A 72,089-nucleotide genomic window follows, 5' to 3' on the forward strand; every position below is an offset into this window, starting at 1 on the left:
TCTCAGAACTTGGTACACAAGGGGCACTGTGTACACACACACAGGCACGTCGCAAGAAGAGCCAGAGGCCACAAATGCATTGCAAAGAGTAAGTTTTATTTTAGTCACCTCTCTACTGGGGATCTCCAAAGCCACACCTGAGCTCCCAGGCAGAGGTGACACAAGCAGGGACACAGGTGCTGGTCAGTTCAGCCCTGCTGGAAGATCCCTGGGCCTGCTGAGCTCGCCTGTATTTCAAGGCCTCAAGCAGGTACAACAACAAAGAAAGAATCTCAGACATAGTGATAAGGTGCCTAGAGTTTCTCACAGGCCTATTTTATCTAACACAGAGATTCTAGTCATCAAGCACACAAGGTCACTAAAACAATTAGCATGATGTATGTGCTTTTTCTACAGACAGCTGCAAGTCACTTGAGCATATTTACATTTAACTAATCTCCTCACCAAATCTTCCGCTATATCCCCATACAGGCACTTTATAGGGTTAAACACTGTATGGATATGAGTAACTTCTCTTGCACAACAAGGACATGTACATTAATCCTGTATTTTTATACTTAACATGTAATCCTTGCAGTTCAACACGTACTTTGTTAAAAATCCATGAACCTGGCCTCAAAGCCAAACTTTAATTCTTAAGTCTGATAAGGACTCCAGAAGCCCCATGGAGAACCTTCCTAATGTCAGAACCAAAAAGGAGGGAAAGATAAGATTATTCCAAACCTGAAGTACTAAATGGACTTATCCAAGATTTTTTTTTTTTTAGAGGTTGGTTTCAAGCATATTCCATGCATCAATTTTTGTTCAGATAGATAACAGGGTCCTGCTCCCACTGCAAGCCAGTTCCACAGAAGCAGAGCAAGCCACACTAGCTGATCAGTCTTCACCTACAACTTTCCATGCTATAGAACTGCAGTCTCACTACACCTACTCTTCATTTTATATTTCTGCTTGTTTCCGCTCAAATTTAAACTATTCTAGCCAATTAAAGATACGCTTCACCATCAAAACATTATTTATCTTGTGGAACTACAGTGCCTACTAAGCAGACAACCTTGCCAGGGAGTCCCCCACATCAAAGGTAGTGAATAAACCAACACCTATTGTCACCCATTAGATGTAACATCCTTGGGCTGGGAATGAACCCTGCTGGGTTTTCCTAGCCCTTTGGGATTGGGGTGCGAAATCTACAGGAACATGGATCTGCCAGCTGTGGGGAAGGGCAGGGCATGCAGCCAGCACTGCTGTTCCCTGCCTTATCAGCATGGGTCTGAGGCCCACCCTTTAAAGGTATTCTGATGAAGAAACCAGTGGCCTAAATACAGTTCATATCTGTCAAGCAATACATTATGCTCTACATACTGATCACAAACAAGAACTTCTCATACATAACCCACTCCTTGAAGAAAACCAAGGGCCACACTCAGTGTGGTGGCATTAATGTCTTTCTCTCCCTTTTTGTCACTTTGCATATCCCCCAGATGTCTACACAGCAACTCCCTCCATGTCCTAGAAACTGCCTTCCTCCGGGTTGCAAGTCTATAAGCACTGTTACAGCAAGTATAGGTTGAAATACAAGCAAACTATTACATCACATGACCCTCTTCCTAGGATATTATAATCTACAATACACTTTTCACACTGAATGATGTCTTATTTATGGCCCATTTTTCATATATATATATAGTGCATATTAATAATTTGTTTATACTCATGAGATATTATCATCAGACAGGCCAGACAACATCAGTATGATGTCAGACATGTTTTCATTCAGCAAACAGGTGATCTGAAATGCTTTTACTTAATACAGACAACTGTATCTTAACACATGTCTGTGATGCACAGCTGATCAGCTAGGTCCACATGCAGACAGGTTCCACATGCAGGAAACACTGGCCAAATGGGAGAACCAATGTACATTTTGCTGTGCCATGTTCTTGCTTGTTATTTCATAACGCACCTGTCCTATTTCAGCAGGACAACTGGGGGCAGTAAGCCAGCCAGCAGTTTTAGGCCCACATCCCAGGTTTTAAAATGTATTGTTTCAGAATAGATTAGAAAGGAGGCCTTGCATCAAATATTCAAAATTATTTTATCATGCAGGTTTAGGAAAATCCCCCAGAGCTTGTTTGGAAAGTACAGAGGAATGTACTTAGCGCTTATAAATGTGTTAAAACTGAGCAGTTCCTACATCACTAGGCCGCAGAGCATTGCCAAAAGTGGGAATACTCAGTACAGCTACAGTTCTAAGATACCAGTGTCAAACTCAAAGCAAGCATTTATGGAAAGACTCTACCTTTTCAGTATATCCTCACTGAAAGAACTTTTAGACGTGTGTCTTCCACAGTTGAATATCCTTGCTGGCCTGTTGAGGAAATTATATTGTCAGATGAGAGAAAAAAAAAAAATCAGTTATACACATTTCAGTCAATAAACAGCTATTAATATTTGTATGCACAAAGGGAAACATTAGACAATCCACGTTCCCAAAAGGATGTATCTTTAAATCCAGGTACTCAACAATGCTGAACAGAATCACTGGAACCAACTCCACCACAGAGCCAGTGTACAGTACTTTTCAAGACAAACTGCTTTGAATCAAATGTAAGTTTGTATTCAACCATGCCAGTTCCCAGCTAACAGGTATGTTGGGGGTTTTTTTTTGGTGTGGTTTTGGTTTTTAAACATCATGGCAGTTTTCCACTGAAAAGCATAGATGAATATAATATACACTCTTCCTATATTACCAAAAATATTTAAGGGTCTATCTTTAGAGCCTTCATTTGTAATTAGGAAAAAAAGTTGCTTTTCAAGAAGGAGAGATCTACCATGCCCATCCCTGCCCATACACATTCTCTGCAGCACCACGGTGTGTTCCACCAGTATCAGTGCACCTCAGACATCAGTTCACATGCAATAGTGGGACTGGTTGCAATGGGACCACAGCTGTACTGTCACTCCCCTGTGCACTAGAAAGCAGTGTAAGCATTTACAGTAAGCAGAGCTAGCATGAGTAGCCTTTGTTCTGGAATTAATGCCCTGCTGACAAGATTTTTAAAAAAAGGACATGAATCTGCTTGCTAGTATCTGCAATAAGACATTATGAGAACAGACAGTTTGAGTCCCAGCACAGAAAGTGGGAGCCAATGGCTTTCTACCTAACAGCACCTCTGTGGAGGCCTTGTCCTCAAAATAAACTTGTTTTGCACTGCCTAAGAACTGAAACAAGTTCATCTGTGGACAGCTCACCCACTTAATGGCACACACTGTCATTAGCAGGAAGCTCCGGAAAGCAAAGCACTAGAAGAGCCATTTAACAGTGACTTTTCCTCATCATGGAAGTCCCTAATGTCATCGAGGACAGAGATTTTTCTCTCTTATCTGGAGACCAGCACAAAGAATTGAATAAACTAGTGCAAGGGTGGTGGTTATATCTGCTTCCAGCCAAGCAACTCAAAATAAAATAATGTATGAAAAGGAGAAGGTCTCAACACAGAACAATGCGCACAGGCAGGGAAGAGCCGACCTGAAAAGCAGCTCTGTGTATGTCCCACTTGCAGATGTGAGAGATGACAGACAGCTCCTTGTCCCAGGTGCAGCCACCAGCAGGGATTCCCAGGTCAAGTCGCAACTCTTTTCCTCTGATCAACACCAAACTGCACAACAGCCATCACAGCTGTCCTGAACATCCCCCCAGCAGGGCAGGAGCTAACAGCTCTGGACCAGACCACAAAAGCCTTTTGTCCCCATCAGCAGCAATGACTGGTTTAAATCCAAAATGCATTCTGCACACTCAGCATCTAATCTAATGTTTATAGCCACTTGCTTTAACTCCAGCCTTTCCTCATGTGCCAGGCAAACTGGCACCCAAGAGTCAATGACCTCATTTGAAATAGTTTTGAGGCCAAGTTCAGTAAATGTTAAGAACCAAACATACTAATCTTCTAATAAGAGCTCAACCATCCTAATCCTGCAGTAGGTTAATCTGGAAGCCTTCAGTGCCAGGGATTAGCCTTTCCATGCTGCTAGAAGGGATGGATTTGACTGGGCACACTAGGATGGACACACAGTGAAGAGGATCTGTGTTAACAATCCCCTTTGAGTATTTTAAGAGGAAAAAAATCATCTGCCTTTTATTGTTGGAGAACAGAACAGATCCACCCTTTGGCAGCAGGGAAATCTCTGTAGGTTTGAGAGAGCAAGAACAGTAATAAGAATCCACGACTCACTTATTTTCAACCAGACTTTGAGGCAGCTGCCATGCTAAAATTCATTGACAGATCTCAACCAAATATTTGCCTTGAACTCTAGATTAAGGACATTGTAGTAAACTTTTAAGTAACTCCATGCTAACCCTTGCCCAACTCTTGAGAAAGAGGGGAAAAAAAAAAAAAAGACACCGCATTTCTGTCTTTAAGCTAAACTTCACAAGAAAAATAGAAAATATTTTCCCCAGATGTTTTCGCTTACTGTTTAAGCATTGGGAGGATTGCCCTCTTCAAGAGCAGCTCAAGAGTCCGCAGCAGCATCTGGCAGGCAGCAACCACAGCATAAGACCAGGTGGGCAGCCCTGTCTGGAGCTGGCAGGCAGAGTACAGGCACAAGAAACCAAACACTTTTGCAACCCACCCCTTCAAACAGTCTGACTGTCAAGAGATGACAAGGAACAGCAGCATTAAGCAGGGAGGAGCGATGACATTCATATGGCATTCATATCTTTATCTAATCAGAATGCATTACTGCAGCTGACAGGACTCCCCCATGTCCTCCTCTGTGTTACTGAAGGAGTGACACACAACCAACAGCATCCATTCAGTACTCTGTTTGTCCAGCATCACTTCTGTATCCTGATTTTAAGAACACAGACTATTAGCCTAGTGGTGAAAGCAGAGAAAGGCTGCCCAATATCACCCCTTGAAGCTTTGCAAGGTTTTTTTTTTTTTCCTCTGCCTACAACTCCATGAGAAAGAGCAAATCACATCCAGCAAACAAGGCTCTTTCACTGTCAGCAGTACAACAGATGTTTATAATCCCTCAATGGGTACAGATGGCTATTTTGCAGAGCCCACATGGCCACCCAGCAGGGCCAGGAACAGAAACAGATAGGAAGGGAATAGAGGCACCTAGAGTGCAGTCAGAGCACAAGTTTTTCTGACTTCTGTGGGAGCAGAGAGCTGCCTTAATTTTATAGCTGCAGCATTCAGGTCAGCAAGAACCTCTCATGCAGAAAGCCTGCTTTGCAACTTGGGTGGCCTGATTTCCTTTACAGTGTTTTTGTGGCACTTCATATGCTTAAATGCAGTAGTGTCACCTGTAACTGGCATTATTTAATGCATCTCTCAAATCAACAACATGCATCTCAAGCTAAGCATTTAGAAAATAAGAAACAGCAAATATTTTGATTGCAGTAGCTTTCCTACAAGAAAGCAGCTTGAAGCTTAAACAGACAACTTAAATTCACAGCAGTTAAGTGCCTGACTTTGGCATGAACACTCCCTTAATATTGCAAATTTGCTATCTAATTATCTAGATTTTTTTTGAGGCAACTAGAGTATATGTAAAATGCCATCACATGGATATATATCACCTCCTACATGAATCATTAGCCAAACCAGAACATTTAGTTCCATCACTGCAGAAAATTAGGGGAACAAAGCTCATTGCGAGACCTTACAGACATGGAAGGTGATTTATATTAAAAATAATCCAGTAATTTGATGAGACCCTCTCCCATCAACATACACACACAGAGCTGTAAGCATCAGTCTGGCCACGATCACCTGTGTGCAACAAGGAAGCTCATGGGATAGGGGCCTCACCACATTTCCAGGGATCCCCTTTATTTTTCAATGCATCTTCTATACTCATTAGCAGCATACCAACAGAGGCACCCCAAAAGTCATTTTAGGCAGGCAAACTCCCAACAGATTTCATTATAACAAAAGCTGTTTTACAGAAACCAGCCACAAACAGGGTTTATCCAAAATTATTCAGCACTGCGATAACATTACACAACATAAGTTCAGATACCAGTTAGAAGTTCAATTACTACGCAACCAACTCTAATGCTAGGGGATCAGATCCTGAAACTCCAGAGTAATTGTTCAAAATGCACATCTTCCCACTCTCTGTCCAAGCAAGGACCCTCAAGGGTACCCAGATTGCTTACCAGGTCAGTAAGGTGTCTCAGTCCCCAGGGAATGTTCCTTAGATGGCCAGTCCAAGAAGGACAGTCTTTGACTGCAGACCTGCTGCTCCAAGAAGACCAACTCACAGAGGCTTTCCTGCAGGTTCCACCTGTACCCTAGTGAAATCTCAGCTGTGGTCACTTATGGTAGCTGTCCAGAAACTTTTCAGCCAAAGAATCTCATTGGTCAAAGGTTCTGTCTGTCAACCAAGGGGTGTGTGCATGACCATAGCAGTCCCTCAGCCTAGAAGTTCCTGTTGCCCTTGGGATGAGGGCAGAGTGGAACTGCTAGACAGTGGATTCTATGGTGTGCCTTACTGTCCTGCCTCGCCCATCAAGAGCTGTAGGCAAAATGGACTCTTTTGTTATCCTCACTAGGGTATCTCACAGCTTCAGTACTGCTAGTCATCATCTTGTCACCTTATCTCTGAGGCTTCAGTTTATTCTTTGACCCCTGGTTATCTGCATGGAAGTCATGGGGTGGCTCTGAAGCAGTTAGTACATTCCAGTCCTTAAACCCTTCATCTGCTGTTTTTTTGGTGTCTTCAGCCATACATTCCTATTGACACCAATATCGGTATTTCTGTTAAAAGCCTCTACATCAGGCAGGTTATTAACCATACAAGATCCTGACACAACTAACACAAGCTGAGAGCTGTTAGCTTTCTGTGGACCAGGACAAGGAACGACCTTGGTGACAAAATACACAACTTTTGGCTGGCCATACAGAAATGAAGTAAAAAATTTCCACCTACTGTGGCAAATTTGAGATAGCAGTCCCTGTAACTGGTTCTCCTGTGTATGTTACCACACAAGCTTCATTTATTCTTGCTTGTACATCTGCTCACCTGCCTCAGGACTCATCATTCCACACAATTGCCCCATCCCCTCCTCTTAGGGAAAAATACCATTTCCAAAGGCTGTTTCTGACAGCCTCTCCCTTCTCTTCTCCCACAACAAGGATATTAAGAAGGATTTTCACAAAGCTATAAATTGACAGAATTATTTGGCTACTTTTCACAAAGGAAAAAAAAATAGCACTCCTTTTGCTCCAGGTTGGTCTTCCAGCCAAATTCACAGTCTGCCTTTCAGAACACAGAAGGGCTAAAATAATCAAACAGCTATTTCAGTCAGAAATTTAAGACAAATAATCATTTTTCTACTAAATTTATTCAAAACCAGCAAGACCTTTTGTACTTCTGAGGAAAAAAAAAAAGCTAAGCCTGAGACAAGCAAGAAACAATGGAAAATGGCAGCAACAAGGGAAAACTGCAGCCAAAGAAGGAATTTTGGTTAAGTCAGAATTAAAAAAAAAAGGGAGCTCTAGCAGGAAGTATAAAGGAAGCCCTAAGTGCAAATGATGTTGTCATTTTTTACCTACACTAAATGCATCTATTAATGAAGACACATATATGCACATCCATGTATCTACATGCTCAGAGCACTTTGCAGCCTTTCCAGGGTGATGCAATAGACTGAGGTTTTTTGTTTGTTTGGTGTTTTTTGGTCCTGTGTCCACCCCCCCTTTTCAAGCTGAAGGCCAAGTAAGCCTGTGGAAAGCCAGCTGAAAACAGGGGCTTAACACCCCAGGGAGGTGAAACAACTTCTCACAGAAGCTTTCTTCAATCTACAAATGTTTCCAGGCCCTACCACACACTGCTTGAGACCTGCCTACTCATGAGGTGTAGATAAGGACCTACTCACAGTGCGGATTTGGAGTAACCTCCGTTTCAGACTTGAAATGGAGCCTTAGAAAAGGCTTGTTCTTTGGAGGGACAGGAGTTCCTTCCTCAGGTAGCATCAGATGGTGTCTACACAACAGGCATACAGAAAGGTCAGTGGCAAGATCACATACCTCTTTTGAAGACCACTAGCAAACTGATGAGGACTGAGCTCCCAGGGTGTCAGAAAAAGCCAGAGTCCCAGTACTGTGCAGCCTGGAGAGGCAGCATCAACTCTGTAACATCAGCCTCCCACCATACTTTTTACTGAAGGCCAAAAGTCTGTCTTAGTTCAAATATCCTTCAGACTTATCATGGTGTTACTTCTTGCAACTCAGTCTTCAAAGCAGTACCTGCCCTCCCTCCTTTTCTTCCTTCCTACTAATTAATTTTTGGTGAAACTTATGGTGTTAGCAGTTTTGTTCTGGTTATCTAGAGTCAGTTATCTAGGCTTATCTAGAGTCAGAATCCACAAAGCCTTAGTGCCATCATGACAAACCTGTTCCTCTGCCTGGGAAGCTAGCTGAACTGCCAACTCTCCAAACAATATATGACAACATCCTTTTCTTTGTTATTGCTTCCAGGTGTCTGAAAGCACCATCTGTGTAAGGCTTTGGTAGTCTCATGGCCTAAGACACATTACTGGCACATGATGTGGACCATACATAACACTGGCAACCGGCTGGCCAGTCAGTCATCACACTTCTTTCATCAGCATTAGAACCTCAGACTGTCACAAGTTTAGGCATTTCGTGAGTTATTTTGGTTTAATGTCTGTGGAAGGGACAGAGTTAGGCCCTGCAGATCTACACAGCATAATTCTCACAGGCATTTTTATTTTACAGACACAGAAAGGTTATGACTGCAAAACATTATTTATAGGGTACAAGATTTGCCAGTCTACCACGTGGCCCTGCAAGTCTCATATGTATAAACACTAGCAGATACAAGACCCACTTTGAACATCTACCTGTAAGCAACCTGGAATCAAGGAGAATCAGGGTTAGTATTAATTATGAAAAGACTTGCTCTGACCAGATGCTTTGCTCATCAACAATGCAAGATTAACACATTAATTCCACCTTTAAAATTAAGAAATGTACACTGAATAGAACAAACCCCAACAGTAAGGTTTGGCTTTTTTTTTTTCTGCAATGTAAAGTAATCCACACCTGATACGCAAGACAGTTTTTTCTCTTAAGCAGCTTTGAACCATGACAGCTCTGGTGTTTTCCTTCCAGCCTACTTCATTCATTCTTTGCAGCAAGCATAGTTCAAAACTACCTGCTACACCAATAAAGCAAAGTTATAGGTAGATCTATCATTCATCATGATGAAAGGAACATCTGTCATGGCCAGATCACATTATGTCAGCACGGGTTGTAAACCTCCAATTTTACTCACTATAAAAAGCATGCTTACCCAGTCAGAGAAAGTGATTGAGCCACAGACATGCAAGTATTTTCCAAGAACCCATCTCTCACCTGGCAGGTTTCATCCAAAAGGAGAGCCCTGGGTAATATGGCACAGCAATGAATGCCACCTTTTGCAATACACCATACAATAGAAAGTGGAAGTGCTTGAAGGAAGAAGATTTCAGTTTTGCTGGAGGAGGGGACATCTGTAATTATGACCCCTTCATAAAATTCTTTGTATTAAAAGACATTATGCTGTGGGTTCATACCCTATGTACACCATACTGAAGAAACCCAGTTTCCAAAGGCTGCTCAACCTGACAGATACATCTTTTATACATCAAATTCCACATCCAACAGAGAAGGAAATCAGTATTTAAAGCCAAACAAACCCCCTCAGAGTCCCAGCAGACTCTCCTACCTACACCATCCTAACCATCAGCAGGAGGCTACCCATAGATGCCAGCAGGATCTCCACAGGTACCAATACCTTGCTCAGATCCTGCATCATGCAGGCCCCTGGATGCACAGCACCAGACCAGTCCTGCTACATTTGTGCCCTCCAAACCATCAGCAAGTTAGACCTACACCCAGAAGGTCTCTAGTCTCTTAACAGATAAAAGCTTGGAGAAGAGCTCAGAAGGATGAATGCTAAGCTAACGCCTCCCAAATGAACTATCTGGTGGATCTTTGTAATGTGGATAAGGAAAGAGCTTGCCACAGAACTACTCTTCCATGGCAGAGACAGCACAATTTCGTCATCAGTCAATACAGTTTGCACAGATGTCAGAGGAACCACCTCACTCACAGCACTTAAAAAAATTAAGTCTGTGAGGCTATCTCCAAGAACCAAAGAAGAATACAGATGTAAAAGAATCAGTGGGCTTGAGGCATTATCTAACTGAAAGCAAAAAACAGTTTGTAGGCAGAAACCTAACAGACAGCAAGGAGATGAACAGACTCAGGAACACTATAGTAGTGAATGGGGAGGCTCAACAGGTCTTGGGCAGATGGTGACATGACAGGCTTCTCTATATTCTTCTTAGAAGAAGATAAATTAGTTTATGATCTTAAATCTAGATCTATTTCTCAGAAAAAAATATCAGACAAGGTGGCTTCCAAGAAAAGTATAACCAGGCAAAAAAAACCATACATGTGTAACAGGAGGAACACCTGCTTAAAAACCCTTATCCTGAAGGATAAGAAGTGGAGGAGTAGCAATAGCATTTACCTAGATTAAGGAAAAGGGCTGCTGCATAAAGATAGACAAGGACACCCTAGCATAAGCAGTGCACTCACCCACAAACACCTGACCGGGCCCAGCAAACACCAAAAGCTAACCCACTTACAATGCAGGTCAAGCCTGAGCTTAAGTAGAGTTTCTGGACAGAGGGTGTGGGTGGAGGCCCCAGCTGAGGCCACTCAGAGCAATTAGCACCCATGGGTGTGCTGGGGTCTTGTGGGTTATTTTTGCTGAAACCCCACAGCTGCAGCATACCACAGCCAGGAAGCTGAAGAACGAGCAGGATTGTGCCCCCCGTGAGGAGCAATTGCAGCTGAGATACTTCTTCTCATTGCACACTGCAACACCACACAGAGGTCAAGCATGACCCTTGCCTACTGTGCAAATGAGGGTGACTGACCACTATTGATTGATTGATTGATTGTTTGTTTGTTTTGTCTGTTTTGACTGTCAAGAATTTAAACCATTAGCACTACAGTTTTTAATGTTGGTGCCGAAAGGCAGAAGGATCAGGAGTTGTACCTCTCTTCCTTTCTGATTTAAAATGCTGTATCCAAAATCTAGACAATTGTTTTTTTTTTTTCCTCAGTGTCACATAAGCCTTAATTAGAAAAGGAAGATCATGGACTTAAATGCTCTGTATCTTGAAAGGCTATTGAAACTGGTACTTAATAGATAAAAAATGCCCTGTCCCACAGAGCTGTGGTAGAGAAGACCTCCAGTTTATTCCTCACTAGTGCCTGTAGACATTTTTCCTTCCTCTTTTTATTTTTTTATTTTTTGGGTTTTTTTGGTTTTTTTGTTTTGTTTTGTTTTGTTTTATTGGTTTTTTTTACCTGCCTCCATTCACTGTATGTCTTTTGGCATTGACATCACCTTTTCTGGTCCTGTGTAAAAAAACCCTCCCTTACATAATGGAGCTTTTTCACAAAGCCCCAGGGCAGCTTCCATCTCTCAGAAAAACAAGCAGGACATTCACTGGAAAGACCTGGGAAGGTCAAGTTTGTCTCTTTGCTTCCAGACTCCAGATGCCACCAACACCTTGTTAAACTGCTCATCTTGAGAACAGTTAACAGGGAAGATGCCAGTAGGTGGTGTCCAAGAATAGCTTCTGGATTTGGCGATGCCAGCGAAACCTGTGCTAGGCTCTTCTTACAGATGTTGGCATCTGCACAATGGAGTGGGGTGCAGGGTGGCTGTTGTGGCACCTCCACTTGCAGCACCTTCAGGTGACATCTGTTGCCTTCCTCCAGTCTGCAGGCTGTTTTTCACAAATAAGCACCTTTACTGGACTCCTAAAGCTCCTCTCTTTTGAGATTTCTCCTCTGAAAAAGATAGCTGGGTGACAGATCAGGGTATCACCAGAACAAGGGGTCAGAATCTCCACTTCTCTCTTTAAGCACTTGAGGCAAAAAAACCCAAAACATGGGTGTCTTTAAGTGCCATCTGAGCTGAAAACTATTAATATAAAGTCACACTGAAGAGTCTTAAATAGAAGATACATATATCTACATGCATGTGTATGTATGTAGCATCCCAAAATGTCAGTGACCGCTTCAACCTAGTTAAGACAGCAAGTTTTCAAAGGTACATTTAAACCAGGAACAGAAGTGTCCACCATATGCACTTCTGTCCTGGAGAACATGTGGCGGTGGCATGGTCAGACACAGCTCATGACTTGTCGGCCATAGAGGCAGAACTAATTGCTGCTGCCTTTGGGATCTGGCCAGGAGCAGAAGGAAGGACTGGGATGGAAAACATGTAAAAGCTTGGCTTACTGCTTGGGCTGACGAAATGGGCAGAGGAGAGCAACTGTTGGTGCAGCAAAGGGCTACTCTACCTTGCTGTCAGCAACACCAGCACCACAGCACGGCTTCCAGCGCTCTTACAATCATTCTCCACCAGTCTGCTGCAACATGCAGCCTATGCTCTATGCTTGGCCTGCCCAAGTCCACCCTTTCTTAATGCCAGAAGCCCTCCCTCACCAGAGCCGTACAGGGAAACAGCTCAGCTGTGTGTACCCAGCTCATGTCACTCTCAAGATGGGCATCCCCACGGTGCCAATTCCCATGTGGAGGCTTGGAGGGTCCAGCAGCTGCCACAGCAAAGGCCAAGCAAAGACTTTGTGTAAGCATAGACCAATACTGGACCTGGTCACCAAAATTCAGTTGTCAGGGCTGTCCCTGGCAGGTTTCTTTCTTGTGCAAATTAACACTCATCCAGAAAGTTTCTGGGCATGGCTTCGGAATTAGCAAAAGCCAAGGAGAGCTCCCAGGAGCCCATGTGCAGTCAGCTGTCATCTTTTGACAGCTGAAGGAGTTTCATGGTATGGACACAAGCTCTTCTCTCCCAGTTGGCCTCACCACCAGAGAAAGGCCCTGGGTGTAAGTAATTTGTTAGAATAGAAGTGGCCTCAGATAACTAAGTTTTTAACCTGGGTCTCAGCTCCAGCCCTCCTCTGACTTCCTCCTAACTTGCTACAAACAACCAGTTCCCTTCTTTTCTATAATTTTGTGTTTCACTGCAGCACAGCACTTGCATATTTTTGACCCTCTTGGTGTTGTGCTCCTGCTAGTCCCTTTGCCCTATCCCACGTTTCTCCTATGGAAGCCTTTAGGGCAAGGGCTGTGTTCCTCCTGCAGTCCAGGGCCTGGCTGCAGCCACATCCTTGCTCAAATTTAATCTTTAGGGCGATAAAAATGACAACAACATTGTCCTGTATTAAGATGAGCAAATGTCAAATAGGTCTTTTGCTTGAGGCTAGAAGGAAAAATTACAATTCCTATTTACAGGTTTCTCCCTGCCATCAGAGTCACCTCTTGCCAAGGCTGTGCTTACTTCCACTCTCAGCAAAAGCAGGAATTGTTCAGGGTGTGAGCAGCAAGCTACCTGCTGGCTGTGTTAAAGCCTGTTATTTTAGCCAGGAGAAGAAATACCTTCTGTTTTGAAAGCCTCACTTTGCTGCAATGTAATAAGTCACCAGTAAAAGCTAGAAAAATCTCATCTTGGGCATTTTAACTTGATTTGCTTCCTGGAGATAGATAAATGGCTGCAGACACATGCCACTGTGCTCAGGGAACCACGGGGAGAGGATCTGATCTATTGCAAAAACTCAAGGTCACATTTTGACCCAAAACAGGAAAGGGATGTTGCTTTTGTAGGGACAAATTCTGCTAATTTGTTCAGACAACTTCTAACACAACTGTACAAAAAAAAAAAGAAAAAAAAAGAGAAAAAAAGGTAAGTCAGACAGGTGGAAAGACCTCCAGAGGGCCTGTGGAGATGCCATGGGCACTTTGACTTGTGATAGCTGGCGGTGCATAAGGAGGACAGAGCTCAGCAGAGCTCTGCACCCCGGCTGTGTAGGCATTGAGGAAACAGAGAGTTTGAATACTCCTGTCCTGGAGTCAGTGAGGGTGGTGAAAGAGAGATCCTTTCCTCTGCTTTGACACAGTTTATTCAGAACAGAACATTTAAAGGCTATCCTCTGTCATCAATCTTTTGGAAGAACAATGGCTAAATGCTGCCTTTGGGGAATCAGTGCTTGGCTTATCTCATTGCTGTACCTCTCAGTACAACCTCTTCTTCCAGGCACATGGTGGTCCAGGTTCATTAAACGCCAGACCACAGGCAATAAGTGTATCCCAGAGCTGCTCCAGCTGGCCATGGAGCTATCTGGCTACTCTTTGGGCCACCCTCAGCTTCGCCCCATTGGGAATTTTATTGTGTTTATTCCTCTGTGGTTGCTATATGGTAGAGATGACACTGGGATCCAGCGAGTAGGGCATGAATGGGAGTCAGGAAAACTGGTTTCTGTTCCCATCTCTGTTCCTCATTTGCTGTATATCCATGAGCAGTTAATTAAGACTGAGCTTTTCCCACTTTAGAACTGTGATAATTACATTTATCTCTCTTTGTGAAGAGCAAGGGCTTGAAGAAATTTGGATAAAAGGCCTCAAAGAGCCAAGTGTTGTTAAATAGTTAATTACAACAATCTTGGCCCTCCCTGAATTTATAAAATTTGTCCTGTTCCAATGACTCTGTTTCATAGACAAGGCAGAAAAAAAAAGGAGCATAATTACAGAGTGACTCCATATTCTCCTTCAGGCTCCTTACATTGCATTTATTTAGCTAAGCCCAGCTCACCTACAGCCTGCTAGTTATCTTGCACAGCTCCTAAGGGAGCAGTCAGTATTGCAATGAAATGGCCATCACCACAAAGCAACTAATTTTTTTGTCACACTGTGTTGGTGATTAAAAAGCACTGTAATAGCTTTTAACTTCTGAAATAACAGTGCAAAACACTAAGATACAGGTATTCTGGCATTGCATAAAAGACCTTTTTCAGAACAAGGAGAACAAATAAGATATTGCTCTTCAAAGGTGTTTAGCACCCTGATTTCTCTTTAGGTACCTAAATTTCAAGTGACATTGCAAGTTCTACAAAGCAGATAATTCAAATATTACTGATGTTTACAGTGATGAGCCACTCCAAGTTTCATGAGAGACTTCATCTACAAGGCCAGTCAGGAAATCTTACCCCTTAAACTCTGTATGATCTTATTTCACAGACTGTAAAGTCCAGGTTTAATTTTTTATGTAAGTAATGCTCCTGAGGGCCTACAAAGTCTGAGGCAGAAGTCACTACTTTTGCTACTAATAGATACTAAAATGTGAGCAAGCTATACTCTCTATATTGACAACAACATTTAATAAATTAAACAACGCTGGGGAAAAATTCCTGGGCTGTGGGAGCAGTTCTGTGCTGTTTAATTCCTTAGAAAAATGTCAGTTTTGACCCAGTCTCCCAAATGGAGCCTGAACAACTTCAGGGCTTAGCATGGAGCACAGACCTTCCTTGAAGTGAGGTTCACATGTGCCTGCTATGCAATGGAAGCTTAGGAGTGTTTATGGTATGGACAAAAGCTATAGGATAGGTCCCAAATAAAGGAAATACATAACAGAAAGGCTTAATCATAAGGGTCAAATGTGTTGCTCCAGAACCTAAAAGCTCCAAAAGAAGAAGGGGGAAATGTCTGCATTTGCAAATGTGTGTGAGTCTGTGTGGATGTGAATGTAAACATGCACATTCAGGGGGAAAAACCTTCCAAGAAAATCCCAGAATACCTACCACCAGATTACAAGCAAAGGAGATGCCAGGATCTTTGAATTAATTATTCTCAGTGAATCATCCTAACAGTTAAAAGCCATACTGGCATTTCCAGAAAAACTTTCAGTTCAGTATATGTAAACAAGTGTAAACAAAACAAAACAAAAACAGCCAAGAAAATTTGAAGATAAAAGGCTTGAGATAATAAGATTAAAGATGTTAGTCAGACACTTTGCTTCTACAGACTTTGACACTTGTATCTGAGGCAGTGATCCTCAAACCATGCATGCCATGCCACCCCCTGCCCTCCAGATTACTTTCTAGCTAGCTCCGTCCCTTACCAAGAATGCCAGTTTCTTGCCTTGCCCACCCCTGCTTCATATCAAGGCCTCAGTCTCTTCCATGTGCATATCATACTCACTTCTCATGTGTAGTCTGTGATTTTAAACACTTGAACTAATAAGCTTTCCAAAATAGATGAGTAGTCTAAATAACAGGTGGGAAGAAACAGGGCAGAAGTTTTGTATGTGTTTATTTTACTTTACACCTTAGATTTACAGCTGATGAACTCACAGGTGTCATGTATTGTCTCTACTCTGGTTGTATGAACAGTTTTACCTGAAAAGTGTACCAATGGATTAAAGCATTTGACCTTATTTCTCCCTCAGTTTGAAGGATTATTCAGGTGGTGATAGAAAATGCCCGTCAGTTTCAAGCCTTTGTTCTCTAGGAAACCGCAAGATGAGAGTGTCTACAAGAAAAGCACCCTCATAAGATATACAATGAACACATCAGGGATTGGTAGTCACGTCAGTGTGATTCTTCCCACTAAAAACAATCATAGTTTGCATGCACCATGCTATTGAAACTGTATTGCTACACTTCTGTAATACTGCATCTGCAAGAGATCGTGTCAGCCAGTTTAACAAGCCAAGAAACGGACTAGGTCTTGCTCATTAAGTTTTTCCCTAACAAGTGTTTATTCAGGCCCTCCCCAGATGTTGGAAAAGATGAAGGATTCTTTGGAAAGGGTTCACAACTTCTGATATGGCCAAAACAGACAAGGGGAAAAGGAAAAACCCTGTGCAATAATGCAAGTGGGCTAATGCATTGCAACAAAAACATTTCAGGCTGAGAAGCTGCTACTGTGATGACTGGCTGCCATCAAGGCAATGTGCCAAAATGCTTCTGAAACGTAACTGCGGTTGTAGATGAGCAATAAGAAAATGTCTCGCATGCCAGTGCAAACCTCTGCTGTCCCAACACGAAACAAGGATGGAATGCAAACAGAGGACTTGTGTCATTGGCTGGAAGATGAGCCCTCATTCCCTGACATGCATGCTGCCCAAAGAAGTGTGAGACAGAAGGGACAAGAGGTATGCTTGTTCTCCAGCTTATAAATAGCGAAAAGTCCTGCATGTGTAGTTCTACCGAAACTGTTGCTTCGAAAATGAAAAATCTGGCCTGATGGTGTAAGGCTTCTGCTGTGTCAGACCAGCTCTGCTTCAGACGAAGCAGGACGTGACCATGCCTCTGGCTGGAATGCCAGGGCTTTAATTACCTTTTCGGCCACTGACATCCCTGCCAACCCTGTGGAAGTCATGACATCAACTGGTGAAATCTGTTTTGAATCTGTAAAATTAAGCCGAGTACCTGCTGTCCCCCACTCCTCCTCCTGCCTGCGTGGATGCTGCATCTCCCTGGGCAGAGCTGCTCTCCTGTGTGGTATATACATACGATGCTATGCATGGAGGCAGAGGGATCGGCTGAAGTAAAATCCCCACTGGTGAATACTAATTGGTTGACTCTTTTTCCTTCCATTGGTTTCACATTTTTCCCTTGCTGGCTTTTCACGCTGCCTTAGCCTTGAAGACCTCTTCTGTAACTGGAGACTGCATCAGGCAGCAATGATGGTATATCTGAAGGGGAAAGGAATCACAAACCTTCCAAGGCAGAGCTTTTCTGCCATATTTTCTGGTTGCCATTTGTTTACAGGGAAATGTACTCAGGGCAGGAGTCTTCTGTGTCATGGGTTATATTCTGTCAGTACCTATCAGATAATAAAGCTGTTTTTAATTGAGACGGGCTGAGCAGGGACCGGTGCCATATGCCTGCAGTGGACACTGTACCTGGGTGAAAGGGAGGTGAGACTGGCAGTTTGGAGACCTCCTTGGGATCTCAGGGGTCAAACACAGGATTTATCTAGTCAATACTGGATATTTGCATCATAAGCAGGAGATCTGTGCTCCTTTATAACCTAGTGGATAGAAACAGATTATTCTAGACCATAATTTATCCCATCCTAAAATCCTTCAGAGAGGGAGTCTCCAGTATCAAGCTGTTGGTGCTGGAGTTGGACAGATGAAGGTGGTGAGATCAGTTTGACTCCAACTCACTCGGTCCCTCACGTTTGCCCTTGTTGATATGGTGATTGTGTGGATATATTTCAACTGGGTGGCCTGTGAATGAAAAAATAATGCCAAGCTTACTTGGTTTAGAGTTATATTCAATTACAGTACTGGCTTTCTCAACATATAAACAAAAAACATGTTATTGCTAGCATAATTTATACTGATTTCCAGAACCGTGCAAGCACTTGCATTTTTAGGCTAGAATAATCATGTGTACCTCTGCTATGCAAAGACTTTAATATTTGAACAGCATAAAACTGTCCTTAAAAATAACTATTTCCCCAAGCAAAACTCTTCCACAAAAGGCATTTCTAAAGAAGCTGTACCCTTGGCAAAGAGGATCAGATGCATGTTGCTGTCAGAACACATGGAAGAAACAAGAACCAATATCTCACTGACACTTCAGTACTGTAAAACCTGCCAGGTTAGGAAGTGGATTTACACATAAAAAGCTACCCAGCTATCCTCTGACACAAATCAATGTGATAGAACTGCTCTCGTGGAATAAAAGCTTCGTATCGTATCACCATTATTGTATATTGACCAAGAATGTCTGGACAGTCTGTCCATTTAACTAGTGTATTAGTGTGTCCTATTGTGCTGCACTTCTGCTTTTGGCAAGGCCCAAAGGATTGTCTGAGTTGTTTTTCATAAGGATGCTGAAATCATTGCAGTTTCTGAAACAAGTGCCAGGAAACATGGGCACCTCAGGACCAGCCACCCTAGCAGGACACTAAGTTGCTAGTCAGATCACAGGTTCTGGGAAATATGGCAACCTTGGCTTTGAAGGGGAAATGGAAAGATCAACTCTTCTGCATATGGTTTTGTCAGTAAATGCCCTTATGCTCCAGCATAGTGCTTCTTTAGGGATAGGAGTGGCTGATGACCTCAATATTTAACTAACAATTAAATATGATCATTGCAACACAAGGCAAAACCATCACTTTTTGACACAGATGATTTTGGGAAGAGGGTTGTACAGGCAACCATTCAGGATGTTCAGGTTGCCCTTGAAAATCCCTATTCAGCTGGAAAAAACATCCCACCCTGGGAGTTGCCTGCCAGAGATGAAACTGCAGGAGGAAGCCACAGAGAAAAGATGGGGAGATAGGAAAAGGGAGTGATGTGGGGAAGCTGGAAGGAGTTGGGAGGGACTTGGAGGAGAGAACACCTGGAAAGTCTGCTTTATTTATTCAGTGGACAAACAAGGCAGCACCCCCATCAATAACAGTCACTCATCTTGGCCACTCTAGTCCCAGATTGACAAAGGGTTTAGGTGTGGTGACAGCAACTCCTACACCTCCCTTCCAGGTGCCTGGCTCCAGCAGTGAAATGCCCAGACACCAGCTACTCACACACACATCCAACATGAGGTGCCATAATTGCTGGGTAATTGTAATTAACACCTAAAATAGCCAATAAGGAAAGCTAAGGAAATGGGTCCTGTTGTGGATTTTAAATCCCACAGATACATTGGCATAAAAGAGGATTATTCCTTGATTTACCTCTCACATTACCACACCAAGTTTCAATGCATCAATGAAGGCAACCCGGCCACTCACCAGAGCCAAGGCAGACATGGAATTACCATCTTCAGTCTAACAGAGATCAAACCAGCACCTCCTTTCGAAGCACCCACCTTGGCTGGAGGGAAGGAAATATTTCTTGTCTTGTCTTGACATCAGACCACTGGACATCAAAGGAGTGTCAGGTTCATGAAAAAGAAAAGATGGAGGACCATGACCACCTAGCCCACTAATAAGGATATTTTCCTGATAACGTGTGAAGAAGAGTGGTCTTCAGGTATCCCTTCTCCACCACTGTTTGTGTATGTTCTCCAAATAACTGTTTTTGAACAAGAGCCTGTAAAGTCTTTCTACTCCAAGGGACATATTGGTGAAGAGAAAAAAAGGCTCAGTATTAAGAGAAGGATATTAGTGAAGCACTGGGCATGTAAAACATTCAATATCCAACCAGTAGAATAAGAGCCACTGCTAATGGGTGAGGGCTTTGCCCTCCAGGTAAATCATCTCATCAAGAGGAACCAGATACATGGGGATCTCACCCACTGCAGTTCCCAGTGCCACTTACAGCACACAAAAGGAGAAAAAAAAATATGTTTAGCAAACTTACTTTCATTTGCAAACTCTGTGTTGAGATCCTATAATTACAGTCTTCAGTGCTTTTGAAAGTACAGTTTCTCAGTGCTTGGAGAGAAAGCTTGTGAAAGGTAGGAAATATTTTACTTGGAAAATGGGCCCCAGTTTTCCTATCTGGAAAACTGAAGTACTACTGTCTTTGAGGTCTGCCCATAAACAATGCCTCTGGGACCTGTAACAACAAAAGTACCAAGAGATGGTCTAATAACAGAGATGCTAAACAGTATTATCATAGGTTGCCTGATACAGTGCACTATAATATTTAAAACATAAAGAACAAAAGTCTGTTCAGTTGATATATTACATCTGAGATTAGTAATCTGAGCTGCAAATGTATTCAAGTCTACTGGGAGACACCACAGAAGAGACACACAAGGCAAAGAGCCTGCAGGCTTTCTAGTGACATTAATCTGCATTTATATGGCACATTTCACTTGAAGATCTAAAAGAACTTAATAAAACTCTCACAACTCTCCTGCGGGCTAAGAACAACACAGTCCTTTCAACTGATGGGTAATGTGGACTTCACTAGAAAAGAGTTCAAGGTCAAAGAGGGTGAATGTCAAAAGCTAGACAACTTACCCCTGCTACCCACTTTCTGTGAATATCATCTGAAGAAGCAGAAAGCAGGGAGGGATGCACTGTTAATCAGAAGGTGACACTGCAAGCCATTTCAAAGCAGTTATGAATAGTAACTAGCAGTTGTGTAGCACAGCTTGCAACAAAGGTAGATCGCCTAAGGACAGCATGTCCATCAGCTCCCTGAACACACACAGGTGTGAGGGACAAGCCCAGACAGATGTCTTCACGGACACACAACCAGAGCATGGATGCTCTTCTTCAGACAGAGCCAGGATCTTGGGTCCTGGCTCCCGTCGATTTTGCTGCTTCCAATAATTGAGTAGAGAAGGAGAATCCCCCAAACTGTGCCTACCTTGTGGTGCAAGGCCTGCCTACAAGGTCACATAGGAAGAGGCGGTTGACTCCACAACTCCAGACTGCCTCCAATAAGAAAGAAAGAAGTGTAGGGGAAAGGAGCTTGGGGGTCCTGGTGGATAGCAGGATGACCATGAGCCAACACTGTGCCCTTGTGGCCAGGAAGGCCAATGGCATCCTGGGGTGTATAAGAAGGGCGGTGGTTAGTAGGTCGAGAGAGGTTCTCCTCCCCCTCTACTCTGCCCTGGTGAGATGGCATCTGGAATATTGTGTTCAGTTCTGGGCCCCTCAGTTCAATGAGGACAGGGAACTGCTGGAGAGAGTCCAGCACAGAGCCACAAAAATGATGAAGGGAGTGGAGCATCTCCCTTATGAGGAAAGGCTGAGGGAGCTGGGTCTCTTTAGCTTGGAGGAGACTGAGGGGCAACCTGATTAATGTTTATAAATATATAAAGGGTGAGTGTCACGAGGATGGAGCCAGGCTCTTCTTGTTGACAACCAATGATAGGACAAGGGGTAATGGGTTCAAACTGGAATACAAGAGGTTCCACTTAAATTTGAGAAGAAACTTCTTCTCAGTGAGGGTGACAGAACACTGGAACAGGCTGCCCAGGGATGTTGTGGAGTCTCCTTCTCTGGAGACATTCAAAACCTGCCTGGATGCCTTCCTGTGTAACCTCATCTAGGTGTTCCTGCTCTGGAGGAGGGATTGGACTAAATGATCTTGAAAGGTCCCTTCCAGTCCCTAACATTCTGTGATTCCATGATTTTGTGATACCTTTCAGAGGCAAATCCCTTTATGAAAAACACTTGAAGATCTTCAGTTATCTCATGGCTACATCATGCCATGAAACTCTATAGACTCATGGAGAGGTTGTCTTCTAGACCTCAGAGGGAATTATACTCTCTCCTGAGCCATGAGAAGCACTCTTGAAATACCAGGCATGTTCTTCTGAGTAGTTGTTTTCAACTTTTGGCCAGCAGACCTGTGGCATCTATGACCTACCTTTAATGGGTCCATTAAAGCTAAGAAAACCAATCTCTTATCAGTAGGTTTCAATTTACCATCAAGGAGGCTGAAGAACCCCACAAAGTATTTCCAGAGTTCACAAATCAAGAAATCTTGAAAATCACTACTTCAGAATTTCACAACAAAATTCCCATTCAACCTCTCCCTCTCTGAGTAGCAAGATATGACGAGACCATGACCCAAGGAGGTATGGCTACAGGCAAAAAAAAAAAGTCTTCTCACTCAAGTTATGCATCAAATGAATAACTGGAATGAGTCTCACTTCATAGTGGGTCTCTAAGGGCTTAAAGTCAGAAGTCCTATTTAGTGTCTCCCCTTAGGAAGCATTTTCCCATAAGGTTAAACAATAGTAGCTACTGAATCAACAGCATGAACATCCTTGTTGTAGCACCCGTTATTGACTTTCAGAACTCTGTTACAGAGAAAAAAAGTTCAGACCTATAAATCTAAAATATTAAAATTTTGACTGATTATCCATAGGATAAGGTACCCCGTTATATTGCAATGCAATTGTATGTGTGTGTGCACACAAGGATGTGTTCGTTGTGACTCCACTGGCTCACAGTGATTGCACCTGACAGAAAGGCCCAAAAATGATGAAGTACCCAAAAGTTTTGGGAAAAAGACAACAAAGCTGAGGAGCCAGATTCTACTTGTCCCCTTAGTGAGGGAAAGGCCATAGTGGCACCCTGTGATTGCACCATCAAAGGCCAACATCAGACAACCCCCAGACTAGCCTTTAGACACAAAACCAGAGGAAACCAGGCTTTGCTGGCTCCATGGCTTGTGGCATGAGTTGCTGCTCTCCCTGCAGTGTCACTGTGCCTTCATTGCACTTGAGGACCTGATTAGGTGAGGATGGGTTTGTCCTTCTCTGCTCCCTCATGTCCGTCTGCCATACAGGCTCTGGAGACTCTTGCCCAGCTTTGGCACCGACCTGCTAAACCACTTTGCCTCTCGGCACCTCTGTTTCCTCATATTTGAAATCAGGATTATAACCTCTGCAAGACACTTTGATGTCCACAGATGAAGTGTGCTGTGGCACATATGCACAACCTCTCTATTTTAAATGCTAGGTAATATATTGCCTTTTTTTTTTCTTTTGTTTAGTCAACTTTATTATTAATATTAACGGAAATCAATGAACCACCCACCCTCCCTAAAAAAAAAAAAAAAAAAACAAACAGCAAACCACAGCCCAAATCAGCCTTCTCTTTTGAAGATAATTATGGGAGAGAAAGCAGTTTTGAAACAATAGATGGCAAAGTGCAATGCTTAGAAACTACAGGGCAGAACATATTTCTCCACCCCACAGTTCACTGTTGCAATACTCTTGTCCTCTTCCATTTTCTAAGCCATGTACAAAACATGCTTCCAAAATAAATTATTGAGCTCTGAACTGCTGCAATGCACAGCAGGACGCCTGTCAGAGCAAAGTGTCACTAATGGAGGATACCTCATATGATCCAGATGGGAAAAGGAGTTGAGACTGCAACAAGTCCTGGGTAATAATACAGCACCTGAAACCAATGTGCACAGGCAGTGAAACCCTGGCTTCATCAGTCACTCAAAGCAGTTTCCACCTGTCCTTTTCTTCTCAGAGTTGGCCTTGTTCCCTGCCTGGGCAGATGTGCCAAGTGACCTGAGGTCTTCTGAAGGCACTGTTGAAGGATGAAGGGCAGTTGTCAGTCTAATACTGTAACTGCAGATGTCTGGGACTCAGTTAGATGCTGACTCTACTCCTGATGCACCAAAACCAGTACACCACTTTGGACCAACTGGTGATGTCTAGCAAATCCAGGTATGCACTATGTTTCCACCTGATCTGCAGGTACATTCAACTGCTCGGGCTGGCAATTGAAATGTATAGATGTGATTCCCATGCTCCAGGTTTCATTTGCAGAAAGTACTGTAAAAAGAGAAGTATTAAGACAGGCCTTTTAACTTAATGGACAATATTTTCAGTGGGGCTTCTGAAAATACAAAACAGGCGCCACCCTGTCCTGCAGACCATGCAAAGCAACAGAGAGCCTCCTCTGGACTGAGCAGTCTGTTTGGACCTCACATTTACAGGCAAACATACTCTATAAATTCAACTATATTTTGTGAGATCATTAAGAAAACAAACAGATAAAAATGGAAAACAACAGCTCAATCCCCTTGTCCAGGCTAGTCTAACACAGAAATTCACTCATTCATCATGTAATGCATTAAGCTTCAAAATCAAGATTTTTAATCCAAAACTGGCAATCTGGAACACATAACTTGTAACTTGTGCAATGAGCAAAATATATGCCTGCTGACGCCTGCTGGAAAGGATGCTGGCGAAAGGGACTCAACCCACCTCCTCCGTGAGGACTCACCACAGACCAACCACTCCCCGCTCCACCATATGCTGAGGCAGAAACAGTCAGAAGAGACAAAATATTATTGTATTGTAAAAATCACCTGCTGCCAATAACCCTTGCCTTGGGGATCACCACTGGTTCCTGGCCTCCAGTTACAGTTGATGTCACTGGGCAGCATCATCTGTGCCCAGGCACTCTGACAGTTTTCCATCCCCTGCACTGCTCATCAACCTATGTGGTGTTTGCTTTCTTCTCATCTCCAGGTACATCTCCCTTTTTGTAGTGGCCTCACAGGGCCATCTGTGAGATCCCTCAGCACTTGAGGGTGCAACCCAGTCAGACCCACCAGGGACTTTTCTCCCATTTCCCTTCCCAATTCTCCGCGCCTTCCCTGTGGTGAGGAGGGAGCGAGCGGCTGTGTGGTGCTCAGCCACCGACCAGGCTTAAACCACCACAGCCTGTGAGCAAAAGTGTTTGCTTGTCCATGGTGACAGAGCTCATCCTTCCTCCTCTGTCAGGCTGTGGACGTCCCCTGTAACACACCAGGATGCACAAAAACCTCAGCACTCTGGCTGCTGTTGGAGCTGCTTTTAAAGCTTTTAGGATGAGCCGATGTACTTGTTCTGCCACGTGTGGAAATTTGGTTTATCCCATTGCCATGAGGGAGGGGATTGTGAAGAAACTGCCCAACAATCAGGATGGTAGCTGCAGAGGACAACAAGCTGCAGGTGATGGTGGCTGCACAAGGACCTTCGGCCCTTCCTGGCCACCGTGTCTGCCGACGTGTTGCCCTCGCCCTGAGCTCATGGTGCTGCTCCCAGCACACATCAGGCCTTAGCAGGAGCTGTGTGGTGCCCACAATCCCAGCAGGAGCTGAGGGAACACTCACCCTCGAGAGGTCCTGTCCGGCCTCCACCCCTTGTGTGACTGTGCTGCGGTTTGACTCCTCAGGCACCTGAACTCAGCCCTGATGCCGCTGGCAAGGATGCTGGCACAGGGATGATCCCAACCTGCTCCCCGAGGATTCATCGCCAAAAAACATCTTCCCAGTCCAAAACATCATACAGCAGACATGGTCAGAGCAGAGAAAAAACTACTTTATTGTAAACATCAACTGTGAGGGAATGAACATTTTTAAAACACTTTCTTGTGACTTCAAAAACAGTTTATTGCAAACTCCAACAACAGCAGCAACAGGGGTTCAACTCTTAACATGCAAACGGGACCTGCAACGAGAGGATCAGGAAGCACTGATAAACCCACAAAGGCAGGAATAGGCAAGAGAGAACAGAGGAAAAAGCCACTTTATTGTGAACATCAACCACGGGGGAGTCAACATTTAGAAAGCACTTTCTTGTAACTTCCAGAACACTTTATTGTGAACAACAGCAAAAGGTATAACAGTCAGTTACAGGAAAACAGCACCTGCAATGAGAGAGACAGAAAGCACTGATAAACCCACAAAGGCAGGAATAGGCAAGACTTTATTCCCCTTTCCTTGGGGAACAGCGTTTACAAGGAATTGTGGACAGCCCAGCAGAGAGAGCTGTGGCTGCAGTGGCTCCAGGATGGCTGTGGCAACTCATCCCCACGGGTGATGCCCTGAGAGACCTGTGCCTGTGCAGAGATGCCCAGTGTCTCAGTGCCACGCAGCAGGGCTCCATCGGGACCCCCTGGGGAGCTGACACCCAGCAAGTTGAACTGACTGAGAGCAGTGCTGAGAGCTGAGAAAGATGGACAAGAGAGGATGATACACACCTGGGCTTCCTGAGCTTGGGTACCATCCTCCGTCTTCTTAGTTTTGCATCCCCAAACATCTTCCTCCTCTTCTTTTCCATGCCATTGTCACTGTAATCTCCACAGGTGTGTTTTCTCTTCCTGTTCCTTCTCTTTTCCTCATCCTGGGGAGAGCCTTCAAACCTTTCCATTGCACAGTGTGATTAGATAAGGAAAGCCACAATCCACTGGAGACAGTAATTATTTCAGCAAAAGCGAGCTCATTTTACCTTCTATCCTCTGAAAGGCTCCTCAGCTCTTCTGGGAGCCCCAGGGACTCTGCCACACTTTCAGTGGTGGTTGGAGGGAAAGATGAAGGTGCCTAAAGCAGAAATTTGGGAGTTACAAGGTTGGCAAGAGACAATATAGAGTAGCAAGTGACTTACTGCCCAATCGTCACCTGAGCTCTACAGAGAAGATCCTGGTTTGCATCGCTCACACTTTGTTTTGCTTACAATGTGTAATTCCATGGGGAGCAGGAATCCCAAACACATCAGGGATCAGCTGCCAGGAAAAGGCACCACAGCTCCTTGGCCTCATGAGAAACAAACCTCTGACTGGTGACACTTTGTCCTGGTATTTATGGAGGTGCCATACCTTTGCCGTTTTGCCCTCCACCACTGTGTCTCACTCAGCTTTTTCATGTTGTCCAGCAGAAGGAGGGAGGGATCCAGAAAGGTTTCTGCCTGATGGTCCTCGTCTGCTCTGCCTGTAGGGCCACTTTGCTCTTCCACATGCTCATCTAGAAAGCAAAAGCATGTACAAAGAAGTGATTGCTTGGAATGAAGCAGCACATAAAGCAAACCCCTGCCAAAGCCCTACACCAGATGTCTTCTTGACGCTAAAATTTATCATGTCTCGACACCAGTCTGTGACAACCATGTGTCCTTCCCCTTACCTGTGGATCTTTTCATAGGTACTGGTGAGTCCTTAGCAGATGAACAGGAGAGACTAGCTGTCTCCTCCCCAAAGTTGTCGCTGTAGTTCTTAATTGTGAACTCCACCAGCACATTCACCTGCACACATCAAAGCCTTGGTCTCAACCCAGCTGCCTGAAAAGGCACCAAGCAGCCTTTCCCGCTCCTGAGCCTCGCCTCTGCGCAGGAGGCTGTGGCTGTGGGGCTGCTCTTCCAGGCAGCCACCCCACCAGCATCGGCTCCAGGGAGGAGAAGGCATCCAGAGAGCTGCGAGCAGCCAAGCTCTGATGGGCCGGGAAGGCTGCAGCCGGCTGCTGCAGACAGCGTACCTTCTGTGTTGACTCGAGCAGGGCGTCCAGCGGCAGCAGCTCCTCCTTGGGTGGGCTCAGCAGATTGGGCTCAACGCAGATGGCCAGGTTGTTAAAGGTCATCCTGCTGGTGGCTGCGTTGTGGCCAATGTGCTGCAGGAGGGACAGCAGCTCCTTCAGGAGCAGCAGATTGGCTGCTGGCAACTTCTTGGCCACCCTAAGGAAACAGGAACACAAGATGTACAAAGAAGGTATTTCCCACAGTTTTCCAGGTAGTCTTGGCCAGTGGACGTGGCTCCTTCTCAACATTCAGCCTGTTGCCTGCACTTACACTTTCAGCTCTTCCATCTTCTCCTCCATGCTGGTCTTCTCCATGGCTGCCATCCACTCCTCATACAGATCTTCCACGAGGAGCTTGGAGGGGATGTTTCTGAGGAAGTCCTGCAATGACAAAGGCTCCAGGTGAGCTCTAAAAAACGCCAGACCAGCCAGGATCTCCTCCATCTGCAGGTCAGAAGCGCTCACCTTCAAGACGACGGCCAACAGATCTGCAGGTTGGCTTCCCGTGTCGATGTCCAGGCCACGGTCCAGGGCCTCGCGCAGCTCCCGTAGCGCTGTTCCGCTGGCGGCTCTGCGGAATATCCCTTCCGTCGATGGTCCTTCCTGATGTAGAACAGCGAGCAGCTCCTGCAGGAGCGGGAGGAGAACAGAGGCTTGGCTGAGAAGATGCCTTTAAACTGTGATGGCCAGAGCCAGAGCTCTGTCCCAAACTGGGCTGGGAACAGAAGTGTGAGCCATGGCTGAAGAGCCCAATTCCCAGTCTTGGAGCCCATGGGGACACCCAGCATCTCCGTCCACCATCTGGAGGGAGGGCTGGGGACACGCTGTCCTGGCTGGTTACCTGGATGGGCTGGGGCAGTGTGCCGTCATCCCCGCAGAGGGCTACCAGGGGCTGGCCAAACAGCGCCCTGCTGCAGCCGGAGCCCTCCTGCCCTGGCGCCTGGGCAGCGGCCGGGCTGCGCCGCAGAGCAAAGGGCCAGGGCAGCCCCCTCCTCCTGCTGCTGCTGCTGCTGCTGCTGCCTCCTGCTGCAAAGGAAAACAGAGCAAGAGCCCGTCAATGGAGCCTGCCTGCCCTGCCCTGCCTGCCCTGCCTGCAGAGCTGAGCTGAGCGCTGCGGCAGGACGGGCAGGGAGCGGCAGCTGGAAACGCAGCTCTGGCTCGTTGTCTCCAGTTTGGGGACTCCTGAGAGCCAGTGGGACAGCCTGGGACAGCCCTGGCCCTGCCCTCCTCCGAGCTGTGGTGAGCACCAGAGGCTGCGTGTCCCCGCAGGACCACGTCCAGCGGCCCAGCGGTGTCCTTGCTCCTTCAGGTGACATCCTCCCTTAGGCTGACCATCCTGCATGGTGACACTCAAGGGACAAGTGAGTGCAGCTCCACCACTTGTTGGAGGTTGCATTTCTTGACAAAACTCACCTACCGAGTGACCAAGTTCACCTCCAGTTCCAGATGCGGCTGGCAGAGGCCCTTCCTTGGGATCACCCTGCAAGAACCAGGCTGTGCTGAGAGAGCAGCCCTGCAGCACAAAGGGCCACCAGCGAGCTGCCACCAGCACCAGCAGCCTGAGCGCGGCACAGCTGGGACCCTCTGCCCTCCCGGGCTCTCTGCCCCACACAGCAGGTTTCTTCCCTGCAGTGCCAGCGAGGATGCGCTGGTGTTCCTGGGGGCTCCCCAACCCTCTCTGTTCCCTGAGTGGCAGCACGGGACCCTCCCTCCAACCAGCACAACCTCACCGCCGTTGCCGCAGATCCCTGGCACCCCGGCACAGCCAGAGGCAGGTGAAAGGCAGCCATTCACACCTTTGCCTGGAGCTCTATCAGCCTCTGCAGGCTCCTGGTGTTGAACGTCCTCCCCTGGGCAAGAGAGAAGGAGGGGAAGCAGGTGAGCAGCCATGGCTCTGCTGCTGGGCTGGAGGAGCAGTGATCGGGGACAGAGCCCAGGACAGACAGACACTCACAGCATGGCGGTGGTTTAGCTCCTTCTCCACGAGTTTCAATGACGGTAGGTGGGTCACACGGGGTCTCTTGGCTTCTTCAGTTGTTCTGTGCACCAGGAGGGGAGAGGGAGACAGCCAGGTGAGCCCTGAGCTAGCTCTTCTTCTGCACCTGTAGCATCCCCCAGCCTTACCCCAGCAGTGTGCTCAGCCACCGCTCCTTCAGTGCCGGCGAGCTGCAGAAAGGGATGAGAAAGAGCGTCAGGCCCTGCTGCTGCCCAGGCAATGGGAAGAGCTGGGCACCTGCACAGCCCTACTCCATGGAGAAGGACACAGGGACAGGAAGAAACCACATGGGGCAGGACAGATTCACTGTCCAAGCCCTGGCTCCCTCTGTCCTGCCAGAGCAACTGCTCTTACCCTTCCTTTCTGGACACCAAGAGCAGAGCAGGGGATGCAGGACATGGCAATGCCCCCATCCCTCCCTGCCCAGGCTCTGCACGGGGGGCAGAGGCCATTCCCAGACTGGCGTGGGCACAGGTGGGAACCTCTCCTGCCCAGCTGTGGCACGTGGCACCACAACTCACCCAAAATGGGCAACGCAGGAGCCACTGGGCCAGATGAAGATGAGGCAGCTCCCGTCCTCATCACTGCCCTCCTCTTCCTTGTTTTCATCCTCCCGCACCACCTCCTTCCCGTCACTCAGCACCCACAGCTGGTCCAGGGCCAGGCGGAGCTGTGGGCGCAGGGTGCTGCCACGTCTGCAGAGAGGAGATGCAGGCAGTGAGCTGGGGGTGGCCTCCCTCCTTGGGGTGCCCCCAGGCACAGCCCTGTCCCTTTGTGCCCTTGGCACAGCCATTGGTGCATCCAGCACCTGGGGCTGGTGCCAGGGTGGCCCTGCCCGGCTCCCAGGACCAGGGATGGGGGCAAGGCAGCTGGGCTCTGAGGCTCTTACTGCAATTTGGCGATGAGCAGCTCCTGCTGGAGGAGGAGAAGGCGCCTCTCGCTCCTCTTGCGGCCCCGGGTCAGCCGCACGTCCGCGCTCAGCACCGGCTCGGTGTCGCTGAGAGCCTCCCTGCCCAGCAGAGAGCGGCGGGCATGAGAAATGCCGCTGCTGCGGGGCCCGGCCGTGCCCGCGTGTCCCCGAGCCGCAGGGGGAGCCCACCTGGAGCCGCAGCAGCAGTTGGCCTGGCCCATCCCGCCCGGGACAGGAGGACCCTGGCCGTGCAACAAGGACACAAGCGCAGACGGCCACAGCAAGGACGCGGCGCGGGTGCTGGTGCTGGTGCTGGTGCTGGGGCTGGTGTGGGTGCCGGGGCAGCGCTGCGGGGCCAGACCCTGCCTCCTGCCAGCGCTGCTGGGTGCCAGCACAGCTCCGTCCTGCTGTCTCTTCTGGCTGGTGGCTCCAACTGACCAGCAGTCCCAGCCCAACGGAAAGTGGGAGGGGCCTGGGGGGGCACTGGCCTGGGGGTTCTCTCGACTATGGCCATGGCTGCCTTGCACTGGGGAGCCCCGAGCAGGACACAGCCCAGGGGAAGGACCACCTCCCTGCACCTGCTGCCCATGCTTTGCCTACTGCAGCCCAGCAGCCGCCTTTGCCCCAAGGGCACTTTGTAATGGAAGGCTCCAAAATCTACACAGAAAATCCACACAGTTTTATATTACATATTACAGTGCTTCCAGTTTCTATTCCTGCAAGGTCTTAAAAGCTCTTCAAATCACCTCATTTTTGATCTGAGTGTCGCTTCTCTTCATGGTGCTGATGTTCTGTCTAGTATGGTTTGAGGCTCTTCTCATCCCCAGATCTTTAGGTAGGAGGCAGCCTATTCTATGAGATGTTAGAGAGCAGATTATCTGCATTAATTGTGCTAACCCCAGTGACAGGAGATGTCATCGAGCTCTTGAGCCAAAGGAATAAAAGTCAAAGGTGTCTGTTGAACTCCATGGGCTATGGACCACCAGATTGAATTCGCCATGTTCCAAAATGGAAAGATACATGATAAAGGCATATTCTCTCTTTACTGCAACATTGTATAGTTTAGGATCTATGAAGGTACATCATCCATGTCCCTCCCACCAATATTTATTTTATTTTTTTCTTTTTTCTTTTTCTTTTTTTTTTTTTTTAAAAAAAGAAAAGAATTAGGGAAAAAAATACTCCCGTTCCAGAGCTGTTGGGCTTTACATAGCCAAGTGAATTTCTTTATTTCATTCTAATTCAGTGAGCCACTTTGTCTGACCTTTGCTCTGCACTGGCTACCAACTTATGACTCTTTCAGAAAAAAGTAAACCAAGTGAAAAACGTGCTGTACAGCCCTTTACTTGTGCTGTGCTCTGCAAGATGCAGAATTCCTCTCTGACCCACAACTTTCCACCTACAGCCAAAGCCGTGGTGAAGTTGTTCTCCATCTCAACCACTGCCTGACGCCTCTTCCCCAGGAAAAGTCCTTCCTCTGTCACCCTGTGACCATCGCTGGTAATGGGCAACACAAACCCCAAGCCACCACCTGAGGCCACCATCCTCCTACAGCCATGGGCAATATCTCAAACTCCTTCTCAGCTGTAGGACGTCCCTGTTCATAGACAGGGATGCAGATGGCACAGCCTGTTCCAGAACAGCCACAGTTGCTGAAAGCTTTCTGTGTCCTGGATGGATGGTTTGCCGGACCAGCTCCTGGCTCCACTTGCCCCGAGGCTGGTGACAGCTGTTATTTCAGACAGGTAGGTCAGGTCTCATCCTTGATCCCCCGACCATCCCCACAGGCTCAGCAGCAGGGGAACTCACAGTTGGCTGCGTGTGAGCAACCTGCTCCATGGGACTTGTTGCAAATGTTGTGTCTGCATCCCTGCTCTTCTGTTCTCCCTGCAGGGTCCTGATCAATCAAACAAGCTTCTTTTCCCTGGAATTACCATCCTTGCTAAAGACACGTGCCTCTTGGTGGACACCAGCCAAACTGGGGTAATGTCTCTGGCACATGTGCTGCTGTGCCAGCTTTCAGCCCCCAAGACATTGAAATAAGGCAGATCCAACAGGAAACGAAATGTGTGGTGAGCTGAGGCAGGAATACCCATGTCCATAGAGGAGCACACTTGGGTGTTCAGGCTTGAGCACACTTGGGTGCCAAGGCTTTATCCTTGACTAATCCGGTTGGAGGAGCACCAGAAAGGTGTCCTCCCTGGGACCTGTGACGTTCACCCACCAAGTGGCCAACAGAGACAAGTTTGTGTGCAAGGCCCTCATGATGGCAAATAAAGATACAACGTCAGCTTTGGATGGCGTGTGTCTGGTTGAAACGTTGATACTGAGCAATGGCTTGTGTGCTGATCTGACTGAAGGTGAGTTCATTTTATTCATGCTATTAAAAATCTTTCTTTCTCATATCTAGCATGGTCATTATTTGAGCTTAGTAAGAGAATGAGATAACATGTTGGGACAGAGTTAATGTTTTTAATTGCTCTGGGCCTTTCTGCCTTTTTCTCTCTCCTGTCTCTGGGATCGGCTGTTCAGGACCAGGTGCTGATTCCTGGGACTGGCTGCTCGGTGCACGTGGAGTCCGTGAGGAATTGCATTCTTTCTTATTTTAAATTCTGTTTCAATTCTATAGAGATTAGTAGTAGTAGTTGCAGTAGTCTATTAGTGTTACTTTGTTACATTATTACACTGTGTTTATCTTGATCCGCAGGTTTCTCCCTTCCCTTTTGATTCTCTCCCATATTTACGGGTGGGAGGAGGAGAGTGAGTAGCGGCTGTCGTGGTTATGCTGCTGCCTTGGGTTACATCACGACACCTTGATTCAAAGGGAAACCACAAAGAAAGTTAAAGCCCTGCTATTTCAGGAAAAATGGAGGAAATGAGAGACATTTCTGAAAGGATCTTTTGTGTATTTGACATTCCAGGGAGCAACAGGTTGCAGTACAGTGTTTAATAGTCTCCTTGGCTGACTCTCTTTCAGTTGATAATTTGTAATTTAATGACTAAACTGTTGTTGTCTCATTCCAGGAGCTTTCTTCATTTTACCCTCCCATTCTCGCCACCATCCCCATGGTGATGAGGGAGTGAGCAGCCATGTGGTGCTCAGCTGCCGGACGGGCTTACACCACCACAGCCTGTGAGCAAAAGCGCTTGTTTCTCCATGGTGAGAGTGCTGTTCCTCCCTCCTCTGTCAAGCTGCCGGTGTCCCCTGTATCACACCGGGATGCACAAAAGCCTCAGCACTCTGGCTGTTGTTGGAGCAGCTTCTAAAGCTTTCAGGGTGAGCCAAGGTATTTGTGCTGCCAAGTGTGGAAATTTGGTTTATCCCATTGCCATGAGGGAGGGGATTGTGAAAAAACTGCCCAACAATCAGGATGCAAGTATGGCGCTGCAGAGGACAACAAGCTGCAGGTGATGGTGGCTGCACAAGGACCTTCGGCCCTTCCTGGCCACCGTGTCTGCCGACGTGTTGCCCTCGCCCTGAGCTCATGGTGCTGCTCCCAGCACCCATCAGGCCTTAGCAGGAGCTGTGTGGTGCCCACAATCCCAGCAGGAGCTGAGGGAACGCTCACCCTCGAGAGGTCCTGTCCGGCCTCCACCCCCTGTGTGACTGTGCTGCGGTTTGACTCCTCAGGCACCTGAACTCAGCCCTGATGCCGCTGGCAAGGATGCTGGCACAGGGATGATCCCAACCTGCTCCCCGAGGATTCATCGCCAAAAAACATCTTCCCAGTCCAAAACATCATACAGCAGACATGGTCAGAGCAGAGAAAAAACTACTTTATTGTAAACATCAACTGTGAGGGAATGAACATTTTTAAAACACTTTCTTGTGACTTCAAAAACAGTTTATTGCAAACTCCAACAACAGCAGCAACAGGGGTTCAACTCTTAACATGCAAACGGGACCTGCAACGAGAGGATCAGAAAGCACTGATAAACCCACAAAGGCAGGAATAGGCAAGACTTTATTCCCCTTTCCTTGGGGAACAGCGTTTACAAGGAATTGTGGACAGCCCAGCAGAGAGAGCTGTGGCTGCAGTGGCTCCAGGATGGCTGTGGCAACTCATCCCCACGGGTGATGCCCTGAGAGACCTGTGCCTGTGCAGAGATGCCCAGTGTCTCTGTGCCACGCAGCAGGGCTCCATCGGGAGCTTCTGAGGAGCTGACACCTAGTTATTTACAAACCTGCACACCACGATCCCTCACTGTCCCTTGCCAGCCAGTTGGACAGACTGAGAACAGTGCTGAGAGCTGGGAATAATGGGCAGCGCAGCCTGGTACACACCTGGGCTTCCTGGCTCTCTGGATATTCCGGTATCTCTTCCTTGTTCCTCCTCCAAAAATGTTGTTCCTCTTCCTCCTCTTCTTTTCCACTTTGTTGTCACTGTCATCTCCACGGGTCTGTCTTCTCTTCCGGTTTCTTCCCTTTTCCTTCTCCTGGAGAGAGCCTGCAAACCTTGCAATCCCACAGCGCTATGAGTTAGGGAAAGCCACATTCAGTCATTATTGACCTTAAGCAACACGAGCTTATATTACCTTCTGTCCTCTGAAAGGCTCCTCAGCTCTTCTGGGGACTCCAGGGACTCTGCTGCACTCTTCGGGGCGATTGGAGGTGAAGCCTAAATCAAACATTTGAGAGATAACAAGTTGGTAAGAGATGACATAGAGTAGTAGGCGAGTTATTGCAAGTTGCCAACTTAGCTCTACAGAGAGGATGCTGGTTTGCATCGTTCACGGTTTGCAGAGTCCACTCGCCCCAAAAGAGACCGAATGAAGCTGTGATGAAGTAGCATCTGAGCCAGGAGGAGGCACAGCAGCTGCATGGCCCCATGATAAACAAACCTCTGACCCGAGACACATTGTCCCGGTATTTGGGGAGCTGCCATACCTCTGCTGTTTCACCCTCCACCACTGTGTCTCCACCAGATACTTTCAGGTTGTCCAGCAGAGAGGGGGGGCATCCAGAAAGGTTTTTACCTGATGGTCCTTGTCTGCTCTACCTCCAGGGCCACGTGGCTCTTCAACATGTCCATCTAGAAAGCAAAAGCATGTGCAAACAAATGATTTGTTGGAATGAAGTAGCACATAAAGCAATCCCCTGCCAAAGCCCTACACCAGATGTCTTCCTGATACTGAAATTTCTTGTGTCCCACCACCAGTCTGTGACAACGATGAGTTTCTTCCCTTACCTGTAGATCTGTCCATGGGTTCCGATGTCTCCTTGGCAGTTGTGCAGGAGAGACCAGCCGTCCCTTCCCCAAAGATGTCACGGTAGTTCGTAATCAAACACTCCACCAGCACGTTCACCTGCACACATCAAAGCCTTGGTCTCAACCCAGCTGCCTGAAAAGGCACCAAGCAGCCTTTCCCGCTCCTGAGCCTTGCCTCTGCGCAGGAGGCTGTGGCTGTGGGGCTGCTCTTCCAGGCAGCCACCCCACCAGCATCGGCTCCAGGGAGGAGAAGGCATCCAGAGAGCTGCAAGCAGCCGAGCTCTGATGGGCCGGGAAGGCTGCAGCCGGCTGCTGCAGACAGCGTACCTTCTGTGTGACCTCCAGCAGGGCGTCCAGCGGCAGCAGCTCCTCCTTGGGTGGGCTCAGCAGATTGGGCCCAACGCAGATGGCCAGGTTGGTAAAGGTCATCCTGCTGGTGGCTGCGTTGTGGCCAATGTGCTGCAGGAGGGACAGCAGCTCCTTCAGGAGCAGCAGATTGGCTGCTGGCAACTTCTTGGCCACCCTAAGGAAACAGGAACACAAGATGTACAAAGAAGGTATTTCCCACAGTTTTCCAGGTAGTCTTGGCCAGTGGACGTGGCTCCTTCTCAACATTCAGCCTGTTGCCTGCACTTACACTTTCAGCTCTTCCATCTTCTCCTCCATGCTGGTCTTCTCCATGGCTGCCATCCACTCCTCATACAGATCTTCCACGAGGAGCTTGGAGGGGATGTTTCTGAGGAAGTCCTGCAATGACAAAGGCTCCAGGTGAGCTCTAAAAAACGCCAGACCAGCCAGGATCTCCTCCATCTGCAGGTCAGAAGCGCTCACCTTCAAGACGACGGCCAACAGATCTGCAGGTTGGCTTCCCGTGTCGATGTCCAGGCCACGGTCCAGGGCCTCGCGCAGCTCCCGTAGCGCTGTTCCGCTGGCGGCTCTGCGGAATATCCCTTCCGTCGATGGTCCTTCCTGATGTAGAACAGCGAGCAGCTCCTGCAGGAGCGGGAGGAGAACAGAGGCTTGGCTGAGAAGATGCCTTTAAACTGTGATGGCCAGAGCCAGAGCTCTGTCCCAAACTGGGCTGGGAACAGAAGTGTGAGCCATGGCTGAAGAGCCCAATTCCCAGTCTTGGAGCCCATGGGGACACCCAGCATCTCCGTCCACCATCTGGAGGGAGGGCTGGGGACACACTGTCCTGGCTGGTTACCTGGATGGGCTGGGGCAGTGTGCCGTCCTCCCCACAGAGGGCTGCCAGGGGCTGGCCAAACAGCGCCCTGCTGCAGCCGGAGCCCTCCTGCCCTGGCGCCTGGGCAGCGGCCGGGCTGCGCCGCAGAGCAAAGGGCCAGGGCAGCCCCCTCCTCCTGCTGCTGCTGCTGCTGCTGCTGCCTCCTGCTGCAAAGGAAAACAGAGCAAGAGCCCGTCAATGGAGCCTGCCTGCCCTGCCCTGCCTGCCCTGCCTGCAGAGCTGAGCTGAGCGCTGCGGCAGGACGGGCAGGGAGCGGCAGCTGGAAACGCAGCTCTGGCTCGTTGTCTCCAGTTTGGGGACTCCTGAGAGCCAGTGGGACAGCCTGGGACAGCCCTGGCCCAGCTGTGGGGAGCACCAGAGGCTGCGTGTCCCCGCAGAACCACGTCCAGCGGCCCAGCGGTGTCCTTGCTCCTTCAGGTGACATCCTCCCTTAGGCTGACCATCCTGCATGGTGACACTCAAGGGACAAGTGAGTGCAGCTCCACCACTTGTTGGAGGTTGCATTTCTTGACAAAACTCACCTGCCAAGTGACCAAGTTCACCTCCAGTTCCAGATGCGGCTGGCAGAGGCCCTTCCTTGGGATCACCCTGCAAGAACCAGGCTGTGCTGAGAGAGCAGCCCTGCAGCACAAAGGGCCACCAGCGAGCTGCCACCAGCACCAGCAGCCTGAGCGCGGCACAGCTGGGACCCTCTGCCCTCCCGGGCTCTCTGCCCCACACAGCAGGTTTCTTCCCTGCAGTGCCAGCGAGGATAAGCTGGTGTTCCTGGGAGCTCCCCAACCCTCTCTGTTCCCTGAGTGGCAGCACGGGACCCTCCCTCCAACCAGCACAACCTCACCGCCGTTGCCGCAGATCCCTGGCACCCCGGCACAGCCAGAGGCAGGTGAAAGGCAGCCATTCACACCTTTGCCTGGAGCTCTATCAGCCTCTGCAGGCTCCTGGTGTTGAACGTCCTCCCCTGGGCAAGAGAGAAGGAGGGGAAGCAGGTGAGCAGCCATGGCTCTGCTGCTGGGCTGGAGGAGCAGTGATCGGGGACAGAGCCCAGGACAGACAGACACTCACAGCATGGCGGTGGTTTAGCTCCTTCTCCACGAGTTTCAATGACGGTAGGTGGGTCACACGGGGTCTCTTGGCTTCTTCAGTTGTTCTGTGCACCAGGAGGGGAGAGGGAGACAGCCAGGTGAGCCCTGAGCTAGCTCTTCTTCTGCACCTGTAGCATCCCCCAGCCTTACCCCAGCAGTGTGCTCAGCCACCGCTCCTTCAGTGCCGGCGAGCTGCAGAAAGGGATGAGAAAGAGCATCAGGCCCTGCTGCTGCCCAGGCAATGGGAAGAGCTGGGCACCTGCACAGCCCTACTCCATGGAGAAGGACACAGGGACAGGAAGAAACCACATGGGGCAGGACAGATTCACTGTCCAAGCCCTGGCTCCCTCTGTCCTGCCAGAGCAACTGCTCTTACCCTTCCTTTCTGGACACTAAGAGCAGAGCAGGGGATGCAGGACATGGCAATGCCCCCATCCCTCCCTGCCCAGGCTCTGCACGGGGGGCAGAGGCCATTCCCAGACTGGCGTGAGCACAGGTGGGAACCTCTCCTGCCCAGCTGTGGCACGTGGCACCACAACTCACCCAAAATGGGCAACGCAGGAGCCACTGGGCCAGATGAAGATGAGGCAGCTCCCGTCCTCATCACTGCCCTCCTCTTCCTTGTTTTCATCCTCCCGCACCACCTCCTTCCCGTCACTCAGCACCCACAGCTGGTCCAGGGCCAGGCGGAGCTGTGGGCGCAGGGTGCTGCCACGTCTGCAGAGAGGAGATGCAGGCAGTGAGCTGGGGGTGGCCTCCCTCCTTGGGGTCCCCCCAGGCACAGCCCTGTCCCTTTGTGCCCTTGGCACAGCCATTGGTGCATCCAGCACCTGGGGCTGGTGCCAGGGTGGCCCTGCCCGGCTCCCAGGACCAGGGATGGGGGCAAGGCAGCTGGGCTCTGAGGCTCTTACCGCAATTTGGCGATGAGCAGCTCCTGCTGGAGGAGGAGAAGGCGCCTCTCGCTCCTCTTGCGGCCCCGGGTCAGCCGCACGTCCGCGCTCAGCACCGGCTCGGTGTCGCTGAGAGCCTCCCTGCCCAGCAGAGAGCGGCGGGCATGAGAAATGCCGCTGCTGCGGGGCCCGGCCGTGCCCGCGTGTCCCCGAGCCGCAGGGGGAGCCCACCTGGAGCCGCAGCAGCAGTTGGCCTGGCCCATCCCGCCCGGGACAGGAGGACCCTGGCCGTGCAACAAGGACACAAGCGCAGACGGCCACAGCAAGGACGCGGCGCGGGTGCTGGTGCTGGTGCTGGTGCTGGGGCTGGTGTGGGTGCCGGGGCAGCGCTGCGGGGCCAGACCCTGCCTCCTGCCAGCGCTGCTGGGTGCCAGCACAGCTCCGTCCTGCTGTCTCTTCTGGCTGGTGGCTCCAACTGACCAGCAGTCCCAGCCCAACGGAAAGTGGGAGGGGCCTGGGGGGGCACTGGCCTGGGGGTTCTCTCCACTATGGCCATGGCTGCCTTGCACTGGGGAGCCCCGAGCAGGACACAGCTCAGGGGAAGGACCACCTCCCTGCACCTGCTGCCCATGCTTTGCCTACTGCAGCCCAGCAGCCGCCTTTGCCCAAAGGGCACTTTGCTGCCTCCAAATCCCTATCTTGGGGCTCACCGTGACTCTGGGGCTCTGCATAGCTGCTGTCCAGATGGGTGTCCCCCAGTATAGGCTATCCTGGGACAAGGGCTTTTCCTCCCCATGTGCAGGGCCTTGCTCTTCCCCTGCTTGAAAGGCAGGACATTCCCTTCAGCCCCTTTCTCCAGCCTGTCCAGGTCCTTCTGCTTGCCAGCACCACCCTCTCCCCGACTTGTGTGCCACTGCCTGCTGTCTGAGGGGACACTGCTGCAGCATCCAGGTCACTGTATGGGAACTGTACCTGCAGAGTGCAGTGCAGGACCTTGCAGACGTGCGCGTTGATGTGGCATAAATTGTCGAAGAAGGTTTAGAAATTGATGTGGCATAAGTTGTTGAAGAAGGTTTAGAAATTTGGGCAGAAATTCCACATTATTGTTTTGTTTTATACAGACTTTGCTTCCCCTTTCTATTCCTGCAAGCTTTTAAAAGCTCTTCAAACTGTCTCATTTGTCATTTGAAGGTCATGTCCTTCATAGTGCTGATGTTCTTTGAAACAAGGGATGGCCTTGTATTCTCACCTAGAATATTTGGTAGAAGGCAGCCTAGATTATTTGATGGTAAAGAGCAGATTATCTGCATTTCTCATGCTCACCCCAGGGAGAAGGGGTGTCATTGAGGCTCTTGAGCCAAAGGTGAAAGGTCAAAGGTGTCTATTGAACTCCATGGGCTATGGATCAGAAGATTGAATTCACCATGTTCCAAAATGAAAAGATACTTGATAAAGGCATATTTGATCTGGACCTCTACAATGTATATTTTAGGATCTGTGAAGTTAAATCAGAAATGCCCCTCCTCCTGAGACCTTTTCCAAAAAAAAAAAAAAAAAAAAAAGGGGAATCACAGAATCACAGAATGTCAGGGATTGGAAGGGACCTCAAAAGCTCATCCAGTCCAATCCCCCTTCCGGAGCAGTAACACTTAGATGAGGCTACACAGGAATGTGTCCAGGTGGGTTTTGAATGTCTCCAGAGAAGGAGACTCCACAACATCCCTGGGCAGCCTGTTCCAGTGTCTGTCACCCTCACCATGAAGAAGTTTCTTCTCAAATGTAAGTGGAACCTCTTGTGTTTCAGTTTGAACCCATTACGCCTTGTCCTACCATTGTCTGTCACCGAGAAGAGCCTGGCTCCATCCTCGTGACACTCACTCTTTATATATTTGTAAACATTAGTAAGATTGCCCCTCAGTCTCCTCTTCTCCAGGCTAAAGAGCCCCAGCTCCCTCAGCCTTTCCTCACACAGGTGATGCTCCACTCCCTTAGTCATCTCTGTTGCCCTGCACTGGACCCTCTCCAGCAGTTCCCTGTCCTTCTGAAACTGAGGAGCCCAGAACTGGACACAATATTCCAGGTGTCACCAGAGCAGAGTAGAGGGGCAGGAGAACCTCTCTCAGTCTACTAACCACTCCGCTTCTAATCCGCCCCAGGATGCCATTGGCCTTCCTGGCCACAAGGGCACAGTGCTGGCTCATGGTCATCCTGTTGTCCACCAGGACCCCAAGGTTCCTTTTCCCTACGCTGCTCTCTAATAGGTCATTCCCCATTTTATACTAGAACCTGGGGTTGTTCCTACCCAGATCCAATATTCTACACTTTCCCTTGTTATATTTCATTAAATTTTTCCCCGCCCAACTCATGGTCACTGCAGCTGGGGCTGCCCCCAACCCTCCCAACTTCAAGCAGTCCTTCTTGGTTTCTTAGGAAGAGGTCCAGCAGCACAACTCTCCTCCTTGGCTCCCCCACCACCTGTGTCAAAAAGTTGCCATCAGTGACCTGCGGCAACCTCTTGGAATGTGTGTGCTCAGCTGTGTTGTCTCCCCAGCAGATGTCAGGGTGATTGAAGTCCCATATGAGAACCAGGCCTTGTCATTGTGAGGCTACTTCCAGCTGTCTGCAGAAGCCTCCTCAGCTTCCTCTTTGTTATCAGGTGCACACCCAGGACAATGTCACCCTTGTCAGCCCACCCCTTCATTTTTCCCATAAGCTCTGCACTTGTTCTTCCTCCCCTGCCAGGCAGAGTTCCATCCATTCCAGTTGCTCTCTCACATCAAGGGCAACTCCTCCACCTCACCTTGCTGGCATGGCTTTCCTAAAAAGAACACAGCCTTCCATGACACCATTCCAGTCCTGAGAGCTGTCCCAGCAAGTCTCTGTAACTGCAATGAGATCCTGGCCCATAGTTACCTACCGATGGTTAGAGTGCTGATCCTGCCGCCTGTGTCACAGTACTGATGTCCCCCGTATCACACTGGGGTGCACGAAAACCTCGGCAGTTCAGCTGATGGAGCTGCTTCAAGAGCGTCTTGGCTGAGCTGAGGTGTTGATACCGCCCAGCATGGAAGTTAATCTCTACCATTGCCACAGGTTAGCGGGGTCTGAGGAAACTGCCCAACAATCAGCGTGCAAGGAAGATGTCTGCAGGGGACAGCAAGCTGCAGGGGACGGTGGCTGCATATGGACCTTTAGCCCTTCCTGGCCACCATGCCCTGCCTGCATCTTGTCCCTGCTCTGACCTCCTGAAACTGCATCGAGCAGATCCACCAAACTCAGCAGGACATGGTCCTGGGACACCTGCTCTAGGGAAACCTGCTTGAGCAGATGCTGGACCAGAAGAGCTCCACAGGTCCCTTCCAACCTCCACCCTCCTGTTTCATTCTGTGCTTTGGTTTCATTTCTAGAACACTTCCTGATGCCTGCTGGAAAGGATGCTGTCACCAGGGACTCAACCCACCTCCTCCGAGAGGACTCACCACAGACCAACCACTCCCCGCTCCACCATATGCTGAGGCAGAAACAGCCAGAAGGCACAAAGGATCATTTCATTGTAAAAATCACCTGCTGCCAATAACCCTTACCTTGGAGGACACTGCTGGTTCCTGGCCTCCACCTACACTTATTGAACCCTCTTGGTCAGCATCTTCCATGCCCGGGCACTCTGACAGTTTTCCATTCCCTGCACTGCTCATCACCCCATGTGGTGTTTCCTTTCTTCTCGTCTCCAGCACATCTCCCTTTTTGCCTCCCAGGTCCATCTGCCAGACCTCTCAGCACTTGATGGTGCACTCCAGCAGGACCCATCAGCAACTTGGGCATTTTGCTCAAGTGTTGCCTAATTTCATCCTCTTCCACCTGATCCCACCAGATCCCCTTGCACCAAGGGTACCTCTGCTTTGTTCCAGCCTCTGCGCTGGGTCTCCAGGGTGTGAGGTGGCTGAAGGCTGGATTTGCGAGAATCTTCATGATCCAGGAGGGTTGACAGAACCTAGAACTGCCTGAAGTACTGCTATAGCCTAGTTAAGGCCAGGAGGGCTTGAAGATGAAGCAAATAAGGCCCCAAAATGAGTGCCTCTGATGATCTTAATCACTATAGTTCTTCCTAGTAGCTTGTATGAGGCCATGCTTTTCATTAGTGCTGAAAACTGCCCTGCTAGTGCTGGGATGTGTTAGTTACTGCTGAGCAGGGCTTGCACAGCACTAAGGGCTTTTCTTCCCTCAGGCTGCCCCGCCAGCGAGCAGGCGGGGGGTGCACAAGACACTGGGAGGGGACACAGGAGGGACAGCTGACCCCCACTGACCAGAGGGATATCCCGCAGCACATGGCCTTGTGTTCAGCAGTAAAACTGAGGCGCGGAGGTTGGTGGGGGTGTCCTTGTTCAGGGCCTGGCTGGGCATCAGTCGGTTATTTTTGAGCACTTGCTTTTCTTTGCATCACCTGTTTTGCCTGGGCTTTTGTTTTCTCTCTGGTTTTTGGCTGGCTGGTTTTTAATTTAAAATCTGTAATTTAATTACTAAACAGTTGTTATCTCAACCCAGGATTTTTGTCCCTTTTATCCTCCCGATTACTCCCGACATCCCGGTGGTGGGGTGGGAGTGAGTGGCCGTGTGGTGCTCGGGCACCGACCAGGCTTAAACCACCAGAGCCTGTGAGCAAAAGTGTTTGCTCATCCATGGTGAGAGTGGTCGTCCTTGCTCCTCTCTCAGGCTGTGGGCATCCGCTGTATCAGACCAAAGCACACAAAACCTCAGCACACCGGCTGCTGTTGGAACCACTTTTGTGGGCTTGTGCTGCCCAGCATGGGACTTTGTTTTATCCCATTGCCATGAGGGAGGGGATTGTGAAGAAACTGCCCAACAATCAGGAAGCAAGGATGGCGCTGCAGAGGACAACAAGCTGGAGGTGACGCTGGCTGCACAATGATGTTCAGTTCTTCCTGGCAGTGTGTCTGCTGACATGTTGCCCTCGCCCTGAGCTCATGGCGCTGCTCCCAGCACACATCAGGCCTTAGCAGGAGCTGTGTGGTGCCCACAATCCCAGCAGGAGCTGAGGGAACGCTCACCCCCGAGAGGTCCTGTCCGGCCCCCACCCCCTGTGTGACTGTGCTGCGGTTTGACTCCTCAGGCACCTGAACTCAGCCCTGATGCCGCTGGCAAGGATGCTGGCACAGGGATGATCCCAACCTCCTCCCCGAGGATTCATCGCCAAATAACATCAACAGAGTCCAAAAAAACTCCCAAAACACATAGTCGGAACAGAGGGAAAAAACCCTTTATTGTGAACATCAACTGTGGGGGAAGTGGACATTGTAAAAACACTTTCTTGTAACTTCAAAAACACTTTATTCCAAACATCAACACAACGAATCACAGGGATTCAACTCTTAACAGAAAAATGGGACCTGCAACGAGAGAGTCAGAAAGCAATGATAAGCCCACAAAGGCAGGAATAGGCAAGACTTGGTTCCTGTTTCATTTGGGAAGAGCGGTTACACATTCAGTCAACAGCCCAGCAGAGAGAGCTGTAGCTGCAGTGGCTCCGGGATGGCTCTGGCGCCTCATCCTCATGGGTGATGCCCTGAGAGACCTGTGCCTGTGCAGCCTTGTTCCCAATGCCACCCAGTTATTTAAAAACCCTGCACAGCACCATCCCTCACCAACCCCTGCCAGCAAGTTGGAATCACTAAGAGCAGTGCAGAGAGCTGGGTAAGATGGGCAGTAGAGCCTGGTACACACCTGGGCTTCCTGACCCTCTGGACCTTCCTGTATCTTCTCCTTGCTCCTTCTGCAAAAAATGTTGTTCCTCTTCTTTTCCAGTTCGTTGTCACTGTCATCTCCACAGGTCTGTCTTCTCTTCCAGTTTCTTCCCTTTCCCTTGCCCAGAGGAGAGCCTGCAAACCTTTCAATCCCACAGTGCTATGAGTTATGGAATACCACATTCGGTCATTACTGATTTTAAGCAACGCGAGCTTGTATCACCTTCTGTCCTCTGAAAGGCTCCTCAGCTCTTCTGGGGACTCCAGGCACTCTGGTACACCCTTTGGGGTGATTGGACTCAAAGCCTAAACCAAAAATTTGAGAGATAACAAGTTGGTAGAGATGACATAGAGTAGTAGGCAATTTCTTGCCAAATGGCCAACTTAGCTCTACAGAGAGGATGCTGGTTTGCATCGTTCAGTTTGCAGAGACCTCTTGCCCCAAAAGAGATTGCATCTGAGCCAGGAGGAGACACAGTAGCTGCATGGACTCATCAAAAACAAACCTCTTACCAGAGAGACGTTGTCCTGGTGTTTGGGGAGCTGCCATACCTGTGCCATTTCACCCTCCACCACTGTGTCTCCACCAACTTCTTTGAGCTTCTCCAGCAGAGACGAGGGTGCATCCAGAAAGGTTTTTACCTGGTGGTCCTTATCTGCTCTGCCTCCGGTGCCCCTTTGCTCTTCTAAATGCAGGTCTAGAAAGCAAAAGCATGTGCAGCAAATTGTCTTCTTGGAAAGAAGCAGAACATAAAACAAAGCCATAACAAACACCTACACCAGATGTCTTCTTAACACTGCAATTTCTAGATTCCCAACATCATTTTGTGAAAAACATGGGATTCTCCCCTTACCTGCTAATCTGACCATGTGTGCCGGTGACGCTTTGGCAGATGGTCCAGTCAGCTCCTCCACAAAGATGTCACCGTAGCTCTTAATCATAAACTCCACCAGCACGTTCACCTGCACACATCAAAGCCTTGGTCTCAACCCAGCTGCCTGAAAAGGCACCAAGCAGCCTTTCCCGCTCCTGAGCCTCGCCTCTGCGCAGGAGGCTGTGGCTGTGGGGCTGCTCTTCCAGGCAGCCACCCCACCAGCATCGGCTCCAGGGAGGAGAAGGCATCCAGAGAGCTGCAAGCAGCCGAGCTCTGATGGGCCGGGAAGGCTGCAGCCGGCTGCTCCAGACAGCGTACCTTCTGTGTGACCTCCAGCAGGGCGTCCAGCGGCAGCAGCTCCTCCTTGGGTGGGCTCAGCAGATTGGGCCCAACGCAGATGGCCAGGTTGGTAAAGGTCATCCTGCTGGTGTCAGCGTTGTGGCCAATGTGCTGCAGGAGGGACAGCAGCTCCTTCAGGAGCAGGAGATTGGCCGCTGGCAACTTCTTGGCCACCCTGAGAACAAAGGAACACAAGGTGAATGTCGAGAGTTTAGATTGTGGGATGACAATAAAACTCTGGCAGATGTATTGTTAACCTCCTCCTCCCCACCACTTCCCGCTTTTTGCCCCTCCCTCTCCCCCCTTCCCACTCAGGACACGTGATCGGGAGGAAAAGAAGGACAGAGAGAAGAGAGCTGGAAAAATTAACAATGTTTTACCAATGCTACTAATAAGAATAGAGAAAATAATACAAAATATACAAAACCAATCTTGAAAGTCTCAGCAAACTACAGAGCTGGCACCCAAATTCCTGGATTGGACTCTGCAGCCAACTGGAGCTCGATTCAGTCTGTCACTAGGCCTCAGTTCGCAGGGACAACTAGCAAGGTCCTCTCCTAATGTCAGCAACAAGGAAAAAGAGGGAAAAGGGATGAGATCCTCGTGATCTCCCACTTTTATATGAAGTATTCATGTGAATGGAATGTTATAGACAGTTGGTCAGTTCCTTGGTCACTTGTTTCTCGTTGTTTCTCTTGTGAGATGTCCATCCATGCTTATCAATAAGTTTGCATTCCATTGCTATGTTTACCAAAATATGTATCTAGTTCTCTAGGAAAATGCAGTTAATATGAAGGCTTTAGCTAACAAGCAAATTCACTAAAAGAGAAACTTGTTTTTAACAAAACCAGGATATTCCACCCCTTATAATATGCCATTCACTGAATACTTAAACCTTATCAATACAATCTATCAATACAATCTAATTAATCACCAGTACTATATATATATATATATATATATATATATATATATATATATATAAAATTTTGTCACAAGAGTGTCCCAGGGCAGGAAAAATGGTACAAGTGCATCTCATGACCACTGTTCATGGGTTAAATATATCAACTTCAAAGAAGTTGTCAGGCGCCACTCAGAGAAGCTAGCTCTGGTTTCATCATCACTGTCTTGATCTGAAAGACACTTATTAAACACTGTTAGTATGGCAATTCACATCCTGCATTTCAGTACTGCATATTTTCACCTAAACTCAAATCCCCTTGAGGTACACACCGAACTTCTCCATCCTTAAGCATCACCCACCAGGTGCTGCCAGGTCCCTGGGCAAAAACAATCTCACAAATGGGCTTGCCTTTGCCTGAGGAAGGAGTAACCCAGACTGCCTTTCCTAACATGTTTTTCATGTGTACTACAGGGACTTTACCTCTTTCTACAGTCCGTAGAATTTCTGATTGGGCAGGCCCGGCTCGATTGGTTGATCCCCTGGTGTAGACCAACCAAGTGGCTTTTGCTAAATGTGAATCTCAGTTTTTAAAGGTTCCACCACCCAATGCCTTTAGTGTAGTTTTTAACAAACCATTGTACCTTCCAATTTTCCCAGAGGCTGGTGCATGATATGGAATATGATATACCCACTCAGTACCATGTTCTTTGGCACAATTGTCCATAAGACTGTTTTTGAAATGAGTACAATTGTCTGATTCAATTCTTTCTGGCGTACCATGTCGCCAAAGGACTTGCTTTTCAAGGCCCAAGATAGTATTTCGGGCTGTAGCATGGGGTACGGCATATGTTTCCAACCATCCAGTGGTTGCTTCCACCACTGTAAGTACATAATGCTTACATTGACGTGTTTGTGGAAGTGTAATATAATCAATCTGCCAAGCTTCTCCATACTTATACTTTAACCATCCCCCCCCATACCATACAGGCTTTAACCGTTTCGCTTGTTTGATTTCGGCACAAGTTTCACATTCATGAATAACCTGTGAAATAGTGTCCATAGTTAAATCCACCCCTTGATCGCGAGCCCATTTATATATTGCATCTCTACCTTGATGCCCTGAAGCATCATGGGCCCACTTTGCTAGGAACAGTTCACCTTTATGTTGCCAGTCCAAGTCCACCTCAGCTACTTGAATCTTAGCAGCTTGATCCCTTGTTGGTTGTTTAGATGTTCCTCGGTGGCTCGACTTTTAGGCACATGAGCATCTACATGACGAACTTTCACAGGCAGGCTCTCTATCCGAGCAGCAATGTCTTGCTACAGTGTGGCAGCCCAAATGGGTTTACCTCTGCGCTGCCAGTTGCTTTTCTTCCATTGCTGTAGCCACCCCCACAAGGCATTTGCTACCATCCATGAGTCAGTATACAGATAAAGTATTGGCCACTTCTCTCGTTCAGCAATGTCCAAAGCTAGCTGGATGGCTTTCACTTCTGCAAATTGACGAGATTCACCTTGTCCTTCAGTGGCTTCTGTAACTTTTTGTGTGGGACTTCATACAGCAGCTTTTCACCTTCGATGTTTTCCTACAAGATGACAGGATCCATCTGTGAACAGTGCATACTGCTTACGTCTCTGAAAGCATATTATATGGTGGTGCTTCTTCAGCACATGTTACTTCCTCCTCATCTGGAGACATCCCAAAGTCTTTGCTTTCTGGCCAGTCTGTAATCACTTCTAAGATCCCTGGGCGATTGAGACTTCCAATTCGAGCTTGTTGCATGATCAATGCGATCCATTTACTCCACGTAACTTCGGTTGCATGATGTGGAGAGGGAACCATCCCTTTGAACATCCAGCTCAGCACCGGCAGTCATGGTGCTAGGAGGAGCTGTGCTTCAGTACTGATCACTTCTGAAGCAGCTCGAACTCCTTCACATGCTGCTAGTATCTCTTTTTCAGTTGGAGTATAGTTGGCCTCAGATCCTTTGTATCCTCGACTCCAAAAACCTAAGGGTCGACCTCGGGTTTCTCCTGGTGCTTTCTGCCAGAGGCTCCAGGAAAGTCCATTATCTCCAGTGCGGTGTAGAGCACATTTTTAACATCTAGTCCAGTCCAAACTGGTTCAAGGGCCACCACATGAGTTATCTCACGCTTAATTTGTTCAAAGGCTTGTCGTTGTTCAGGGCCCCACTCAAACTGGTTCTTTTTACAAGTCACTCGATAGAGAGGGCTCACAATCTGGCTGTAGTCAGGAATATGCATTCTCCAAAAACCTACAACGCCCAAGAAAGTCTGTGTCTCCTTTTTATTAGTAGGTGGAGACACTGCTGCAATTTTGTTGATCACATCCATTGGGATCTGACGATGGCCATCTTGCCATTTTATTCCTAAAAACTGGATCTCTCGTGCAAGTCCCTTGACCTTGCTTCGTTTTATGGCAAAACCAGCATCCAAAAGAATCTGAATTATTCTCTCACCTTTCTCGAAGACTTCTTTGGCTGTGTCGCCCCATACGATGATGTCATCAGTATATTGCAAGTGTTCTGGAGCTTTACCTTGCTCGAGCGTGGTCTGGATCAGTCCATGACAGATGGTAGGACTGTGTTTCCACCCCTGGGGAAAGCGATTCCACGTGTACTGGATACCTCTCCAGGTGAAAGCAAACTGGCCAGATTGGGCTATTAAAAGGTGAGTGAGTCTTACTGATCACACCCTGGCTTTCCAATTGATGGATCAGCTTCTGGATAGGAATCAAAGAGTCTTCGATTGGTGCGATATTGCCGGCGATGCACCGTCGTGGTAGCAGTTGGCACCTGCTGATCGTCAACCATCAGCAGTCCTACAACAGAAGGGTCATCTGAAAGACGAGGCAAATCAGACAGCTGTTCAGTTCTCTCAGTGTCCACAGATGCTATCCCAAATGCCCACCTATACCCTTTTGGGTCCTTAAAATACCCTCTCCTGAGGCAGTCTATGCCAAGGATGCACGAGGATCTGGACCAGTCACAATGGGATGCTTTTGCCCTTTTTTTCCAGTTAGGCTCATTTCAGCCTCTACAACAGTCAGTTCCTGGGATCCCCCAGTCACTCCAACAATATTCATGGATTGCATTCCTTTATAATTAGAAGGAATTATTGTGCACTGTGCACCAGTGTCCACTAAAGCTTTGTACTCCTGGGGGTGTGTTGTACCAGGCCATCGTATTTGTACAGTCCAATAAACTCTGTTATCCCTTTCCTCCGCCTGGTTGGAGGCAGGGCACCTCTAATTTCTGTTTTGCACAGTCTCTGGGTGTGAATTAGAGGTTCCTTCAAGAGCATCAGAATCTCTTCTGCTCCTTTTGTAAACACCTTCCTAGGAGTTTTTCCTTTTATCTCACGTACTCGTTCTTGAAGTTCTGAGGTAGGTCTTCCATGCCACTTATTCATGTTTTCTCCCTGCTGATGTAGGAAGAACCACAGTGAACCTCTTTTTGTGGGCTGCCTCTGTCCTCTCTCTCGAGATTGGAAATGCCTTCTCCTAATAGCTGAAACATAGGTTCGTACAGGTCATGAGTGGTACGTGTCTTCTCTGAGTTCTTTGATTTCTTGCAACAGCTTTTCAAACTGCTCATCAGATTTTTCACACAGTTTCTCCACAGCAGAGACACAAGCCCTTAGAGAACCAGCAAGGCTGTCCTCAAAGTTCCGCAGCTGCTCAATCACTTCAGTAATATTTTGTACACCTCCAGCTGACCAGACCATTCCTGCCAATGACTTAGCATATGCAGGTGGTGTGCTTTGTACAAATCTACGTCACAGAGGTCGTGTACAATTGATTCTATCTGGGTCTGTCCCCTCTTGGCTGTTTGGTCCAAAATAGATGATCCCTCACACAGCTAATTCTCTCAGGAACTGGATACCTCTCTCCATAGTATTCCATTTCCCTAACTTGGATATACAATCTTCCTTGTAGGGAAATCTTACTTTCATAGCTGCCAGGAGTCGGGTCCAGAAAGTAGTGGCATTAGATTCTCTTGAAATTGCCCTATCAATGGTGGAATCTTTTGACAGAGATCCCAGCTGCCTGGCTGCACCACCTTCCAATTCAATTGTATCTGCCCCATTGTCCCAGCATCGGAACAGCCAGGTTAAAATATTCTCACCTTCATGATGACTAAAGTCTTTTCGCAGATCTCTCAGCTCACTGGGAGAAAAGGACCGAGTGCTGGTCACTTCATCTCCTCCCTGTCCTGATGATGCCCCTTGGGTTGATGTTGGCCCTGTGCCATCACCTGCTGCACGGGTAGTCTTTCTAGTGACTTTCTAACAACCAGCAACTGATGCTGATATGGGTTCACCATCATTTGATTCATTTCCAGAGTCTGAATGACTGTCACAGTGATTGCTGTGGTTACAGCAGCAACAGTGACCAGTGTGTGAGGAAGAGGGGGCTGCCTTGTTAGCCTTTGAGGCTGCAGAAGTAATGTTATCTGCAGCGACCTTGGCAGCGGAACTCTGCGGAGGAGCTGTAGCTTCAGCCTGTGAAGCCGTGGTTGGGGGGGCAGTGGCTGCAGCGGCAGCTTTCGCTGTTTTGCTCTTTCTCGAGCGGCCAGGAGTGCTTTTTGCTAAAGCTTCTGAAGACGCACTGCAAATCTCAGGACTGAAAAGAGACACAAACCTCCTATTGAACCTCATTTCTCTTAACAGTAACACAAACTGACACACATTCAGCAAAACAGATAACACCATCACCGTTCTATCAAAGCTCCAAGGATATTCAAAGTTCTTTAAAACATTTGCAAACTGTCCTAGTGAAAAAACGAACGTATTGTTAGTCAGCCTTTCTAAAGATTCGCTTGACCAATTAACAAACACAGAGCCGTACTGCTCTTTAATCTCTCCTGGAGGCTTTTCAAGGTAAAGCAAAAACGAGCAGAAATTCATTAGCGGCTGCAGTATAATTAAATAAACCAGTGGCAAACCACACAGGATCATCATCACCATTGTCCAGTTCCTTGTTGTTATATAATGAATACTTCGATTTAGGAAGAAGGCCCAGCACAGAAAAGGAATCACTGAACACAATGTAGAAAATAACTGATACAACTTATGCCATAACATCTTTAAATCAATGAATTCACTTTGCCTTAATACCACTAAATAATGTCCGAAGCAAACAGACACACGAGTATCACAACTCTGTGAGACGGCACCGTGCCAACAAAATTAACGGTATGTCAGAGCAGTAGAAAAGCCAAAAATGTTCAAATTTACCCCTTTCTCTCGCCCCACATTGGGCACCAATTTATCTGTCGAGGGTTTAGATTGTGGGGTGACAATAAAACCCTGGCAGGTGTACCGTTAACCTCCTCTCCCCACCACTTCCCATTTTTTGCCCCTCCCTCTCCCCCCTTCCCACTCAGAACAGGCGATCGGGATGGAAAGAAGGACAGAGAGAAGATAGCTGGAAAAATTAAAGATGTTTTACCAATGCTACTAATAAGAATAGAGAAAATAATACAAAATATACAAAACTAATCTTGAAAGTCTCAGCAACTGCAGAGATGGCACCCGAAATCCTGGATTGGACTCTGCAGCCAACCGGAGCTGGATTCAGTCTGTCACTAGGCCTCAATTCGCAGGGACGACTAGCAAGGTCCTCTCCTAATGTCGGCCATAAGGAAAAAAAGGGAAAAGGGATGAGATCCTCGTGATCTCCCACTTTTATATGAAGTATTCATGTGAATGGAATGTTATAGACAGTTGGTCAGTTTCTTGGTCACCTGTTTCTCGTTGCCCATCTCGCGAGATGTCCATCCATTCCTATCAATAATTTTGATTTCCATTGCTATGTTTACCAAAACATGTATCTGGTTCTCCAGGAAAATGCAGCTAATATGAAGACTTTAGCTGACAGGCAAATTCACTAAAAGAGAAACTTGTTTTTAACAAAACCAGGACAACCTCACTGTGCTTTTCAGTTTGCCAGCCAGGAACAAGTTAACCCACTGTTGAACAAGCCATGTTTTCAGGGAATGCCATATTTACAAGTTGTGCCTTTGTGTAAAGCCTTCAGAACAAACCTGTTGTGCTTTAGGTGTCCAAGTAGGGCAGCTGGCACCTCTGTGGTTGCTGTAGCTGTCAATGGATGCAATTAGAACAAGAGCTGCTTTTCATGACAGTAACAGAAATTACACTCTCTGTAGCAGGCACAAATCAGAAGGCAAGGTAAACAAGCCCCAAATGCCCAAACCCCCCCAGCCTTCAGATTTCAGGGAGTTCTTCACAACAGCATTTGCTCCTCCTTGTCACATGCAGTTTGGTACCTCAGTTTTCTTTAACTGGTGACTCTGACTTCAGAATCACTTCCAGGTGCTAACAAATGTGTACATTCATTCCCAATTAAAACCAGCATTTTGACAGGTTCCAAAATCCCACAGAACAGACAAGCTTGCAAGGTCCATGCCTCCTGGATCAGCCAGGTACATCCCCCTGAAGCAGCTGCTCCTACTTACTTCACACAAAATCCTATTTCCATACCCCAAGTGAGGGGAACAAGTAATTGCAGAGTGGGTCACTGGGGCCAGTTCACATCAACTACCTGCTGCTATTTATCAGCTTTCTTGAGGACCTAGTCAGAAACAAACGTCAACAAAGATTTTAACTCTCAACAGCCTTGGAATCCACAACACACTGACAGTAACAAAAACTGAACTTGAAAATACATCCTGGTGTTAATCATTTGAGTCTTTGTTTGGCAGAAAGCGAACAAATAATGACTAAACCATGATCTACTGCTGAGTCTGTGCTTCTGAGGGGCTAAGGGCTGAATGATGGCAGCACCTGTGTAAGAGGACAGTAGAACAGCTAAAGAAGAACAGCTAAAGCAAGCAGGTTACCATGCTTTCTTCTCTTTTTATCCCGCAGCCCTGGCAGCTCTACAAATCTGCATCGCAAAGATTCCTCTCCACAGCCATTTCACACTTACAAAATTCATACTCACAAGTGGCATGACCAGTCAGCAGAGGTTGAGAGTTTATTTTGACTACTTATTTTCAGCTGGCACCTCTCATTGCATCAGTAGATTTTCCAGACAGCAATGTGTTGTGAAAGCGGGAAGGATAAAGGGAACTTGCACCATGAGAAAATTTTCAAAAGCCACCATCATTGTAAACAACTACAGAAAGGGAAGGAAAACCGAGTCTGGGGCAATCTGTCTCCAAGTGAGTAAGGAGGACACCCAGGAGCACAGGCAGATTCTGAAGGAACTGAAGCTGGTACTTCTGGTTGTTACAGAAACAGCAAAGCAGTGCATCCTCTCCATTACAGCCCACCTTTGTGGCAGGTGACAAATGGCAGCACCTTTCTCCCTTGCTTGCTGCACCAGCAATAAGTGATGTCCCCCATTAAGCACCTCTCACCGCCAACACCTTCCCACCAAGACAAGGACTGTGGTGGATTCCTCCAACAGCTGTGAAATTGCACCAGGCTGATACCTTTGTCAATAACTTGGTGTCAACATGACCTGAGAGGCCTGAAAGCTCAGGACAGGAGGACGCTCAGTGCAGTTGTCAGCGCACACACAGGTCGAGTGGGGCTGCGGTCCTGCTGTGCCACTGCTGTGCGGAACACGGAGCATCCAGCCTGGCTGACACACAGGGGCATCTCCCGGTGTCACCTTAGTGCTCCCAGGCCCTTCCTGGCCAGAGCTGCCATGTTCACAACCTGTTAATGATGTGCTCTGGCGCTTCTAACCAAACTGCAATCGCACAGCTCATGAGGTAACCTGGCTGAAGACTAATGTCTCAGATCTCTTATTTGGGATGGATGACTTCTGAAGAAATCCAAGAGAGGTCCAGTGGAAATTCTCCTGCTTATTTCCACGTGAGGAGAGGCTGAGAGCTGGCACTCTTCAGCTGGGACAAACTGTGAGGGGCAGGCTGTGTGTGTCTGATCAGTGTGTATAAAACGCTGCTGAGAAGGAAAGAAGCTGAGGGAGCCAGGCTCTGCTCCGGGGTGTGTGCTGAGAGGACCAGAGGAAACAGGCACAAATTAAAATGTGATATTCCAGCTGCACATGAGAAACCAGCATTTTACTGTGGGAGACATGTATTGCAGTGGCTCCAGGTGTGCCTGCTTGAGCAGAGGGGTTGGACCAGGTGACTTCCACAGGTCCCTCCAAACCTCAGCTGTTCTGTGTGATGCTGTGCTTTGGTTCCACTCCCAAAGCACCTCAAAGCAGCCCTGATGCCCACTTGAGAGGATGCTGGGACAAGGGACTATCCCAGACTCTCCCAAGGAGGACTCATCACAAAAATCTGCTCCCCGCTCAAGGATATCCAATGGCAGACACAGTCAGGGGAGAGAAAGAACAACTTTGTTGCAAACACCAGCTGTGGGCGACTAGAAGTTGAGCCAGTGAATAATGAATCAGCACCTGCAACCACAGAGTCAGAGAGATCTGAGAATCCATAAAGTCAGCAAGAGGCGGGATTTTGTTCCCCTTTCTTTGGGGAGAAGAGGGAGCTGTGGCTGGCACTGGCTGTGGGATGGCTCTGGCTCATTCGGAAAGAGAACAAACAGCCACAGTGAACAAGGACTCCATCCCCTTTGCACAGAGCAGCCTCACACGGGATTTCACTCATCCACCACTCAGTTCCTGAGGTTTCTGACCGACCAGCTCCCTCATACCTAACTCGCAACTTGTAACACCTACCCCTGTGTCCTAGTTTTGGCTGAGACACTTTAAATTCCAACTAGGAGCCTGTATGTGGCTGTGTTTTGCATTTGCACTGTGAGCAGTGTTCTAACCACGTGATGTGCTACTTGTACAGCGACTTGTACAGCGTGTACAGCACCAAGGGCTTTTCTGTTCGCCAGGCTGCCCCATCAGCAAATGAACGTGTGCTGCCACGTGTGGAAATTTGGTTTATCCCATTGCCATGAGGGAGCGGAGTGTGAAGAAACTGTCCAAGTATCAGGATGCAAGGATGGTGGCTGCAGAGGACAGCAAGCTGCAGGTGACGGTGGCTGCACAAGGACCTTCGGCCCTTCCTGGCCACCGTGTCTGCTGACGTGTTGCCCTCGCCCTGAGCTCATGGCGCTGCTCCCAGCACACATCAGGCCTTAGCAGGAGCTGTGTGGTGCCCACAATCCCAGCAGGAGCTGAGGGAACACCCACCCCCGAGAGGTCCTGTCCGGCCCCCACCCCCTGTGTGACTGTGCTGCGGTTTGACTCCTCAGGCACCTGAACTCAGCCCTGATGCCGCTGGCAAGGATGCTGGCACAGGGATGATCCCAACCTCCTCCCCGAGGATTCATCGCCAAATAACATCTCCCCAGTCCAAAAAATCATACAGCAGACATGGTCAGAACAAAGAAAAACCACTTTATTGTGAACATCAACCGTGGGAGAGTCAACATTTTAAAAACACTTTCTTGTGACTTTAAAAACACTTTATTGCAAACATCAACAACAGGAAACACAGGGACTCATCTGGAAACAGGAAAACGGGACCTGCAACGAGAGAGACAGAAAGCACTGATAAATGCACAAAGGCAGGAATAGGCAAGATTTGATTGCCCTTTCCTTGGGGAACAGTGTTTACAAGGAATTGTGGACAGCCCAGCAGAGAGAGCTGTGGCTGCAGTGGCTCCAGGATGGCTGTGGCAACTCATCCCCACGGGTGATGCCCTGAGAGACCTGCACCTATGCAGCATTGCTCCCAATGCAACCGAGTTATTTCCAAACCCTGCACAGCACCATTCCTCGCCATCCCTTGCCAAGGAGTTGGACTGACTGAGTGCAGTGCTGAGAGCTGAGAAAGATGGGCAGCCGAGCCTGGTTCGCACCTGGGCTTCCTGAACCTCTGCACCTTCCGGCGTCTTTTCCTTGCTCGATCCCCAGAAACATTTCCTCTCTTCTTCCTCTTCTTCTCCATCTGGCTGTCATCCTCTTCTCCCCAGACCGCTTTTCTCTTCCTCTTTCTTTCCTTTTCCTTGTCCTTAGGAGAGCCTGCAAACCTTTCCATTTCACAGTGCTATGAGTTATGGAAGATCACAACTGATCCATATTGATTTAAAGCAAATGGATCTCATTTTACCTTCTTTCCCCTGAAGGGCTCCTCAGCTCTTCCAGCTTCTCTAGAGACTCTGCCGCACTCTGGGAGGTCATTGCAGTTGAAGATAGAGGTACCTGAAACAGAAATTTTGGGAGTGAACAGGTGTCAAGACAGAACTTGCAGCAGTAGGCGATGGAGTGCCAGATCGCCAGCTTCGCTCTGCATAGATCATTCTGGTTTGCATCATTTACAGCTATCCTTACGATGTATCATTCCTTGGAGAGCAGGAATCCTAAACACATGAGGGATCGGCTGCCAGGAGGACGCACAGCAGCTCCTGGGCCTCATGAGAACAAAAGCTCTGACCTGAGACACATTGTCCCTTATTTGGGGAGCTGCCATACCTGTGCCGTTTCACTCTCCACCACTGTGTCTCCACCAGCTCCTTTGAGTTGTCCGGCAGAAATGGGGGAACATCCAGAAAAGTTTTTACCTGATGGTTCTCATCTGCTATGCCTGCAGGGCCACTTTGCTCTTCCAAATGCAGGTCTAAAAAGCAAAAGCATGTGCAGCAAAGTGACGTTTTGGAAAGAAGCAGAACATAAAATAAAGCCATGCCAAACCCCTACACCAGATGGCTTCTTAACACTGAAATTTCTAGATTCCCAACGTCATTCTGTGAAAACCATGAGATTCTCCCCTTACCTGCTGATCTGTCCATGTGTGCCAGTGACTCTTTGGCAGATGGTCCAGTCAACTCCTCCACAAAGATGTCGCCGTAGCTCTTAATCATAAACTCCACCAGCACGTTCACCTGCGCACATCAAAGCCTTGGTCTCAACCCAGCTGCCTGAAAAGGCACCAAGCAGCCTTTCCCGCTCCTGAGCCTCACCTCTGCGCAGGAGGCTGTGGCTGTGGGGCTGCTCTTCCAGGCAGCCACTCCACCAGCATCGGCTCCAGGGAGGAGAAGGCATCCAGAGAGCTGCGAGCAGCCAGGCTCTGATGGGCTGGGAAGGCTGCAGCCGGCTGCTCCAGACAGCGTACCTTCTGTGTTGACTCCAGCAGGGCGTCCAGCGGCAGCAGCTCCTCCTTGGGTGGGCTCAGCAGATTGGGCCCAACGCAGATGGCCAGGTTGGTAAAGGTCATCTTGCTGGTGTCAGCGTTGTGGCCAATGTGCTGGAGGAGGGACAGCAGCTCCTTCAGGAGCAGGAGATTGGCCGCTGGCAACTTCTTGGCCACCCTGAGAAAAAAGGAACACAAAGTGAATAAAGCAGATATTTCCCACAGCATTCTCGATGTTCCTGACCAGCAGACAGGGCTCCAACTCAACAGACAGCCTCATTCCAAAACTTACACTTTCATCTCCTCCATCTTCTTCTCCATGCTGGTCTTCTCCATGGCTGCCATCCACTCCTCATACAGATCTTTCACGAGGAGTTTGGAGGGGATGTTTCTGAGGAAGTCCTGTAATTACAAGGGCTCCAGGTAAGTCCTAGAACATGCCAGACCAGCCAGGAGCTCCTCCATCTGCAGATCAGAAACATTTACCTTCAGGATGACGGCCAACAGATCTGCTGGTTGGCTTCCTATGTCGACGTCCAGGCCACGGTCCAGGGCCTCACGCAGCTCCCCAAGTGCTGTTCCAGTGGCGGCTCTGCGGAATATCCCCTCCGTCGAAGGTCCTTCCCGACGTAGGACAGCGAGCAGCTCCTGTAGGAGAGGCAGGAGGACAGAGGCTTGGCTGAGAAGATGCGTTCCAACTGTGATGGCCAGAGCCAGAGCTCTATCCCAGACTGGTCTGGGAACAGAATGTGAGCCATGGCTGAAGAGCCCAATTCCCAATCTGGGAGCCCATGGGGACACCCAGCATCTCCGTCCACCATCTGGAGGGAGGGCTGGGGACACGCTGTCCCGGCTGGTTACCTGGATGGGCTGGGGCAGTGTGCCGTCCTCCCCGCAGAGGGCTGCCAGGGGCTGGCCAAACAGCGCCCTGCTGCAGCCGAAGCGCCCTCCTGCCCTGGCGCCTGGGCAGCGGCCGGGCTGCGCCGCAGAGCAAAGGGCCAGGGCAGCCCCCTCCTGCTGCTGCTGCTGCTGCTGCTGCCTCCTGCTGCAAAGGAAAACAGAGCAAGAGCCCGTCAATGGAGCCTGCCTGCCCTGCCCTGCCTGCCCTGCCTGCAGAGCTGAGCTGAGCGCTGCGGCAGGACGGGCAGGGAGCGGCAGCTGGAGCCTCAGTTCTGGCTCAGCGGCTCTGGTTTGGAGGCTCCTGAGAGCCAGCGGGACAGCCTGGGACAGCCCTGGCCCTGCCCTCCTCCAAGCTCTGGGCAGCACCAGAGGCTGCGTGTCCCCGCAGATCCACATCCAGCAGGCGCTGAACTGTGGGTGTCCTTGCTCCTGCTGCCCATCCTGCATGGTGACACTCAAGGGACAAGTGAGCACAGACACACTGCTTGCAGGAGGTTATGTCTTTTGAAAAAACTCACCTGCTCTTTGGCCACATCCTCCTCCAGTTCCGGATGGGGCTGGCAAAGGCCCTTCCTTGGGATCACCCTGCAAGAACCAGGCTGTGCTGAGAGAGCAGCCCTGCAGCACAAAGGGCCACCAGCGAGCTGCCACCAGCACCAGCAGCCTGAGTGTGGCACAGCTGGGACCCTCTACCCTCCCGGGCTCTCTGCCCCAGACAGCAGGTTTCTTCCCCATCATGGCAGTGGGGGATGCAGTGGTGTTCCTGGTGGCTCCCTAACCCTCTCTGCTCCCTGAGTGGCACTTCGGGACCCTCTCTCCATCCAGCACAACATCACCCCCCTTGCTGCACATCCCTGGCACCCCAGCACAGCCAGAGGCAAGAGAAAGGCAGGAACTTGCACCTTTTCCTTGTGCTCCATCAGCCTCTCCAGGCTTCTGGTGTTGAACGTCCTCCCCTGGGCAAGAGATAAGGAGAGGAAGCAGGTGAGCAGCCATGGCTCTGCTGCTGGGCTGGAGGAGCAGTGATCGGGAACACAGCCCAGGACAGACAGACACTCACGGCATGGGGGCGGCTTAGTTCCTTCTCCAGGAACTTCAGTGATGGTAGGTGAGTCACACAGGGTGTCTTGGTGTCCTCTGATATCCTGTGCAACACAAAGGGTGAGGTGACAGCCGGGTGACCCCGAGCCACCTCTTCTCTCTCATCAGGCAGCTCTGTCCAAGGGCTGCCCGCAGTCACGGGGTCACCTCTCCCCAGCTGGGGAGCTGTGATCCCCCGTCCATCTGTGCCTGGAGCATCCCCCCGCCTTACCCCAGCAGTGTGCCCAGCCACAGCTCCTTCAGTGCCCGCGAGCTGCAGAAAGAGAGGAGAAAGAGCGTCAGGCCCCGCTACTACCCAGCCCTTGGGTAGAGCCAGGCGACTGCACAGCCCTGCCCTGTGGGGAAGGACACAAGGACAGGACAGAGCCCCATGGGGCAGGACAGAGGCATTAACCAAGCCCTGGCTCCCTCTGTCCTGCCAGAGAAGCTGCTCTTGCCATTCCCTTCTGGGCACCAAGAGCTGAGCAGGGGACACAGGACGTGGCAATGCTCCCATCCCTCCCTGCCCTGGCTCTGCACGGGTGGCAGAGGCCATTCCCAGACTGGCGTGGGCACAGGTGGGAACCTCTCCTGCCCAGCCGTGGCACGTGGCACCACAACTCACCCAAAATGGGTAACGCAGGAGCCGCTGGGCCAGACGAAGATGAGGCAGGTCTTGTCCTCATCGCTGTCCTCTTCGTGCTCCTTTTCTTCCTCCCGCGCAGCCTCCTTCCCTTCGCTCAGCACCCATAGCTGGTCCAGGGCCAGGCGGAGCTGTGGGCGCAGGGTGCTGCCACGTCTGCAGAGAGGAGATGCAGGCAGTGAGCTGGGGGTGGCCTCCCTCCTTGGGGTCCCCTCGGGCACAGCCCTCTCTCTCCCCTGCTCGTGGCACAGCCATTGGTGCATCCAGCACCTGGGGCTGGTGCCAGGGTGGCCCTGCCCGGCTCCCAGGGCCAGGGATGGGGGCAAGGCAGCTGGGCTCTGAGGCTCTTACTGCAATTTGGCGATGAGCAGTTCCTGCTGGAGGAGGAGAAGGCGCCTCTCGCTCCTCTTGCGGCCCCGGGTCAGCCGCACGTCCGCGCTCAGCACCGGCTCGGTGTCGCTGAGAGCCTCCTTGCCCAGCAGAGAGCGGCGGGCATGAGAAATGCCGCTGCTGCGGGGCCCGGCCGTGCCCGCGTGTCCCCGAGCCGCAGGGGGAGCCCACCTGGAGCCGCAGCAGCAGTTGGCCTGGCCCATCCCGCCCGGGACAGGAGGACCCTGGCCGTGCAACAAGGACGCGGTGCAGACGGCCACAGCAAGGACGCGGCGCGGGTGCTGGTGCTGGTGCTGGTGCTGGTGCTGGTGCTGGTGTGGGTGCCGGGGCAGCGCTGCGGGGCCAGACCCTGCCTCCTGCCAGCGCTGCTGGGTGCCAGCACAGCTCCGTCCTGCTGTCTCTTCTGGCTGGTGGCTCCAACTGACCAGCAGTCCCAGCCCAACGGAAAGTGGGAGGGGCCTGGGGGGGCACTGGCCTGGGGGTTCTCTCCACTATGGCCATGGCTGCCTTGCACTGGGGAGCCCCGAGCAGGACACAGCCCAGGGGAAGGACCACCTCCCTGCACCTGCTGCCCATGCTTTGCCTACTGCAGCCCAGCAGCCGCCTTTGCCCCAAGGGCACTTTGTAATGGAAGGCTCCAAAATCTGTACTGAAATTACGCATTGTTTTCTCTTGGATATACAGTGGTAGGAGGCAGCCTATTACATGAGATGGTAGAGAGCAGATTATCTCCATTAATTGTGCCAACCCCAGTGACAGGAGGTGTCACTGAGTGCTTGAGCCAAAGGAGAGAATTCAAAGGTGTCTGTTGAACTCCGTGGGCTATGGACCAGCGATTGAATTCACCATGTCCCAAAATGAAAAGATACATTATAAAAGTATATTCGCTCTTGACTGCTACAATGTATAGTTTAAGATCTATAAAGGAAAATCATCCATGTCTCTCCTCATAATCTCTTCCTATAAAAACCAAAACCAAAACCAAACCAAACCAACAAACAAACAAAGAGAAGGATTAGAGAATAAAGGACTCCAGTTCTGTAGTTGTTGGGATTTACATAGCCAAATGAATTTCTTTATTTCATTCCAATATTTCAGGAAAAAGTAAACCAAGAGAAAAAAATGCTGTTTTGCCATTAATCTCTGCTGTGGAAGATGCAGAATTCCTTTCTGACCCACAACTTGCCACCTACAGCCAAAGCCGCAGTGAATTTGTTCTTCATCACAACCACTTCCTAGTGCCTCTTCCCCAGGGAAAGTCCTTTCTTTGTCACCCTGTGACCATTGCTGGTAATGGGCAATGCAAGCCCCAAGCCTCTGCCACTGCCCGAGGCCACCACCCTCCTATAGCCATGGGCAATATCTCAAACTCCTTCTCAGCTGTAGGACATCCCTGTTCATAGACAGGGATGCAGATGGCACAGCCTGTTCCAGAACAGCCACAGTTGCTGAATGCTTTCTGTGTCCTAGATGGATGGTTTGCAGGACCAGCTCCTGGCTCCACTTGCCCCGAGGCTGGCGACAGCTGTTATTTCAGACAGGTAGGTCAGGTCTCATCCTTGATCCCCCGACCATCCCCACAGGCTCAGCAGCAGGGGAACTCACAGTGGGCTGCGTGTGAGCAACCTGCTCCATGGGACTTGTTGCAAATGTTGTGTCTGCATCCCTGCTCTTCTGTTCTCCCTGCAGGGTCCTGATCAATCAAACAAGCTTATTTTCCCTGGAAATGACCATCGTTGCTAAAGACACACGCCTCTTGGTGGACACCAGCCAAACTGGGGTAATGTCTCTGGCACATGTGCTGCTGTGCCAGCTTTCAGCCCCCAAGACATTGAAATAAGGCAGGTCCAGCAGGAAACGAAATGTGTGGTCAGCTGAGGCAGGAATACCCATGTCCGTAGAGGAGCACACTTGGGTGTTCAGGCTTTGTCACACTTGGGTGTCAAGGCTTTATCCTTGGCTAATCCGGTTGGAGGAGCACCAGAAAGGAGTCCTCCCTGGGACCCCTGATGTTCACCCACCAAGTGGGCAACAGAGACAGGGACAAAAAATCTACATTATCATCTCATTTTGAATCATATACATGCAAAAAGTGTTTTTCCTGTCTTGCTTTTCTGTGATCTATTATCATAGATATATTGTGTGTTAAGAGAGGTAATTGTCCTAAAATACACAGTCCTCCAACAGCACTTGAAGGAATTCCTGGCCAGGCTCTATTATCTCCACAGATCAAGAATACACCATGCAGGAGGTGTTGGGGTCGCTGTCCTACATTATCAACAACACCCCTTGGATTCTTCTGCAAGGCATTACACCATCGAGTTTCATTTCTATAGTCACCAAGGGTAGCATTAACATTTTGCAGTTTATCCATTCATGTTCTCGTATATTGTTCTGACACTTTTCACAAACCAGGTTGATACAAGCGTCCATGGGCATAGATGCCAGCAATTCCAGTTCCAGTGGTTTGATATCTGCTTCCAGGAGGCAATTAATCCAAAGTGCCATGTTGGTATTATTACAGTTCGTTGCAATGCCTCTGCACCGACCACTATTTTGAAACAGCTGTGTGGTGCTGCTCTAGTCGTCAAGGGGCATGCCAACCAAGCACGTGTGGAACAGGTTTTCCGGAGATGCTATAGCTAGACATATAGAGTCCTGGCCAGTCATGTTGTCTAAGGTAATCCACATCTTAGTCTTTGTCTGTGCAGGCACCCAAAATGCAGCAGCTGCAGCAATCATTGTCAGGAAGATAAGGCAGGTTTCACATTTCGTGCTGGGAACCATTGTGGCCCTTGATCTGTGATGACACAAGTATAGCCTCTCCCCCAGGTTTTCAATTGATGTGGCCTTTTCCATTGACCATTAACTAGTGATCTGACCATAACGAATGTAGTTTCTTTCTGATTTAGCATGGTTTTGGCTCGTACTTGCAAAGTGTTTCATCACAGGGCAAATTTGGGCTGCACCACTTAGATATAAGTGATTCATCACATACAATGCTTTTGACAATTGGTTTTGTGGTGTTTTCCCTACTTCTCCCCCCTTTTTGTTTAAAAAAAACCCAAAAACAAACAACAAACCAAAAACAAACGAACAAAAACCAGTTCAGAATCAGATATGTGCGTTGGACCTTGAATACGTACTCAGAATCACAAATCAAATTTAGAGGTTCCTCCTTAAAAAGCTCTAAGTAATTTAAAGCTGTGCCAAGTTCTACTAATTGGGTTGAACCTTCAATAATTTTTACAGAATGATGCCAATTGTTATCTTCACACCAGACCACTACAGCTTTATGAGACTTCCCAGAACCACCAACAAAAACTGTGCAAGTATGTAGGATCAAACCAGATACACGTATGGTCTGTGACATGATGTTAAAGACTTGCAGGTTCTGCAGCAATTTACATTTTACATTTATGCATGCCAAAAGCTGTGCTGTTAAGAAAATCAGCTAGTGCCATTTACAAAGACACAGATTGCAAATAAAACAATAAAAATTATATTTCACAAACGGTACATATATGACAAAAGGATCATGGCCTATTGAGATTTAAATTCATTCCCTGCTTTTCTTGATCAGAGTAACAATAGGTATATCAGTCTGTTAGCATTCTCATCATACTGTCTCACAATAGCCACAGGTTGTTTCTATGTTGTAGCTATAAACAGACAAATCTGCAAGTCCAATTGAATGCAGTCAGCCTGTAAGGTTTTCATAAATTTGTTACTCAAAGTTTCTAACTCCATTTTGGCTGTCATATTTATGGGATATTGTTTTCCCTTACCGGATCGAAGTCCTGTTTCAGTTCTATCAGTGTAGTGTTTGCTTTATTGAAACATTGGCTGTTAATACTAGTGGAAATACAGCATTCGAAATTTCCTTGGAGATTTCTCACTTGCAGCAAGCAGATCTGCGCCATCCAAGTAGCTTCTTGTAGGACACGCAACTGAACAGAATTATCAGAAGACGTTATTTGAGCTTACAATTTACTTAACAAATCTTGACCCAAGAGAGGTATAGGACTTTCTGGCAACTACAAGAATTCATGTATTGAAACTTTGTTCCAAATTTGGCATTCTATTGGTCTCAAAACCCAGCCTTTCTTCCATTCTCTCCCATGACCTCAAAAACTAGCATGGCGAATTTACTAAGAAGACTCTTACAACCAGTTACCACAGAATAAGTCTATTAAAAAAAAAACAAAAACAAAACCAACAAACTTTTGGTTTAATTTCCCAGCTTCGTTAGAACTATGGATCCACTGACAATGCCTTTAAATTTCAACCCTCAGCATGAAAACAAATCAGTCCGAACTCCACATCAAACCAACCTGGCTCCACTCCACACCCAAATCAGTACCAGTCTGACCCAGAGAAGCACTGAGCACTCTGACCCCCTAAAGCTGACCAGTGTGAAAAGACCAGCTTCAGCCAGGAGGTAAAATGAGCTCTCTCCCTAGATGTGCCAAAACCTAGGAAACAAGACAGAAGCAAAAGGAAACAACACCAACAACCCCTGATTCAAAGCCGAGAAGCAACACAGTGCCACAACAAGGATGGATGACAATACTCCAGAGAAAAAAAAAGACAGAGCGGGGGGCGTAAAGCCCCCCTTTCTCCACTTAACAGCAGGCAACCAGGTTTTTCCATTTTTTTTTCTTCTTTCTCTTCTTGCTGCAGTTCAGATGCACCAAGGCCACGCAGCTGGCGTAATCACTGGTACGAAGTGGGAGGCTCTGGCAAACTCCTCGGTTACAATGAGCTGAGTTTTATACACAATTCCAATTAGCTCAACAGTTGTTACATTTCTCAGCCCTGTTTACCTTTCACAATTTACAGATGTCAAAAATACAGTATATTAAACATCAATCCATTATTCCATTTTCCTAGATCCAAATAAGTTCATAATCCAGCAACTTTTAAACACAACCTCATACAATACCAGGTTCACATCCATCATAGCATTTAGGTGGTTTGTTGCTGGTTTTTGGTTGGTTTTTTTGTTGTTTTGTTTTGTTTTGTTTTTCACTGCAAAGCAGAGTTTAACAATTTAAATTCTTTCCTGGTCTCAAAATTACTAGATAACAATATAAGCAATTACTCTAATGCATAAGGATGCATCCTAAGGGGGAGCAAGGTGGACTTTTAGCAGTGGAACCGGTTCCCATTTTGTAATTATCTCCCCAAACAAAATTCTTTTGGTACCAAATATAAATATGCAAATTAAAATACTGAGCTCAGATATGAAAACCAAACACCAAGTTCAAATATGCAGATAGATCACAGTTACACTTATTCAAGACAATATCTCAATTTTTGCATTGCACCTTTGGGCCACTCACTGCTCAGCCAGGTGGAGGCACCGCTGGGTCTCCCTGACAAAACAGGTCAGTGTGCGCTGGAGCCCATCGGCACCTGCCCCCCCGCTGCCGCAGCGAGCTGGACTGGGCAAGGCTTTTATTCGTGTCTCATCTGGGGTGCTACAACTGTTATTCCAAACCCAGGATTCTTTACTTGGTGTGCATACAAAAGAGCCAAATCCAGCACATCGAGATGAGACACAGCCTATCACAGAGTTGCGCAAGTCTGGATATTGGAATAAAGCTAGCATGCTAGAAAGAAAAGTAACAGCTGTCCCACACAAAATCTTATCATCACGTTCATGCAGTAAGGAACTAAATTACTCATGATCTTCTGTATTATCACAAAACACACATTTTGAGTCAACGGATTCTCATGATTTAACAGTCTGTGAACTTACTGTACCGTATAACAGACAAAGACCTCTTAAACTGTAATATTCTTAAACAGATACCTACAAAGAAAACAGGTTAATAAGGAAAACATCGTGCAGACTTCAGCAAGTTTACTGTGACTTGTGTGTTATCAGTTAACTCTTTCTCAGCTTGTTGAAGTTCAAACCGTTCCACCTGTAAAACTGTCTGAAATGACTTAATGATCTCTTGTAGGGATTTATTTTGTCCTACTCTTCTCGCCTTAAAAACAACATTAATTGCAACAAAGTGTTATACTTCAAGATTCTATTCTCCGGACACTTCTCCCAATCATTTAACTTATACAGCAGCCACCATTAATCACAATATTTTACAAGATCTTCCTTTCTCATATTTCCAAGTGCTTTCCTATGTTTTAAAACACCTCCCAATACCGATTTCTTAGGAACACAACTGAAAATAGTCATTCCTGAACCCATCACATAAGGAAAGACCATGAGGAGAGGGAGGGAGGGGAGAAGCACAGGGCTGGTTGCAGCGTGAGTGGGAGAAGTGGGGTGAAAGTTTTACGGTGTACTTATACCACAAAGAAACAATTCTAACAACAACCAGTAAAACAATTAACTCACATTTCTGACAAGCTGCTTGATTTTCAGAGGGGCAATACACAGAAGCATATAATATGTACTGTAAAACTCGCAAATAACACGTTGATAGCAAACATTAGCATTCTCTACTGCTAATTTCAACACCAGTGCTTCCTTAACTTCTAAGTTTTCAACCTGCTTATTGATAGCCTCTTGAAGATGGTCAATAAATTGCATGTAATTCTCACTGGGACCCTGATAGTAGTTACAAAAGATTTGTCTGCTTTGTTGGTTTCAGACATTTCTACTATAGCTTGATATGCAAGGTCTGTTGACTGCCTCAGGATTTCAGAAACTAATAGCGCCTGTAATTGTGGTGTGTCAATTAGTGTCTGTTCCAAGAGTTGGGATACCTGCCCCTTTCAACGAGTCCCCATCATTCCATCCTAAATGATCCATAGCTGTTACATTGCATAGGTCTAATTTTGCTTGAGTCTTTCATAGTTTTTTTCTGATCTTGGGGCAACATGTACACATACTCTTTTTCCTATTAACTTTAAAAAAAAAAAAATGCTGCAGACCCTCATCCGAGTCGTCAGAAAATGTGGACTTGAGCGGTGCTGGAGAATCGTTGGTAACAGGGGGGTTCGGAACAGTGCACATTCTTGCCAATACTTTCTAGCATCATAGTTATTCATATCACTTGAGTCCCCAGGAGCACCCCCTTTCCTGTCATGATCAGCATGACTGTATTGCCGACTGTTGGATTCACTCGCTATTAGCTGATCTAATCTGTCACACAGTTCTGTTGTCCAGTTCTTATCCAGTGACTCCTTCTGCTCTCTCGTGGAGGTTGGAGGGTTAAAAGGCAGTAAAGGCAGATACAAATTGGTAAAAGGACTGATAGTACACTTGTTTACGACCTTGCCATTCTCAGCTTTCACAGGTTCTTTGGGCAAATCGTCCAACTCCAATCCTCTGGACTTCCTGTTCTCACCAGGGTTGGTCAATGGTACAGGAGGCCAAACGCTCGGCATTTTTCCTCCCCCCGCCCTGGACTGCCGAGCTATCGGGGGTGCCGAAAGCACAACAGGGGATGCAATAGGGAGGGTATCAAAGACACGAACTGGGTAAACTTCACAGCAACTTTCAGGATAGTTATCAGACTGCAACGCTGCAAAAATTCCAGCAGCAGCAGACCGTTCAGCCTTAAGATCTTTTAAGGTAATGATTATAAGCTTCCATGTAGTTACTAATGATTTAGCTTCTTTATCTCCATTGCTGACTTTATCCCATAATTTCTGCCCTATATTGTCCCAAAGTTCAAGTTTAAGTTTTGAGTCACTAATACTCGTAACAGTCTTTTCAGGTTTTAATTGCTTCACTGTAGTAATTATCAGTTTCCAGGTGGTTACAAGGCCAAGAATATATTTTTCACAGCGACTAATTGCCTTCCACAACAGAGTTCCCACTTTTTCCCAAGTCTCTATTTGAAAATCTCCTGGCAGGTCAGCAGGAAACCCATTGCCTCTACACCAAATTAATAGTCTTTCGAGGTTACTCTCCTCATACTTCACCCCTCTCTTAGAGAGAGTATGCGAGAGGAGCCACAGTATTTCTTCTTCTTCTTGAACAATATTCTGCCCCATCTCCTCTCACCCCCAGCTGCTCACCTCTTTGCGTGTCTGTTGCAATGATACCGGATCCTTTATCCCTCCTCTGGCACTTCTGTAGCGATCAATCAGGAGTCACGCAGCCCACAGATATAGACTCCGGGCAGAACGGATATCAGGGAAAGAAGAATCCTGACAGTTTGCACCGTGACGGATACTGGCCTCGCCTGAAAGTCTGTCTCTGGAGCCCCAGGACACAGACTCTGGAGTGAACAGTTATCAGGGAGAGGTGCTCAGCTTGGCGTATTTCCCCCATACAGTAAATAATGGAGTGAACCCGCTACTGAACTCTTTTAAGTTGCATTTCTCTTTAAGAAACTTAAATATTGTTCTGCAGCAAGCAGAACCCTAAATTACTCCCCTGCAACACCTGCCGAGGCGTTATCTCCTTGTTCTCTAACTAAGCCCAAATAATGACCATGCTAGATATGAAAAAGAAAGATTTTTAACTGCATGAATAAAATGAACTAACTTTCAGTCAGACCAACACACAAGCCATTGCTCAGTATCAACTGTTCAACCAGTCACATGCCATCCAAAGCTGGCTTTGGATCATTTATTTGCCATCATGAGGGCCTTGCACACAAACTTGTCCCTGTCTCTGTTGGCCACTCGATGGGTGAAGGTCACAGGTCCTAGGGCAGGACTCCTTTCTGGTGCTCCTCCAGCCAGATTCACCAAGGATAAAGCCTTGACACCCAAGTGTGCTCAAGCCTGAACACCCAAGTGTGCTCCTCTATGGACATGGGTATTCCTGCCTCAGCCCACCACAGATTTTGTTTCCTGCTGGACCTGCCTTATTTCAAAGTCTTGGGGGTTGAAAGCTGGCACAGCAGCACATGTGCCAGAGACATTACCCCATCTTGGATGGTGTTCAGCAAGAGGCATGTGTCTTTAGCAACGATGGTCATTTCCAGGGAAAACAGCTTGTTTGATTGATCAAGACCCTGCAGGGAGAACAGAAGAGCAGGGATGCAGACACAACATTTGCAACAAGTCCCATGGAGCACATTGCTCACACACAGCCCACTGTGAGTTCCCCTGCTGCTGAGCCTGTGGGGATGGTCAGGGGATCAAGGATGAGACCTGACCTACCTGTCTGAAATAACAGCTGTCGCCAGCCTCGGGGCAAGTGGAGCCAGGAGCTGGTCCTGCAAACCATCCATCCAGGACACAGAAAGCTTTCAGCAACTGTGGCTGTTCTGGAACAGGCTGTGCCATCTGCATCCCTGTCTATGAATATCCCTTGTCCTAGAACTGAGAAGGAGTTTGAGATATTGCCCGCGGCTATAGGAGGATGGTGGCCTCAGGTGGTGGCTGAGGCTTGGGGTTTGCATTGCCCATTACCAGCGACGGGCACAGGATGACAGAAGAAGGACTTTTCCTGGGGAAGAGGCGTCAGGCAGTGTTTGAGATGAAGAACAACTTCACCACAGCTTTGGCTGTAGGTGGCAAGTTGTGGGTCGAATGGGAATTCTGCATCTTGCAGAGCACAGCACAAGTAAAGGGCTGTACAGCACGTTTTTCTGCTAGTTTTTACTTTTTTCTGAAAGAGTCATAAGTCGGTAGGCAGTGCAGAGCAAAGGTCAGACAAAGTAGCTCATTGACTTGGAATGAAATCAGGAAATTCACTTGGATATGTTAAGCCCAACAGCTCTACAATTGGAGTGCTTTCTTCTCTAATTTTCTTTTTTTTCTTTTTTTCTTTTTCTTTATTTTTTTTTTTTAAGAAAAGTATTATGAGGAGGGACACAGATGATTTACTGTCATAGATCCTAAACTATACATTGTAGCAGTAAAGAGTGAATTTGCCTTTATCATCTACATTTTCCTTATGGAACATGGTGAATTCAATCCGCTGCTCCATAGCCCATGGAGTTCAATAGACACCTTTGACTTCTCTCCTTTGGCTCAAGAGCTCGATGACATCTCCTGTCACTGGGGTTGGCACAATTAATGCAGATAATCAGCTCTCTACCACCTCATAATCTAGGCTGCCTCCTAACTGAAGATCTGGGGACAAGAACAGCCCCAAACCATATTAGACAGAACATCAGCAGTAAGAAGACAAGCGAGGCTTAAATAAAAAATAAGATGCTTTTAGAACTTCTAAGACCTTGCAGGAATAGAAACGGGAAGCACTGTAATATGTAATATAAAACAATGGGATTTTCTGCGTAGATTTTGGAGCCCTCTCTGACCAAGTGCCCTTGGGGCAAAGGCGGCTGCTGGGCTGCAGTAGGCAAAGCATGGGCAGCAGGTGCAGGGAGGTGGTCCTTCCCCTGGGCTGTGTCCTGCTCGGGGCTCCCCAGTGCAAGGCAGCCATGGCCATAGTGGAGAGAACCCCCAGGCCAGTGCCCCCCCAGGCCCCTCCCACTTTCCGTTGGGCTGGGACTGCTGGTCAGTTGGAGCCACCAGCCAGAAGAGACAGCAGGACGGAGCTGTGCTGGCACCCAGCAGCGCTGGCAGGAGGCAGGGTCTGGCCCCGCAGCGCTGCCCCGGCACCCACACCAGCCCCAGCACCAGCACCAGCACCAGCACCAGCACCCGCGCCGCGTCCTTGCTGTGGCCGTCTGCACCGCGTCCTTGTTGCACGGCCAGGGTCCTCCTGTCCCGGGCGGGCTGGGCCAGGCCAACTGCTGCTGCGGCTCCAGGTGGGCTCCCCCTGCGGCTCGGGGACACGCGGGCACGGCCGGGCCCCGCAGCAGCGGCATTTCTCATGCCCGCCGCTCTCTGCTGGGCAGGGAGGCTCTCAGCGACACCGAGCCGGTGCTGAGCGCGGACGTGCGGCTGACCCGGGGCCGCAAGAGGAGCGAGAGGCGCCTTCTCCTCCTCCAGCAGGAACTGCTCATCGCCAAATTGCAGTAAGAGCCTCAGAGCCCAGCTGCCTTTCCCCCATCCCTGGTCCTGGGAGCCGGGCAGGGCCACCCTGGCACCAGCCCCAGGTTCTGGATGCACCAATGGCCGTGACAAGGGCAGGGGGAGACAGGGCTGTGCCCGAGGGGACCCCAAGGAGGGAGGCCACCCCCAGCTCACTGCCTGCATCTCCTCTCTGCACACATGGCAGCACCCTGCGCCCACAGCTCCACCTGGCCCTGGACCAGCTGTGGGTGCTGAGCGAAGGGAAGGAGGCGG

The sequence above is a fragment of the Nesoenas mayeri genome (assembly GCF_963082525.1).
Source record: "Nesoenas mayeri genome assembly, chromosome: 3".
NCBI lineage: Eukaryota > Metazoa > Chordata > Aves > Columbiformes > Columbidae > Nesoenas > Nesoenas mayeri.